The following is a 72,089-nucleotide window of genomic DNA, read 5'->3' on the forward strand; positions in this document are numbered from 1 at the left end:
TCGAAACGCTCATCTTATTCTTTCATCCTTCATTTTATCTCGTCATCCTTTTGTAACCGGAGTTCTTCATGGTGGTTCTTCATGATTTAATTCATTTTTCAAGAGTTCTTCAAGATTCTTGGTGGCAGAGTTCAAGTATATTTTCTTCTCGCGTCTCAAAGTGCAATTAAATTCTCCGTATTCTTTTGAATTGGAGTTTTGCATTTCTTCGTTATTCTCAGATATTGAAATCCATTCAATACTTCCTTCTAAGTTCTTTTCATTCAATTCTTCCGGAGGCATTGCATTGTTCATCTCGTCAAGTGCCATCTCTTTGGGTGAAGCTCATGCTCTTTTCTTTCCATGTTTCAGCCGGAGTGCTGCTTAAATCGTTTCAGTCTTATTTGTTTCTTATCTCGTTCTAACCGGAGTGCTTTCATAGTCTATCTGATTCCGTGAGCTTCCGATTCTCGTCATTCTCGTCGTTCCTCTCTTCTTCTCGAGTGCTCTCGATTCTTTGCTTCTTCTCTTGAGTTCTCGTTTCACCTCATCCATTTTCCCTTCTGTCTCAGTCCTAAGATCTCGAGACAAGATCTCTTGTTAGTGGAGAAGTGTTGTAACGCCCTGGATTTGATGCGCCAGGTGTCTGCCAGTTATTCGCCACCGTTGCCATGTCATTTGCTTGCGTGTTGCATTTTGACATGTCATCATTCACTTTGTGTCATCATGTGCATTTCATTTTGCATATGTGTTCGTCTCATGCATCCGAGCATTTTCCCCGTTGTCCGTTTTGCAATCCAGCGCTCCTATGCACTCCAGCATTCCCCTTTTTGTCTCTCGTTGTGAGCGGGTGTTAAACATTATCGGAATGGACCGAGTCTTGTCATGTGGCCTTGGTATAGCACCGGTAGACCACCTGTCAAGTTTCGTGCCATTTGGAGTCCGTTTGATACTCCAACGGTTAACCGCGTAGCCCGAAACCCCCCTTTCTCTTTGCAGCCCAACACCCTTCCAAAGTGGCCCAAAACCCATCCAAACCCCCTCCATGCTCTCGGTCGTTCGATCACGATCGCGTGGACGAAAACCGCTCCTCATTTGGACTCTCCTAGCTCCCTCTACCAATAAATAAGCCCCCCCTCCGAAATCCCGGGTCCAAACCCTAGCCATTTTCCTCCCCTCGCCGCCGGACGCTTTCTCCTCCCACCGGACATGTCCGCCCCCGCCCCCGCGGCGAATCCGGGCGTGACACGTGTCCCCGCCGGGCTCCTCTCTCTCCCCGCGCCGCCGCGGCCCGTCCGGCCAACCAAAGGCCCATCCCGGGCCGCGACCGGGCCTGAGCGCGCCCGTGCCCCGCTCCACCTCCCTGCACTCTGGTCCCTGCCGCCGGCGAGCACCCCGTCGGCGCGCCTGGTGCTCCCCGCGAGCCGGCCGGCCTCCGCCGCCCTCGCTGGGACTCTCCGCCGCCGCCCCTCGGCTCCCGCGCCCGCAGGCGCCCGAGCTCCCCGACCCCGCGCGTCGCTCCTTGTCGCCTGGCATCCCTCCGCCCGAGCCGCCTTTGGCCGGAGACCGCTCGCCGCCGTCGCCTCGCCGGCTCCTCCGCCCGGCCCCGTCGCCCTCCGCAACCGGCCGCCCCCGCTCGCCCGTCGCCCCCGCGCCTCCTCTCCGTCGCCCCCGGCTAGATCCGGCCACGGGAGGGCTGGATCCAGCCGTCCCGCGCCTCCCCGGCCTCTTCCTCCTTGTCTCCGGCGACGAACTCCGGGGATCCTCGAAATCCGTGCAGCCCGAGGTTGACCCCAAAATTTTTCCCAAGTCCCTAGTATTTTTACATTATCATGCCATGTTCATCGCATCATATCTCTGCATCCGTAGCTCCGTTTTGTGCGTGCAATATGTCAAATTGTTCGTCTCAACGAGTACTTCACTTCACGCCATTGCATTATGTTCATTTGAGTTCATCTTGATGCCTGAATCATCGTTGCAAGAGTGCTTCATGATGTAATCTACTAAAACTGTTATAACATGCTCTTTTGTCATTTTTGCCATGTTTTGAACTATGCCATGTCTTCTTTACAGAGGTGCTTACCATGTATTTTTGTGATCAATGTGGTGACTAGCACAAGCATGCAAACTAGGCCTCGTGATGTTGCTGTTTTTAGTTCCTGTTCTGCTGTTATTTTGATGCCGTGTAAACATGATGCTACAGAGAGATCCATGCATATTTTGAGATACTTCGGTAAGGATGTTTTGAACATATGGTTATGATCTAGCCATTCATGCCCTTATTTGCAATTATGGAGTAGTCTAGCATGTCATTTTCATGCTCTACGTTTGCTTCAAAATGTTTCTTGGCAGATTGGTTACATGTTATTCAATATTGCCAAGGTTGTTGTAGTTGATCCTTGCATGCTATGGACTTGATCATGCCATGCTTAGCTTCATAAACATGCCTTCTTACTGTTGGTTGCCTTGCCATGCCATGTATTTCTTTGTGGTGAGTGTAACAAGCTCGCCAACATGCCTTCGTAATTCTGTTTTTGCCATGTATGAATCTGTATTATAACTTGCTATGTTTACGTGGGTGCCATCATATCTTCTGATCGTTTTTGGCTTATGGTCAGTAAGGGACTTTTGATCTATGCAATTAGTAGATTCATGCCATGCCTTTGTTTGCCATAATAAGTTCCTGTAACATGTTCTTTGATAGCTCTAAACATTGCAACTGATGTTATTTTCTGCAAAGTCTGAAACTGATATTATTTGCAATCTTGCCATGTGTGTTTGAGCATGTTCTAGTGATTTCTAGATATACCTCAGTGTTCATGTTTTGTAATGCTTTACCTGCACTTCATGCCCATGCCTTTTGTTTTCATATTGTGGTACTGTAGCATGTTGTTTTGGTGCTTGCAATATACCTAGTTGCTATTTTGGACAGCTTGTCCTTTAAACTTGTATAGAGTGTATGTGTTGAACCGTTGCTCCGTTTTGAGTGTGCTATATATGAAATTTGCTTAGAATTGCATGTAGTTTCATATTATCATGTTGCATCCATGTTTTGAGGTGTTTGCTTGATGTTTGTATGCATTTCGCATCAATGCCATGTTTAACTTGTTTTGCTCACATCTTCTAGGACGTAGCTCCAAACTAAATGAACTTTATATGTAACTTGACTAGAATCTCGTGTAGATCATCTTTGTGCATCTTAACTTGCTGTTTAACAACTTGAATATAAGGTTTATTCAGATCTGGACCAATTTCGAAATTTGCATATGAGGACTTACCGGAATTGTTATATGTTGTTCCCGGCCTCATTTAAACTCGCCTTGACGTGTTGCTCTTGCTTGCATCATCTCTTGCCATGAGTAGCTTCATGTAGTCTTGTCTTGCATCATACTCATTTGTGCATCATGTCATGTTCATGTGTGGTGTGTTTACTATGTTGTGTGCTTCTTCTCGATAGTTTCCCTTTCATTGCGATCGTGAGGATTCGTTCGTCTACACTTGGTTCATCTTCGTGGCTTCATCTTCTACATGGACTCGTTCTTCTTCCTTGCGGGATTTCAGGCAAGATGACCGCTACCCTGGATCTCACTATTATCATTGCTATACTAGTTGCTTTGTTCTATCGCTATGCTGCGTTACCTATCTTTTGCTCATCAAGCCTCCCAAATTGCCATGAACCTCTAACCTTTGACACCTTTCCCAGCAAACTGTTGCTTGGCTATGTTACCGCTTTGCTCAGCCCCTCTTATAGCGTTGCTAGTTGCAGGTGAAGTTGAAGATATCTCCATGGTGGACAGGATTTTGGTTGGGATATCACAATATCTCTTATATTATTAATGCATATGTATATTTGGTAAAGGGTGGAAGACTCGGCCTTTTACTTGGTGTTTTGTTCCACCGTTGCCGCCCTAGTTTCCATCATACCGGTGTTATGTTCCTGGATTTTGCGTTCCTTACGTGGTTGGGTGATTTATGGGACCCCCTTGACAGTTCGCTTTGAATAAAACTCCTCCAGCAAGGCCCAACCTTGGTTTTACCATTTGCCTCACCACCACCTATACCCTTCCCTTGGGTCGGCCAACCCGAGGGTCATCTTTATTTTAGCCCCCCCGGGCCAGTGCTTGTCTAAGTGTTGGTCCGAACCGAGCAGCCTGCGGGGCCACCTTGGGGCAACTTGAGGGTTAGTTTTACTCGTAGCTAGACTCATCCGGTGTTGCCCTGAGAACAAGATATGTGCACCTCCTATCGGGATTGTCGGCGCATCGGGAGGCTTTGCTGGTCTTGTTTTACCATTGTCGAAATGTCTTGTAAACCGGGATTCCGAGTCTGATCGGGTCTTCCTGGGAGAAGGTATATCCTTCATTGATCGCGAGAGCTTATCATGGGCTAAGTTGGGACACCCCTGCAGGGTATAATCTTTGGAAAGCCGTTCCTGCGGTTATAGGCAGATGGGAATTTGTTAATGTCCGGTTGTAGATAACTTGACACCAGATCCGAATTAAAACGCATCAACCGCGTGTGTAGCCGTGATTGTCTCTTTTCGACGGATTCCGGGAAGTGAACACGGTTTCTGGGTTATGATTGACGTAAGTAGGAGTTCAGGATCACTTCTTGATCATTGCTAGCTTCATGACCGTTCCACTTACTCTCTTCTCGCTCTTATTTGCGTATGTTAGCCACCATATATGCTTAGTCGCTGCTGCAACGTCACCACTTTACCCCTTCCTTTCCCTTTAAGCTTTGCTAGTCTTGATACCCATGGTAATGGGATTGCTGAGTCCTCGTGGCTCACAGATTACTACAACAACAGCTGCAGGTACAGGTTATGCGATGATCATGACGCAAGAGAGATGCTTGCTTGCGTTGAGTTCTTCTTCTGCTTCTTCGATCAGGGATAGGTTCCAGGTCGGAAGCCTGGGCTAGCAGGGTGGATGTCGTTGAGTTTCTGTTTGTGTTTCATTCGTAGTCGGATGGTGCTCTTCTGTAAGATGATGTTGTATTCGTGTGGCATTGTATGCCTTATGTATGTATCCCCATCTATTATGTAATGTTGATGTAATGATATCCACCTTGCAAAAGCGTTTCAATATGCGGGTCTATCCTTGGTGGGACCTTCGAGTTCCTTTTGGATAGGGTCGCATATTGGGCGTGACAACGTCGAGCTGGTGCACCTGAAGAAAATGGTGCTGAGGAAAATGCTCCTGAAGAAAATGCGGATCAAATTCCTTGAAGACAACCCGCTCATCCTCGTATTGCAAACGAAGTGCAAATTGAGAAGATCATCGATGTCATTGAAGCATCAGGTCCTCTCACACGCTCAAAAGCTTCACATTTGTCTAACTTTTGTGGGCATTTTGCTTTTGTCTCTAGCACAAAGCCCACTAAGGTAGATGAAGCATTTCTGGAGCCCGAGTGGATTCAAGCTATGCAAGAAGAATTACATCAGTTCGAGCTCAACAATGTCTGGGAACTGGTCAAATGTCTAGATCCTCGCAAGCAAAACATTATTGGCACAAAGTGGATCTACCGCAACAAGCAAGATGAAAATGGCCTTTTGTTGAGGAATAAGGCACGGCTTGTAGCTCAAGGCTACACACAGGTTGAAGGAATTGACTTCAATCAAACTTTTGCTCCTGTTGCTAGATTTGAGGCTATTCGCATATTACTTGCTTATGCTAACCATCATGATATTATCTTGCAACAAATGAATGTGAAAAGTGCACTCCTCAATGGTAAGCTTGAGGAAGAAGTATATGTTGCTCAACCCCCAGGTTTTGAAGATCCAAAGAATCCTGACAAATTCTTCAAGCTCAACAAGGCCCTGTATGGCCTCAAGCAAGCCCCTCGGGCGTGGTATGATACCTTGAAGGAATTCCTCATGAAGAAAGGCTTCAAACCCAGTTCACTCGACCCAACTCTTTTCACTAAGTCTTATGATGATGAATTGTTTGTGTGCCAAATATATGTTGATGATATCATTTTTGGCTATACTGACCAACGATATAGTGATGAATTTGCCTATATGATGAGTGAAGAATATAAAATGTCTATGATGGGAGAATTTAAATTCTTTTAGGTCTTCAAATTTGTCAACAGCACAATGGGATATTCATATCTCAAGAGAAGTACCTCAAGGACGTATCCAGGAAATTCGGCATGCAAGATTGCAAAGGGGTCAAAATTCCAATGCCCACAAATGGCCATCTGTGCACTGATGAAAATGGTCAAGACTTCGATCAAAAGGTATACCGCTCCATGATTGGCTCTTTATTGTACCTATGTGCATCTAGGCCAGATATTATGCTTAGTGTTTGCATGTGGGCCTGATTTCAAGCTACGCCGAAGGAATCACACCATAAGGCTCTGAAGCATATTCTTCGATGCTTAGCTCACACACCAACACTTGGATGAGAAGAGATTTAGCAAGTTGCGGTGTGAGATAAATATCCTAGAATCTTCGTATGTTCTCTGAAATGGACACACATCCTAACACTTATGCTGACTTGATGACTTAGATGCGCAACACACGAAGTAACGTTTTTCTTCAATCAACGAAGACCAACCCTCTAAGTGTGAAGAAACTAATGAAGAAATTGATTCTCAGAGCCCTACGACAATTGTACGGGGTGTCTGAAATCAGCTTTCTTACACGGTGGGTTACGCCACCACCCAAAGTTGGAAATCTTCAATTTTAGTTTTTCTTCGTTTTTGAAATTCCTCAGTTTTTTTGAAATTCTTCAACTTTGGATTGTCTTCACTCTTTCCGATGTTGTTCTTCATTGGAACATCTATATATGAGTTTTTATGTCCTCCACAGCATTCACTTATTGCTAATTCTGCAAGTTGATTTCATCTGCTAAGTGAATGTGATCGGACCCTTCACCCTCTATGCTAAACTCAACCCAGTCTTCATGTGCATTCTAATTGAAACTCATTCAAAATCTTCATGTGCGTTCTAATTGAAACTCTTTCAAAATCTTCACTGTGTCCTTGACAGCTGAAGAAATGGCGAACGGAACTTTTAAACTTATCTTATCTAAATTTTCGGCTTCGCCACTCAAACCGTTCCACTTCTCATGACAATACGTATCTATTCACCCACGGTCCTACACAATCGCCACCTCTCAGTATATGGGTGACATATGTCACGCGAATGAGAAGGGCTAGGGGCACGTTCGTCTGATTTCCTCGGTCGTACAGTTTTTCACTCCCTCTATAAATACCCCTTCCTCTTCCTCATTTCACTTTCACCTCGCTCACTCTCACTCCCGCTCGAGCTTCCCGAAACCCTAGCGCCGCCGCTACTTCATCGTCGCTGGTGAGGAAGAGCTTCACTGCCTCGACCTCGTCGTCGTCGTACTCGCTCCGGTTGCAGATTTCTTCACTCCGCCGCCTCCGTAGCCGTCTTCCTCTGCCGAGTTAGGGCGTGGAAGATCTGACTTGACGAACTTCACATCTACACTTCCCAGTTCATCGAGTTCTTCACTTCGAGTAATTAAAAGTTACTTTTACTGCCCTCTTTGATTTTCATGTTTTCTTGAAAATCTTCAAAGGTGTTTATTCTTCAAATCTTCACACACATGAACACCTCACATTTCATCCGCTCTTGATTCGTTTCTCTAAGCAATGAGTTTCTTCAAGATTCCTCAATCGTGTGGATTTTCAATCTATACAACTCTGGAACCTAAGACAAAGAATGCTTAGTGAAATTCTTCAAGACTCATCTGGTCAAATTCCTCAAACCTATTCATTTTTGAAAAACCTTCTGAGAATGCATATGACCTCTCCAAATTCCTCGCAACTATACTCTATTCACAGGTACAAATGTCCGGTGCTGAATCACTAGGTTCTCATCAACTTAACTCATTTGCAACGTTCCTCAAAGAAAAGGTGCACACCTCTTCAGAAACTTCAGTTGTTCATATTCCTCAGCTGAAGAAAATGGTTGATAAGAAGCCACAGAAGGGAGCAAAGTGGCCTGAGGTCAATACTGCATTTGAAATCCCTTAGGACATTTATGCTTGATACTGCACTCCTGATGAGGCCAAGTTTGGCAAGGAGGAGAAGAATTAGCGCAAGGTGCGCATACAACGGATAGAGAGGAGATGGACACGAGAATGGAGGGAGTACAGGTATGTTACTCCCAAGTATATGAAGAAATTCACGCTCAACCCTCCATGCTCAAGACCTCCATTGGCACCAGGCCAAGTGGCAGATCCCACCAGCCTCGAGCACGGTGAGGACTATGCTGATGAATGGGCAAAGCGCCAGGGCAAACTGGCCAAGCAAGCAAAGGAAGCAGTGAAGAAATTCAACACAGACTCTGCTGCTGGTGCTGCCTCTGCTGAGGCCTCTGCTAGTCAGCCAAAGAAGGCAATGCATAAGAAGCCTGCGCATAAGTCAAGTGCTTCTCCTTCAATGCCCTCACGGCCAAGCTCCTCTGCAATGCCCTCAAGGCCAGATTCTTCAAGGCCCTCAGAGCAATTTCCTCATACTGCTCCTTTAAAGTCCTCAGCTCCTCCATCAAAGTCTTCAGCTGCTCCGACCAAATCCTCGGCACCTTTGCATCTCGCCACGTGCCAAAGGACCCAAGGCATCTCAATTGCCTCAGGAGCATCTGCAAGTTCCTCAGCTGCACCAAATTCCTCAGCTGGCCCCTCTCCGCTAAAGAAAAAGGCCACTGCTGGACGAGGCCTTCGACCAAGTCCTCACAAGAAGCAGGTCGCCTTCCAAGTGCCTTCTGATGATGATGAGGCTGATGATGAAGAACTTGCTGAAATCATCAGAGACGGGCAAGCCAGGGCCGCTAGAGCCAAAGGCAGCAATGTGCCACTAATATTGGATCCAAAGTTGATCCTCGATTTCACTGAGCTATGGCACAAGGACCCCAACACGCCTTTGCCGGAGATGAACCTCACTCCTAGTTAGAGTCATTTTTTGACTACCTTCATTGAGGAAAAAAAGTGGAAATTTGAACAAGGCATAAGTTTGAAGAAAGCGCAGTACAAGAAACAACGCTACCTCAAGGACAATGTCCTCACTCTCACCCCTGATCAGCTCATTGCCTTGCCAGCTGAAATCAAGCAATTGAGTGATGAATCCGATCGCTACTATGTTGATTGGAAGGGCGCCAAGGTGTGGTTCGTCAATCTGACGAAGAAAATCACTTCAAGTGATGCTCCTCCTGTGCACATTGAAGTTACTCAGGCTGAAGCATCTGCTCAACCTACTGAAGAACATGCCCGCACCGCTGATGACAATCAGGCTGCTGAAGAAACTGAGTGTACCAGGGCTGATGACTCCATTCCAGCCACTGAAGATATTGCCAGGGCATCCACTAGTAGTGCGCCTGAAGAAAGTGAACAAGTCAGGGAAACTGCGTCAGTTGCGCCTGAGGAAAATGAACCAAAGTCCTCTGCACCTCCTGCGCCTACACCAACTCTGATCCTTCCATCTGCTTCAGATGCGAAGAAGACCAAGGCTGTCGAGCGTGCAGCTATGAAGAACAGGAAGGCATCAACTTCATCAAATTCTTCAGCTCCGAAGAAGATGAAGCCACTGACTAGCTCAATTGACAACCCAATTGATGTCGTTCAAGTCTCCTTCATGCCATCAAAGGACCTTGTTCCTTTTGGTGAAGATTATGTGATTCCTAATGAATCTGCTGACGAAACTCCTTCTGCTACTTCGACAAAGCAGTTGGACGAAGAAATTGAAGTGGATGAAATCCCTTCAACCCCAGTCATTTCCTCACCTATGCCTCAGTTCACTGCTGAAGAGGCAGGTGTTGAACAAATGGAAGATGAGGATGTGGACATTGGCTGTACCACTCGTGTGCTCAATGATGAGTTTTGGGACAGTCAGCACCCCAACTCCACAATGTTCACTCTAGTCCAAGCAATTCCTCAGTCCCCTGCTGCTACTGAAGTGCAAATGGGATCTAAAGAACCTCATGCAACCCCAAGTGTTCATGAAGAAATTCCATCCACTAGTGCTGAAGAAAATGTCAATGAGGAAATGAAGAACCAGGCTGAAGCTGCAGAAGAGCCTGAAATTCCTTAGCCTAAGGAACCTGAGATTGCAATTCCTGAGGTGGTGATGCAATTGACTGACACTCCTCAGCCCAAGCCAAAGGATACCTTCTCAAAGAAGCAAAAATTCAATGCTGATGATTTCTTCGGCGAGCACGTGTTCTTCACTGAATTCATCCCCTATGACAATGCTCATCTTAGAAGGAAGCATTTCTGGACTACCAGCCAGGCCAACTTCTATTCCTCACTGCTTTTCACCAAGGACCAAATTCCTCATGAAGGAATTGCTCTATGTGCCAAGAACCATCTACCGCATTCTGACGAAGACCATGAGTTCTATCAAAGGCCATGACTCATCCAATGAAAAATTATCGGGATGATGAAGAATATGCTTTTCAACATAATGCTTGGCATCCCCATAAACTATCATGATTTCTTCATAAGGACTCTAGAGAATGTTGCACTTTCACCATTTGAGCTGAAGCCTTACGCACCGTGGATCATGAGATTCCTCAGAACAAGGTCTTCACTCAACTACAAGGCTGATTTTCAGAATCACCTCAGCTACTTGCCCCCTATTGAAGTCCTCAAGCAGGCAATTTCCTCATCTGATGAGAACGGCAAGTCACCAGCCGTTATCAATGAAGGCAGCCGTCCATTAGATGGTCAGTTCCGCAAAGCTGCAGCTTACTCCACAAATGATGACTCTGCCACTCATGATTCTGCTACCAAGTCAAGTCCTCAAGCTACTGCTCCTCGTGTGATGACTGACCGTCAGCTGCTTATAAGTCTTCACCAGAAGGTGGATCGAAACCACAAGTGGGTTAAGCGTCAGTTTGGCTCTATTCTTCACAACATGACTTCTACACATAATGAAGTGAAGAAAAACCATTACTACCTCCATGAAGTGTTTGATCGCACCTGGGCTATTCTATCACATCTATATGGTGAAGAAGATTTGAAGCAAATGGGCTTAAAAGAAGACTTCAACTGGTCTGCTCCTCCATCGAAGAAATACAAGAAGGTCAAGATTCCTTCCTTGGTGGCCAGCTCATATTCTTCATCACGCGCCACGGACGAGTATGAAGACTTGGACAACACTGCAGCAGGCCCTACAATGACTCAAGACCCTGACAACACTGGTGCTCCTCCATCATCATGATATTCTTCAGGGGCGTTAGTCCTCAGTTTCAACCCTTTTGGTCATTCGATGACAAAGGGGGAGAAATTTGAGTTAGTCTTCAAGCGGGTCTATCCTATATGGGCGTTTTTTTGCTAAGTTACAACTCTCGTTCTTCTGATGACTTTGCTGGATCGAGTTGTAATCTTAAACTCTATGGTGGCCTGATACTTTTGTTGTGTTCTTCTGCATGCTTATTCCTCATTAATGTCAATGCACGCATGCTAAATTACATCAGTCACCATATTTCATCATGCATTTCAAATTCTTCATATTATATATCAAATGCGTGTATGAATTACAAGATATAGGGGGAAATCTCCATGATTATACTCTTCAAGTGTGCATTGCTTCAAAAGAAAATTCCTCACTATACACATCTTTAGGGGGAGTTCTTCTATATCTTGCAATCAAATTCCTCAATATCAGTATTTATTCTTCATATGTTTATCCCCGTTGAAAACTTAACCTATATTGTCATCAATCACCAAAAAGGGGGAGATTGTAAGTGCATCTAGTGCCCCTTAGTGATTTTGGTGTATTGAAGACTTATAGGTTAAGCGATTGATGCGTTTGTGAGTGTACACAGGTCTATAAGTCTATGAGGAGTTTGATATTTACAGAAAAAGTCAACCCCTAAAAATGAAGTTCTTCAACTGAAGACTTTGGATTGCTGAAGACTTTTTGAAGACTTTGAATGTGAAGAAATTGGTGTGACCTTGAAGACTTGGTATTCATTCGAGGAACATGAAGCGCGAAGACTTTTTTTCGTAGTTTCATTTTTCTCTTTCTTGAGTCATAGGAAACACCGTACTGTTAAAGGGGGTCAAGGAAATACTAAGGAAAAATTTCCATGTGATGCTCAACTCAAAATCCTACACCTACCAATCCCTTCGAGTGAAGCCATTGGAAATCTCATACAGTTCAGTCATATTCTTCATTGATAGAGATGAAGTTCTTCTGGTCTCTGAGGAATTTGTTATGACTGAGGAGTTAGGAATTCGCTAGTGCAAATTGCCTACACAGTGGGGAACATGATGGCCCTGAGGAATTTGAGAGTCAAATAATTCCGACCGTTGCTGTGCTATGCGCCAGCTGTCCCAAAATATCTACCCACCTAACGATCATATGAGGCAAGGGCATTTATGTCTTATCATGTCGGGCTGCTCCCTAGGCTATAAATAGCCGCCCCCTTCAACCACTAACTGGTTGGCTGCTCCGAGAGAAACTGACACTTGTCAATTGAGAGCATCCCATCCTTTGAGGACTTTGAGCAAAAATCATCAAGTGAGGAAAACCCAAACCAAACACCTACAAACCCAAAGTGATTGAGCATCACTAAAGAGATTGATCATGCGTGGATCCGACGCTTGTTTCCTTTGAAGACTGTTCTTCTTCGAGACGGTTAGGCGTCAAGGTCTAGAGCATCCAAGAGGAATTGTGGATCGTTGACTGACCGAGTTTGTGAAGGTTCGGAAGTCACCTGAAGACTTACCACGAGTGATTTGGCGATGTCTGTGTGACCTTAGCGCAAGGATAATACGGTGAAGACTGTGTGTTTGGGACTGGATGTCCTCGAGTTTAAATACTCAGCCACTCCAACCAGATGTACAACTGAGACAACAGTTGGAACTGGTCTACCAAATCATTGTCTTCACCGAGTTTACTGGTTATATTTCATCAACTCTTTCATTTCCTCATGTCTATTGTTGTGTGCCTGTTCATATGTGTTTGAAGACTTTGACTGAAGACTTTCTTAATTTCCTCAGTTCAATTTCTTCAGTCTGTCCGTCTTCTTTCTTGTGTTATCCTGTGTTTACGCTTTCTGTACTTTGTGCTTGTCTTCATTTCATTATGATGACTATGCTTGTGTTTTGTTATGTTTACTTCTGAGTACTTATTCCGCTGTTGGTAGTTCTTCACTTAGGAATTTCCTCACCAGCAAATTCCTCAATGAAGAATTCATAAAAATCGCCTTTTCACCCCCCTCTAGTCGATATAACGCACTTTCAAGCTCCATGAGGCTGGATACGACGGACGCATGTTGAGGATGGTCGGATCCGGTCGAGCTGGACCCATCCCAGCCGGATCCAGCGACGACTCGTCGTGGTGCAGAGTGAGGGAGATCCTCGGGTGGCGGCGACAGATCCTCCTAGCAGCAGGGGAGAGAGCGACTGTGATAGAGAGGGAGAGGAGAAGCGGACGGCGGCAGCGCAGCCCGAGGCGGCGGAGGAGGTCACCGGCGATAGGCTGAGCGGCCACAGGGCCAGGTGCTCGTGATGGGGTGGCGGTCGTGGGATGCAGCGGCGTCGGGTGGAGCTCTTGCGGCCGCGGGCGGCAGTGCGGGCTTGTCCGGGCCCAGATAGTCTCGGGCGGGCCCTGATCTGGGCATGGAGGGCCAACGCAAGGTGGGGGACGGCAGGGCAATGTCGCGGCACAGGGTTGGACGGGGTGGTGGCTGGCGGCGGCGCGCCCAATGGCGACGCACAAAGTGTCACGGTGGAGGTGGCCGGTGGTGGATTGGAGGAGGGAGGCGGCTGGAGGTTAGGGGGGACTAGGGTTAGGCTAGGGACGCCCAAAATGGCAAGGAAAGGGGGTTTTAGTCCGTTTTCGGACAATTCGATCGCCATCGGACGGCTCCGTAGTGGAGAGGGACTAAGTGAGTGCCTAGTGGGTTGTGTACATGGGCTAGGCCTTAAGGAGAGAAGAAATAGCAGCCCGGCACGGGTTTCCGGAGACCGAAAATGTTCAATGTCCGACAGACGAAAAGCCGCTATATGTTTAATGGTTGGGCTATCAAACCGACTCCGAATGCGACGAAACTTGGCAGGTGGTCTACCTACACTATAATAAGACCGCGCGCCAGCTTTCACCCCATTCCGAGAACATTTTTATGCCACTTATAAAATAATATTTAGGAGGTGACGCGGGCACGTGCGGGTGTGTTTGGACTCCGAACGGACAACGGAGAGAACTGGGAGGACCCGGACAGATGCAAGTTTTGAAAAACATGCAGATGAAATGTAGATGATGACATGGAAAAGTGTAACATGCAAGCGAATGACATGGCAATGACTGAGAATAATTGGAAGACATCTGGCGCATCGGTCTCGGGGCGTTACATTATAGTAGAGTAGATAAAAGGGGAAAACCCTAAGCATCAAGAGTAAAATCAGGAAAGTGGAACTAGCTGGACCAGTGGGTGGAGCACATGCTTTTCGAAACAAATATAAGAACATTAGGTGACCAATTAAACGTTCTCTGTTTTAGTGATATGAGCTTCATATCAGATTCGTATTTCAACACGTAAGCTTTGGTATGAGGTCTTGAGGAGCAGTGCTAGCACGACACAAAGCACCTACGATGATGGTAGTGAATATAAAGGGGGGGAACCATAAGCTTTACGAGTATAGTGACCGTGCCATGGCGGATCTGAAGGTGCAAACCGGACAAAGCTACTTCCCAACTAATGTTTGCTTTCAACTAGCCACTATGATTTGGTACGGACAAGAAAAGTACAGTAAACAATTTACGATCTATTTTCTGGGTGAGATCAATAACCGAAGAACATATGGAAGAGTACCACCTCTCTTGTGACGCCCTGTAGGCCTCTGGTGATATGTTGAGGGTGCTATGGGTGCGATGGCTGTCGGCGGCAGGGAAGAAGACTATAGACGGCAGACGGCCGAGTCGGGGGATAAATTCAGTTGCCGTGGACGAGGCTGTCGTAGGAGCGGCAATGGAAAGGTGGACGAGACACATCCATCTCTTGCAGTGGGACGCGATGAAAGGATCCTGGTCTGGCACCGTGGATGAGACACGTCCATCTCTTGAACTGGACGACGGGGTAGGTGTAGTGGCTCCGGCATGGTGGAGGATGGGGTGGCGGACGGAGGAGGTTGGCCACAGTGGGGAGGTTGTCGTGGCGCCGATGGTGTATGAATGGGGAAACGGAGGTGGAGGGGGGATCTCAAACTTTGCGACGTGCTTGTCTGAAATGTGGGGAAGTTACGAACTTATCCCTTGTTTAAAATTTCTGACATCACGTCGGTTGGGGATAGGACGGTAGTCTCACATCTCCCAAATATTGGTCAGTAATGATTTCGGGCGAGGAGAGGGTGTTTTGCCGCCCACGGTTGGCGCCCACGATGTATGAACGGGGCTGACAGGTAGGGCGATTGTGTCACGTCTGAGGGAAGTTACACATCTGCCCCTATTTAAAATATTAGCCTACATCAATTTCGTACGAGGAGAGTTTGTTTTGCCGCCCACCATGTATGAATGGGGAAATGGAGGGAGGGACATATGTCTTTCGAACGAGCTTGAATCAAATGTGTTTTGCCACCCACCTTTGGCACCCACCGTGTCTGAATGGGCTCAAAGGCCGTCACGTCACGTTTGAATGAAGTTACTAGTCTACCCCTATCCACAGCAGTGTAAATCCGGTCGATAAGGATGTCAAGTGTCAGGGGTAGATAGTAATTTCCATCTCGCAAACACTTGCTTCGGGCAGCCCACAAATTATAGTGGGTGTTTAGCCGCTTTGTTCAAAACTTGGGAGAATTAGCATTCACATTTGCCCTGGGCCCTGGCAAATAAATTCAAATCCAATTTGTATTTGATTATGAATATCCATAGATAATTCTATGTTTTGTTATTTATTTCTTCAAAACCACAACAAAGATTTATTCCACCTTTATATATGATTATGATTTGGAAATGCCGTGATCTTCGAATTCAGTAGGTTGGATACACTTGGAGTCAAACAGTTATTTCATCCAAAACAATATGCTCACACGAAAAACAGTTCACCTTATGTCAATCAAACAAGTAATGAGGATTACCTCGCCTAAAAAATTGGATCATTACAACACATGGACAACATAGGGGGTCTTACAACATAATCCATTCAGAGACATGACACAACATGAAAGTACAATAATCTGAAGACAATTTCAACTGGTATCTAAAGAAGAACCGGGATTACCCCGGGCTTCAGATAGCAGAAACAACAAGACCTCCTCCGTCTTCAAATGCAACATTCTTACTTCCTCCAATTCTTAGGTTACTTGCGTAATGCGTGCTGCTAATTGCATAATTTCCAGCCTCAAGATCAAGATTACCTCATTCATGGCAGCCACACCATCTCTTTCTGCCTCTAGTAGAGCCTCGAGAACTATAATATCTATGCTTAGACTGTTCTCCAGCGGTGTTGCCTCTAAACTGCTACCATCTGGTAACATGGATGGCGCACTGCTTCCACAAATAGATTCTGGGGTTGTACATTGTGTCCTAGTGTGAACGGCATCCTAAAAGGTTTCCGCTGGACATAAGTAAGAGATAGTTATCGCATGATCCATGCAGTAAGCTTACATGGTAAATGACATACGAATTATTGCCGAGCATGGCAAGCTACATTTAAATGGTTCGAAGCAGCATCAGCCGAAAAGAAATTAAAATGGTAAGATGAAACTAGGGATGCAAGTGGCAAATAAACGACATCCGTCAGTCCCATCAAGTTAGTTTTTGCTAGCTCCCTAGTTCATTTTCCTCAAAATACAAAAACTCTTTTGAACTATCATACCACTAGGGGACTTCAATCGGGATTAAACGGGACCCAGTTGACATCCCTAGTTGAAAGGAGTGTACCACCGCTATATTTAAGTTGCCAAGGCATCTAAGCAGTTGAAATAATCTGAGAAAGCACTTAACAGTGTGGCCTCATATAAACTACGAAGATAGTCTTGTATGAAGTTCAAAGGAAAAGTTAAGGACTCAAATGAACTAGGCATGCATTTCTTTACGATAGTATAGGAGGCACTGCTGACATATTGGCCAACTCAGGTATTGTGTAACAAGTAACAAACAAGCATTCGAATCAAGCAATACATCAAAGCAGACAACTGAACTATTTGCAATTCTGTAGGATTATAGGCTGAGGGCAGAAGCCAAGAAAGCAGCCCACTCGCATTACATTTCACATGTACTAAAACACACTTGCTTAGCATATGTTGGTGTGAAGCCTCATTGTTGTTGCAATGTTCTTTTAAGATATCGTCAGCATCCCATGGTTGCAAATCTAGTTGTTGTAGTTTATTTTGCACCCTCTATTTAGGTAAAATTAATATTAATCGCATCCACTGGTTTGAATTGATCATCAATGGTTCATCTAAACTAATGAAAGAAGGGTGTGTGCATACACGAAAATATATCTGCTTCCCTCTATTTTTATGCTTGTTCGAGGTGCCAGCCCCAAAAGAACAAATATTTTGCTTGATGGGGTTGGCAGCTCCATAATTAATAGAAGCATGAAATTAGTCATGCAACTTGGGAAGATCCAGAACACAAAAAAGTAATGAACAGAGGCTTGGAGCAGTGATGTAATAGCTAGCATGAGAACATGTAGTGTAAAACGAACAAAAAGCAGCGGAACCACATGCTAGTTTGCTGATGTGTACTTAAGCATAGAGAACATGAAGCAGTCTGTGGTAAGTGAACCGTTGCACAATAAAGAAGAGAAAAACCGAAGGAGTACAAATTGAAATAACCTGATGCGGCTACAACGTCGGTAAACCATGGCCGGTGGAGTTGACTATGGCGTCCGTGGAGCGGGTCTGATGCAGTGGACGAAGGCTTTGGCGAGAGTGGTGTAAAGTGCTTCCGGTGAGGCGGATCTATTGCGGTGGATGAGGGCTTGTATGAAGGGCCATCGATGGGGCGGATGTGGGAGTCAGTGAAGGGCCTACACTATGGTGGACGAGGGCACCGGTTAAGCAGATCCGGTGCGGTGGACCATGATGGCGGTCAAGGAGATCTTGAGCGGTGGACAAGCCAGTCGCTGAAGCGGCTCTGGTGAAATAGTGAGTTAGCAGTTGGGGGTTCCAAGGTGCGGAAGGTAGATCCGGCGTGGTGGGAGGTCCACCGCTGCGGTGGAGGACTAGATTCGGCTTCTTGCAGTGGTTGAGAAGGTCGGGGAGTGGAAGGCAAGGGGCTCCGGGGAAGAATGATGGGGGCAAAGAGGGGAAAACAATGGAGTTAACAAAGCAGTCCTTTCTCGTTCATGTGGTAGGGGTAAAATAGGAATACCACAGGCCTAAACTTTTGGGCGCGAGATATTTCGATGTGAGCCGGAAGTTTGAAAGCTTTTGGCACCTGAAATTATAAGTGTTCTGCTCTTGTACGACCGACTATGATATCATGGCTGAGAATTTGTTTGTTTTGCACGCAAAAAAAAGTGAAAGTTTTGAAAATCAAGGTCTCCAACTCCAAGCTTAGATTGTCCATCCAATTCAAATATGGATCATTGAGCTAGTACAAGCAAATACCATCATACGGTCCAATTCAAATGAAATTCCAAATGTGTTATCCTAAATACGATGACGAAAGCAAAAAATGTGTATCTGTATGAATAAAGTGGAGGATTATGAAGTTTGAACATGCCCGTATGTGTATATCTCTAGGTTTGATATATGAATTAGAAATCACAAAATCCCAGCTTAAAAAATGTACCTTCGTTTAAATGAATTACAAAAGCTAATGATGGAGTCGAATTCCAGAATTCCAATATTAGGTTTGTAATTCTGGTACATCAAGGTATATCACGCATGTTCAAAAGTATCGTTATCTCATAGTCCAAACTATGAAACAAATTTATCAACCATGAGTGCACACACTATTGACCATATATATCTCAATTACGCTAAAGTATCTCAAATATAGACACCTCACTCTTTATCTAAAGCCAACCCCCCCCCCTCATCGCCCAGCCACACATACAAGTCGTTCTCTCCCCAGACACGAACACACGAGCATATTAACACCCCTCTCTCTTCTAAAGTCTGGACCCCAATATAGGTCTCTATCACTTTGTCTCTCGGGCATGCACACGTCTCGTCCCCCACTCTCTAGGTCTCTCGGCATCTCTCTTTCCCAAGCACACGCACCATGTAGAGTGTGTCTTTCTCATACACACAATACGTCGCCCCCAAACGTCGATCTCCCTAGTTATGTGGTTCTCGCACACTCACCTCATACACCAACCCCACTACAAACAAGCACACTTTGTCTCCTTGTGCACCACTCTCCTCTTTCTACCTCTCCCACATGCGGACCCGCCCCAGCTCCTTCCCTGCATACATATATGTTGTGACTCTTTCCATAGCTTCATAATGTATCATCGTTCTCAATCTCGCAAGTTGTTCTCTACACCATCTATTCTAGATCTCTCATGAAGTCCCTATCACACACACGATGACTCGCTTCCCTCGCGTCTCCGTACATCGGCCAATTTCAAACAACATCAACATTGTCTCCCTATCTATATGCCATTTATGGAGACAAACGACCCCTCTCTTCCTCTCTCTCTCCCTCTCTCTCTCTCTATGTTGCTACCTCTCTCTCTCACATGCTCTCACACCCCTCTCCCACACACACACTCGATGTCTCTTCCAGATAGTCTGCTCCCCGCCCGCACCCATGCTATCCTGCTACTACACATGTCACACCATTCCCCCTTCCCCTTTACTAGGTTTGCATCATTAGTGGTCTCTCTACTCCACATACACACACTCCCTCTCACACACAAATGCGCGCACAAACACACACAAACACCCACAAACACCCATTTATCTGGATCCTCACCTCTCCACATGTCCGCATGTGTATCTCACACACTCACTCTCTGATTATGTCTATGTTTCTCCATGTTACACAACACAAAGCCCCATGTACATGTATCTCTCTATCCTCCACATACATAGACACAAAGAATCTCTTATCATTGCCTCAGTCTCTAGATATATCACACACGCACACTGTCTCTCTCTCTCTCAAACACGCTCAAAAAGGGTTTCCTCGTGAATAACTTACCGTCTATATCAACAGTCGTGGCAGTATGGCGTACACGAGACATGAAAAAGAATATATCTACACGTGCGTAGACCACCTAGTAGGACTACTAGGACTAGAGCAAGCCGAAAGTGCGCCGCCCTCACCCCCTCCTTATCGGCGATGGGAAAACCTTTGTTTTACACAATCGAGAAGTCATTGTGCTAAGGCCCCACATGCTGAGGTGTTGAATAGAATGTAGATCCTAGTTTACGGAAACAAGTATCGATAATACGTTTGTATCTCCATACTTATATTTCTTCTCTTATAAAAAACCGAGTTCGTGATGATGGTATGCGAGCCATCTTGCAATATAGACCATCCAATCTATATCTAAAGGATGGAAATTAAACTAAAAGATACCCGCACCTCTCTCCACATTTGTAGACAAGGCCTTCCCTTGTTCATCCTTATCTCCAACAACCTCATTGTTGATCAATTAAAAAAGGAAGCCTCTGGAACAAACTAGCCTGGTGGCCGCTGCCGGCGTCATCCATCCCCATGCCTCCGCTCAGTCTGACTACCAATCACCACCACGCCTGAGGGAGTCCTGGACTAGGGGGTGTCCGGATAGCCGAACTATCACAGTCGGCCGGACTCCAAGTCTATGAAGATACAAGATTGAAGACTTTGTCCCGTGTCCGGATGGGACGTTCCTTGGCGTGGAAGGCAAGCTTGGCGATGCGGATATGTAGATCTCCTACCATTGTAACCGACTCTGTGTAACCCTAGCCCTCTCCGGTGTCTATATAAACCGGAGGGTTTTAGTCCATAGGACACATAACAATCATACCATAGGCTAGCTTCTAGGGTTTAGCCTCCTTGATCTCGTGGTAGATCTACTCGTGTACTACCCATATCATCAATATCAATCAAGCAGGAGTAGGGTTTTACCTCCATCGAGAGGGCCCGAACCTGGGTAAAAACATCATGTCCCTTGTCTCCTGTTACCATCCGCCTAGACGCACAGTTCAGGGCCCCCTACCTGAGATCCGCCGGTTTTGACACCGACAACGCCCCACTCCTCTTCACCTTATCTCCTATTTCTCGAGATATCATTAGTTTTTACACATGGGATTACTCCCGCATGGATCAATCACAACAAGTGTTTTTAAAAAATGCATCCTGATGTTCCGTACAATGCATGGACATCTTGCTAGTACTCCTACAGAAGACTAAGTTGGTGATGATGGTGTGCCTGCCATCCGTCATTTCTGACCATTAGATCTACATCTAACGACTGTGAGCTAAGTTGTTGCCTTTTCTCACCAACATCCCACTTCTCTACCAATTTGCAGAAAAACCCATAATTAGTATCTTAAAACCAACCACATCCCTCCCTCACTTCACCAAAACAGCCCAAGGAATATATTCTGATTCAAACATAATATATCTCTAGTGATATATGTATATCAAAATTAGAGTGTTTTGTATCAAGTTTGTGAATAAGTATTCTAGTTATGATCCATTGCAACACACATGAACATTGCTAGTGTTTCCAACCATGCAAAAAAAATTCCAAGTATTTCAATAGTTTCGAGTTTTCCATCAAGATATTAGTCACTCATGGTTGATATTTACTTTCAATCACGTACACGTATGCACTATGTAACTAGCCGTGCTTATTGGCTTCCAAAGCTTAACTTCCACTCCTACTTACAATACGTAGAGTATTTAACAAAAACTATCACTTTCAACCAGCCATAGGAAGAAACTATTATACAAAAAATAGCAAAAACATACCCAAAATTTCTTAATCCACGCCAAAAACTACTACCTAGTGCCGATTAGGCTCGTTTAAACCTGTTTATGACAGGGTTGTCCCACACGTCCGTGCGGATGAGGTAGCTTAAACCAACAAATTTTGTTTGACCGTTGACATGAGGGACCCACATCTAACCTTCTATCCTATTATTGCCCCTCAAATCATTATTTTTCCTGAACATTACTTCAAACAGTATTGATGCGTGTTCATCGGTGGCGCCGGTGTTGAGCGAGTTGCCCGCCTCTCCGCTGGACGGGCCGGATGCCGTGCTAGCCTCTGCACGGGTTGGCAGGCTGGCCCGAGCGTGACTCACGAGCAAGCAAGCTGCCGTGCTGTCCTTCGCTCGAGCCAGATGGCTGGCCATAGCGCGGCACGGGCGAGCAAGCCACCATGCCGCCGTGCCAATATAGCTAGCAAACCTTGTAGACAAGCAGCTGGAGGGACCTATCTTGGCTAGCTAGCGGCCACGAGCGCCGGACGGAGCTGGCATCCGGGCTGCCGCAAGATGGGATCCACACCGCCGGCTGTTTTGACCTCGCCTTCTGCCGGCGGTTGTAGCTGCGTCCCATGGCCGAGGATGACTAGGTGGATGGGCCGGAGGTAGGAGGTCACTCGGGGATTTTTGTGCAGACTTACATGTAGGTCCCATAAGTCATAACACCTAACTTACCGGTCGAATAGAAGGCGTTGACTTAAGGGGCGACATGGGCTGAAACGTGCCTATAACGGCACTTTGTAGAGTAGTCGTTTCTTGGTAGGGCTGGTTGGTAAGGGCGTGTACAATGGTTGATAAGCTAGTCTTATCTGAAGTCTGCCACATATGCAAGTGGTAGTAGTTTCTTGCCATTATTAGTGGTTTCTTGTAAGGAACAACGTACTACTAGCGACAAAAGGCAATTCTAGGTTGCGTTGTACTCCATCAAGTACTACTAGTGGTCGCGGGAGTGTATACCTTGTTCTGTGGGGTGGATCCTGGCCGAACGCATGGTGGCCTTTTTTTAAATAGTCACTATGTTGCGAGCCAATATTGTACACAGGTAGTTTGGGTTTTGATGTCGAACGGACGTGTGGCACCACAATCTGGGTGCACTGGATAGCCTAGCCAAATGAATGTGTTTTCGTTCCCATCGTCTCATGGCTCGCGTGCTCGCCCTAGCCGCACCTTGTTGTAGATTCCCCATCAGCTAGTAGCATATTTCAACTAGCGCCTCCCAATTAAGCCCGAGGACCCGGAAAAGCCTGGCACGACATTCGGAGCTGTGCAATATGGCTCTGTACATAAAGTGCTACTAGTACTCTACTACTCTGTAGCTTGTGGCGTTGCACGCATGGACTTCACTCCATTATCGGCTCTATAAAAGAAATTCCTCTTGACGTGATTTTTTTTAGAAATGAGGGCAAATGCTTTGCCTCATCTCATTCATAAAGAAGCAACTAATAACAAAGTTCGATGATATCGACTACACGTCCACAAATGGAAGCGAAAATCCTAGTCTCACTGTATCAAATAACTCAAATGTTCTGCCCCCGTAGTAACTGTCGCTGATAAACAGGCTCCTAGTGTGTGCGTGAGAGGAGCGGCTGAGTAGGCCAGCTACGCGCTTGAATAGAGCACCGAGAGTACCCACTATGTAGGTGTACTTTCCCTGCATTGATAGTACGTCGATGTTTCTAGAGAATAGTAGTACCCTCCACCTCCAACTGTAGCTCCCTGGCCTTGAGATTCAAGAGTTCAAAACTAGTGCACTATACTAGAAGTACAGTACATCGCACTACTAGTTGAGAAAGTAGTACTAGTACTGCTAGAGTATGAGTACGTAGTAAATAATAGCCTCACCCCTTCTCTAAGGAACGATCGAGGAGCTACAGTTGGAACGGACGAGGCCCTGCGGATACTACGCTCTTATCTTCTCCTTACCAGTTCCCCTCCACCCGAAGAGAAGGCAGTTCATCGCTGCTCCCATGGATTTGCCAGGCGGTTCTCCTCCTCCTCGGGGATGGGAGACCTTGGACGACGATCCTCTGGGAGAAATCACAGGCCGCTCCGACGTCCTCACCGCCGCAAGACTCGATGCTTCCTGCACCAACTTTTTCAAGACAGTGCTTAAACATCCTTGGGAAAAGGCCATGCTTGTTGGTCTTCCATGCGTCCTCGAGGAGAAGGTTCTTCTATTGGACAATCCTTCGAACAGTCCACCGCTACCAGGCCATGGTTGCATGTTGACTCTGATAGAGTTGCCGACATTGAGAGGTAGTCGGATTTTGTCTGATGAGCAGGTCAGTCATGGAGTTTGATCATGTAGTACTTAGTTATTCCATTTCCACCCCGTAATTTCTCCGCTGCCCACTGTCTTATCTATTGGTGTAGGTCGGTGCCAAGGAAGATTGGCTTGCATACCTCTAGCCGAATACCACCATCATTTTGCACAACATCCACTACAGTGCAGCCGTTCCCGTAGACCCCTTCTCCACCATTGGGATCAGCCTTCCAAACTGACCGGGCTTAAGAAGGTATGATGACGCTGATACGTCTCCAACGTATCTACTTTTCCAAACACTTTTGCCCTTGTTTTGGACTCTAACTTGCATGATTTGAATAAAACTAACCCGGACTGACGTTGTTTTCAGTAGAACTGCCATGATGTTGTTTTATGTGTAGAAAGCAAAAGTTTGCGGAATGTCTTGAAAATCCACGGAGGCACTTTTTGGAAAATATAAAAAATACCGGTGAAAGAATCAAGACCTGGGGGCCCACACCCTGTCCACGAGGGTGGGGGCGCGCCCTCCCTCCCTAGGCGCCCTCCCCTGTCTCGTGGACCCCCTGAGGCTTCGCCGACCTTAACTCCAACTCCCTATATTTCGTCTCGCGGAGAAAAAATCAGGGAGATAGTTTCATCGTGTTTTACGATACGGAGCCGCCGCCAAGCCCTAATCTCTCTCGGAAGGGCTGATCTGGAGTCGGTTCAGGGCTCCGGAGAGGGGGATTCGTCGCCGTCGTCATCATCAACCATCCTCCATCACAAATTTCATGATGCTCACTGCCGTGCGTGAGTAATTCCATTGTAGGCTTGCTGGACGATGATGGGTTGGATGAGATTTACCATGTAATCAAGTTAGTTTTGTTAGGGTTTGATCCCTAGTTTCCACTATGTTCTCAGATTGATGTTGCTATGACTTTGCTATGCTTAATTCTTGTCACTAGGGCCCGAGTGCCATGATTTCAGATCTAAACCTATTATGTTTTCATGAATATATGTGTGTTCTTGATCCTATCTTGCAAGTCTATAGTCACCTATTATGTGTTATGATCCGACAACCCCGATGTGATAATAATCGGGATACTTCTTGGTGATGACCGTAGTTTGAGGAGTTCATGTATTCACTATGTGCTAATGCTTTGTTCCAGTTCTCTATTAAAAGGAGGCCTTAATATCCCTTAGTTTCCATTAGGACCCGGCTACCACAGAACGGTACGACAAAAGATGTCATGCAAGTTCTTTTCCATAAGCACGTATGGCTATTTACGGAATACATGCCTACATTACGTTGATGAACTGGAGCTAGTTTTGTGTCACCCTATGTTATAGCTATTACACGAGGAATCGCATCCGACATAATTATCCATCACCGATCCATTGCCTACAAGTTTTTCACATATTGTTCGTCGCTTATTTACTTTTCCGTTGCTATTGTTACAATCACTACAAAACCCAAAAATATTACTTTTGCTACCGTTACTTTTATTATCATACTACTTTGCTACTAAATACTTTGCTGCAGATACTAAGTTATCCAGGTGTGGTTGAATTGACAACTCAACTGCAAATACTCAGAATATTCTTTGGCTCCCCTTGTGTCGAATCAATAAATTTGGGTTAAATACTTTACCCTTGAAAGTTGTTGCAATCCCTGTCAGGACCCCGACTCAATGCCACATCGATCTAGCATGTAACACCTCATATCACTTTGCGGCCTCACGCACGGTATTCCCACGGGTGTCGCCTTACCTTTGCCCGGGACCGTTTGCGCCTTTTGGCACACGTATATGATAGTGTCGCTAGCATCCATATGATAAGGAGCCCGGGCTGACATGGCTAGTCATAAACCCAAAGTGGCACAAGCTTACAGGGACAGGCATCCATGACCCAGCATCGAACGTGTCGGTCATCAGCGAGCGAATCTAGGCTGTACCACTGGGCTAGCAGGACTCCGATATTCATCGCGTGACATTTCCCCGAAGGGACAGACACAGGAACGAAGAAGGACACATGCCGGCCAGCATACAAGTCAAAGCACAAGCGGAAGTTTAACATGTCTGAGTACAGACATCTACAAATGAAAAAGGCTAAGAAGCCTGACTATCTACTAGATCCTGCCGAGGGCACAAGATCGTAGCTGAGGTAACAAGCTAAACCTCGAAGTCCACGCGGAACTACTAGTGAGACCGAAGTCTCTCTGCAAAACATAAAATAGGCAAATGTGAGTACAAATGTACCCAGCAAGACTTACATCAGAACTAACTACATATGCATCATTATCAACAAAGGGGATGGTGGGGTTTATCTGCAGCAAGCCAGCTTTGACTCGGTGGCTATCCTGAACTACGACTGCAAGTAACTCTTTTGAGGTGGCACACACGAGTCCACATATTCACCATATCAATACACCACTATGGATCCGCTCTCGTCTCCCTACGAGAACGCCATCCATAGCACTCACGCTTATCTTGCGTATTTTAGGGTATCCACTTTCACTTGTCTACGAACTGATATAAGCAACCCAGAAGTCCTTTACCGCGGACACGGCTATTCGAATAGATGATGTTAACCCTGCAGGGGTGTACTTCTTCATACATGTTTCCACCACTTAGTGTCTGCACACGACATGTGCTCGGCAGACTTCAAGCGAAAGCCGACGTGGGTGTAGACCACGACCTACCTAAACACCTAAATCTCTAGTCCAGGTTTATCGCATATTCGGGTTCCATCCATGAGGAGATCCGGCCGGGGTTTTGCTCACAGCCCCAAACGATGTGAACAGGGTTCCGTGACACCAAACGGGCGCCCGGTATACCCGGCCACGTACCTACCGCATCATAGCCCACCCCTACGGTCAGCGCTGTCCACGGCCTCCAGTAAGCTACAAACACCAGAAACTACTTGCAACTCCTGGATAGAGGACTAGGGTGAATAAGAAGTCGAGCGGGGTCATATTTCAGGGCCCAATGCATGGTAGTAGCTGAATCATGGATCACAAACACAGAACTCAGTTCCTGAGGACGGCTTCAGTGAGACAACCCACCATGTACTCCTACATGGCCTCTCACCGATACCTTTTACCAAATCATGTTCACACACTTAGCTCACACACAGTAGGACATGTTCACACAACTCTGATTCATTCCCGATGAATCAGACCTGACTCAACTCTAAGCAGTAGCAGGCATGACAAACAAACATGAATGAGTAGGCACAACAAGGCTCAAACAACTCCTACTCATACTAGTGGGTTTCATCTATTTACTGTGGCAATGATAGGTCATGCAGAGGATAAAGGGGTTCAGCTACCGCAGCAAGTAGCAAATGACTCGTTGTTGTCCTAATGAAGTAAAAGAGAGCAGGGCGAGAGAGTAGGATTGTATCGGAATGAACAAGGGGGTTTTGCTTGCCTGGCACTTCTGAAGATAGTATAGCTCTTCATCGCTGTCATCGATCTCATCGTCGGTATCACGTCTATCGAGAGGGGACATATATCGGCAACACAGAAGGGAACATAATCAATGCAATGCACAATATGATGCATGATCATGACATGGCAATATGCTGTGATTTGGGCTAATGCAACTAGTAGCAAGTTAAATGGAGTTGGTTTGAATCTAAGATTCAAATTCAAAGTCCATATGTGGATATTCAAATGCCATTCATATCGTTTATCCTAAACAGTAGTCATAAGTTGTTCTAACATGCATGAAAATAGTACAGATGGATAGAGTGGATTTTTCTGATCATTTTTCATATATAAATTATTTCATTTGGAGTTACGGTTGAATTTCTATGATTTTTAGAAGTTTTGGACATTTTCTGCAATTTTCTGAATTAAAATAAATCCAGAAATAAATAGTGCGTCAGCATGACGTCACTGTGATGTCAGCGGTCAACAGCTGTGGTCTAGGTCAAACCTGACCAGAGGGGTCCACTGGTCAGTGACACTGTGATGTTCAGTGTCAATGACAGGTGGGGCCTGGTCAACAGCCACGCCAGCACAGTCAACTCTGACTAGTGGGTCCCGTGTGTTTATTAACTAATCTAAACAGAAATAAAACATAGATTATTTAGAGCGTGGGTCCCAGGTGTCAGTGAGCTAGGTGGGTTGGTTAGTGGGGTATTTAACCGCTAATGATGGCCACGTCATCAGCCGCCGGAGTTCGGCCGGCGACGACCAAACCAACGGCGGAGGCTCGCCAGAGTTGGGTTACAGGCAGCGACTGGGTGCGCTGAGGGCATCTACGCGGAGCTGGCGGAGTGGCGCATCCAGTGGTGGGGGTGGATGGAGCTTGGGTGGTCCGCAGAGCCACCGGCGACGACCTTCGCGGCGGCCGGCGCTCGGGCAAGCACGGGTTCGGAGTTCTGGTGCATGGCAGGTCCAGCTGGTGGTCGGGGTCATCTCCTGGGAGCGAACCAAGTGCTATGACGCGCCCAAGCACGAGCTACGGCGTCTTCAGCCACGACATTGACATGGCCGGCGGCAGTGAGCTTCGGCCTCGGTTGAAACGGCGGCTACGGTGATCGAGAGGCATGGGGAGGAGGGGCAAACGACGGAGGAGCTCACAACGGTTGCAGCACGCGTCTCAGAGGGCTCGTAGGAGGCCGGACGATGTCGGGGCGTTGCCGGCGATCTCGGTCGTCCGAGGTTGAAGAAGGCGACGGAGGTGGTGCTGCGGGGTGTCCGGCGTTGCTTGGCTCGTCGGAGACGAAGATGAAGACGCTGCGGAGCCTCTAGACATGGCAGAAGGATGAGGGGGTGGCTCTAGACTCGACGGCAGCGAACGGCGGCGGCGGTCGCTTTCGGATGCGTGCGGGAGAGAGAACAGAGGAGGGGGATGAGCTCGAGGGAGTGAGCGAGAGGGACCAGGGGGGCTGCGTGGCGCCTCCAGGCGTCGCTAGAAGGGGCCGGGGAAGCAGGAGGTGGCCAGAGCAGCGTCGGTGCTCGCCACGCACCTGGTTGTCCTCCTGGCAGAGGAGGAAGATGACAAGGGGGCGCTGGTGGGTTGGGCCGCCAGCAAGCAACAGTAGCGGGCCGCAAGTGGGTGCAGGTAAGTCTTTCTGCTCTATTTTATATTTTCTGTTTTGATTTCTATTTTCTGTAATTTGTTTTTGATTTAGTTTTCAAACTAAATCAAATTTACTGCTTCTAATAAATATTGTGTGGGCTAGTTGAACTATTCCAGAGACCCACACAAATTTAGAGAATTATTGGACTTATATTTAATATATAGCAAATATAAATCCAATGCAAATAGTTGTTGCATTAACTCCAAATGCCCAAAATAAATATTTAAGAGCTCCTAAAAATATTGGTTTGAATTTTACCTCTGGCCAATATTTTCAGGGAGAAACATGAACATTTTCTTGGACGTACTTGAAGAAATTTTTATCTTGGTCATTTCCAGAAATGATTTCTGAGGCTTTCACATGTCGCCATTTCAAATTCATTGAAATTTAAACATGATGCACACATGACTAGCTAGTCTAGGTCATACCAGAACTAGGGATGTGACAACTCACCCCCACTAAACAAAAATCTCGTCCCGAGATTCAAGCGTAGGGTCGGATGAAGGGGGAAACGCGAACTAACACAATCTTCACGGTCCAGGTGGCACTTCATAAGATTGTTCACTCGATCACCATCATTGTCTCAATATCTTGCCCCGAGAACTCCAACTAACATGACAAAGAGAGGAAAAGGAAAACTCTAGAGGGATCGATCTTATCGAAGGTCAAACAACTCAGGATCAACTCACGGAGTGAGACATTGAAACATCTCTCGAGCTGAGACAAGAAGCACACATCTAGAGGGAGGGAGTGAAACAAATGACGGAGGTATCACTAGGTAGACAACAATTCCACACTTAAGAGGGTGGTGAACGGTTGTCAACGTAGCGAGCAGTTGAGTTGCCATGATACCATAACGATGCACTTTAGGGAAGGTGACTCATAGAAATATCCCCTTAAGTGGCAAAAGAATTACCTTTGATTCAGAGATCATTGAAACTCTTTATACCAGCCTAAGGCAAACCACAATCGATCATTTGAAGGAGTCCGAAAGAATGACATTCTCGGACCAGAATGGATGATGTGGATTACCTTGTTGAAAACAACACAAGGGATGATTTTAGTAACTGGGAAGAAGCTCAGCAGTAGAGAGTGAGTCCACTGTTTGAGAAGTTATAGCATAACCGAGGAAACTGAGAGCACTACGCAATTAATGCCGGCAATAAAACCTAGCAGTTGTGCGTGCTCTCAAGAACTTGAGCATTTCCATATTCATCAAGGTTTTACCAACATCCGTGTCAAGGATCCTGGCAACACAACGTACTACCATGATGAACAATGATGGATGATGCAGATGCAAAGGAAGATAACCTCCTCAGATTCCACCTTAGCGAGGCCAAGGGATCAAAATCTAGATGATCGACCGAGGGACATTTAGCACTCCGCTTCTAATGTTCTCCCTGACGTGGTAGCATAATCCATTCATAGATATGGTTTGACATCTAGAACATTAGGTAAATGTCGGACTTCGGGAACACCAAAAATCCATAAGGAACGACTAGGAAGGTAAGTCCTACGAAGTCCTTATGGGGAGGTGGCCAACTTCCTCAATCAAGATACTACAATAATAGGTCTTCCGGCTGGGTGTGTTGGCCATGACATCCACTTTACCGGTTATCGAGAGACCAATATTATAGTTCTTGGGAAATGTTCCAACCATCATATCTGCCTGAGATTGAGATCTGGCTGGTGTCCGGATATTCCAGACTAATCGAGTCTAGAAAGAAAAAGAAAGTTTGCAACACAAATCGACGAGATGACGTTGCGAGATTCTCGGGAAATGAACTACGATAGCAAACTCCAAGGCATGATCTGGTTCTGCTACATACATGTGAATACGTTGTCCCAGACAAAACATTATCACATGGTAGTCTTACAATAAAACACTACCGAGTTCAGGTGGGGAACCATCATTAATGACATCGAAGTCTCCACGCATGGAACTCCAAAGAGTTCACCTTGGACAGACTCCTTTATCTTTGAACAACTCAATCAGTGGCTTGGTGTGCTAGGATATACATATGGAATGAAGATGATCAGTCTAACAGACCACAGAATTCTTCGCACATACATGACTGACTTGGGATGATTCCAGAGGAGCAAAAACAAACTTTCTCGAATTCACGGCGGCAACTTACATCAAATGCACGTGAATCAAAGGAAGTCACTTCTTTCATCCAACATGTACTTCATGAACGGGGCATGAAGAAAATGCTTACACAAGTTTCCAACACTAGCTTAATGTTCAACAAAATTAAGGAAAGGTAAGGATGTTGTCGAGGGGCTCAACAACAAATTATCCAGGTTTCCATGAAGATGGAATTCCATAATTATGTGAACAGGTGATAGCATTGGTCAGACCAAAGAATATAATGGTGTATGCTCGAGCAAAAACCACGAGTAAAACAACATTACGAATATTGTTGGTTCTGATTGATTTGATGATAGCCCATACTCAAATCAAAGATTGAATGAGATAATAGATCCAGCAATTGACCATGAGGATCAACCAATGAAGATATCGTCTTTCTTCAAAACACACCAACACCAGGATATCCCTTTGAAACGAACTAAGTTAGGTAAGCTTTTATCTTCCAACTCTCCAAGTTGTCATTTAGCTTAACCAACTAGCTCAGGGTATCCAACACGGATTCTTGGAGAAAGGGTGGTTTCGAAAACCAACTTGGTCACGAGGTCAACATAGCAGTCAGGTGACAACCTGGTGATACTTCCGAGAAGATATTCGGAATATGACGAACCACCGATATGCTACTAAGCTCGAGAACAATCTTGCTTTTCAGGGCAAGACGATATGATCAAAAGAGCAAGGATTCGAAATAATCCTAACTCATCGATCGAGGAGTGAACCAGGAGAATGGACTAGGTAGCACAATCAATCTTAGAATGATGATTCAATAACCAACATGCTAAGAATGAAATTATTGTCCTTTAACTACCAAGCAACGAGGTTGCTAGGTGTATTGATTTCACACATCACATTCCATTTGTCGGTATTCCGGTTGCAACAACACGGAACCAAGGAATGAATAATGATGGCGATAGGTATCACTGTATCAAGAGTTCATAGGATGGTGTGCAATTTCCATGATATTCTTAATATATAAAGATGGTAATACTTCAGGGCAGAACAGAACAAAAGCTGGATTAGTATTTGATCTGCGGAACACAACTGCTTTGACCCAATCCTAGATATGGATGAGGTACCGGAGTTTGTTTCTCCTAGTCATTCTGAACTAGAACGGCTTGACGGACCACAAGAATAACGAGCATCGGTGAACATGAATGCACGACATCAACTTGACTATCAACTGATAGACAAGGATCGAAATACAACTACAGAGGGACAACTCGAGGGAACATATATATTTCTGAGTTGTGGATGCATCGGTTAGTATGTCGAACAAATTCAACATATTTCTTCCGGATAACCCATGCAGAAAGGTAGAACTGGCAGAGTCACAACATAGAACCGAGAACTCATCAAGAGCTCTGGTTGTGATCTTTTGATCCAACAAACTTCTGCCATAAAGTGGATCATAGTATTTGGAAGAAGGAAATACCACGAACTTCGAGGACTATCGCAAAGGTTACTAATAACCTAAGGGAGCTAGCAATTACTATCAACATGAAGTAAGTAGGGTGAATCTTGGTTCGAAAACCCAGGAATAGAATACCTACTACTAAGTGGCATCACGGGATGCTTTCGAGAATAAAGGCCAGAATCATCACACTAGGAACACAAACCATGGATGGATTACTAGGTGATACTCTAGATACCTAGGGTCATAACAATAACTCCAACATATATGTCGAGGCAATAGAGTACCTCAACTCACCGATTAGTATGGTTAATCTGGCCCAAAGGGACATCAAAATGGGAGGAAGGGATTTTGCAAATGCTTCAGACTATTTAGAAACCTGGGATGACTCGGACAGCATAACGGCTGTAAAAGCTCGAAAAGATTTAAGACATTCTACAAAATGGTGGCATAACCACTTGATCATCATAATATCAAGGTTCCGAGATCATCAGTTAACATACAGAAGTGGTAGGAACTGGACTGAGGCTTACATCCAACAATCTTACAAGTCTACAGATTAGTAACACATGATCCTGATAGAAAGAGGAGATAGCCTAGTTCTTAATCCCCGTAGAAGAGAAGAGGATGACTCAGATCAGAAGGCCATGAGGTATAAGGAGTAAAAGAGCCTTACGTTCCATCCCACAATCAATTCCCTTATATAACTAAAGCATTTCTAGACAAGACTTCGACCAGTTTGGCTTGGTAATCCTACAGGCAGTCAAGCTCTAATACCAAAGTTGTTAGGACCCCGACTCAATGCCACATTGATCTAGCATGTAACACCTCATATCACTTTGCGGCCTCACGCACGGTATTCCCACGGGTGTCTCCTTACCTTTGCCTGGGACCGTTTGCGCCTTTTGGCACACGTATATGATAGTGTCGCTAGTATCCATATGATAAGGAGCCCGGGCTGACATGGCTAGTCGTAAACCCAAAGTGGCACAAGCTTACATTGACAGGCATCCATGACCCAGCATCGAACGTGTCGGTCATCAGCGAGTGAATCCAGGCTGTAGCACTGGGCTAGCAGAACTTTGGTGAACCGGGCTGTAGCGGGCTAACAGGACTCCGGTATTCATCGCGTGACATTTCCCCGAAGGGACAGACATAGGAACGAAGAAGGACACATGCCGGCCAGCCTAAGTGTTCTGGAGCAGTAGCAAGCTACCAAGGCTCAGTGGAAACACTAGGAGACATTTCCCGGTAAGAGAGGCTACTAAGAATAAACAACTAGATAGTCAGATCCCACACATACCAAGCATTTCAATAACATACACACAATATGCTCGATATGTGCAAATACAACATGGCATCACAACATGACCCTACAACTCAATTATTTTATTCAATAGGCTCCGACGAGCGAGATATTACAAACAGGGGTCTCTCGACCTAGCATTCAAAGCATACAAGTCAAAGCACAAGCGGAAGTTTAACATGTCTGAGTACAAACATCTACAAATGAAAAAGGCTAAGAAGCCTGACTATCTACTAGATCCTGCCGAGGGCACAAGATCGTAGCTGAGGTAACAAGCTAAACGTCGAAGTCCACGCGGAACTACTAGCGAGACCGAAGTCTCTCTGCAAAACATAAAATAGGCAAACATGAGTACAAATGTACCCAGCAAGACTTACATCAGAACTAACTACATATGCATCATTATCAACAAAGGGGATGGTGGGGTTTAACTGCAGCAAGCTAGCTTTGACTCGGTGGCTATCCTGAACTACGACTGCAAGTAACTCTTTTGAGGTGGCGCACACGAGTCCACATATTCACCATATCAATACACCACTATGGATCCGCTCCCGTCTCCCTACGAGAACGCCATCCATAGCACTCACGCTTATCTTGCGTATTTTAGGGTATCCACGTTCACTTGTCTATGAACTGATATAAGCAACCCAGAAGTCCTTTACCGCGGACACGGCTATTCGAATAGATGATGTTAACCCTGCAGGGGTGTACTTCTTCATACATGTTTCCACCACTTAGCGTCTGCACACGACATGTGCTCGGCAGACTTCAAGCGAAAGCCGACGTGGGTGTAGACCACGACCTACCTAAACACCTAAGTCTCTAGTCCAGGTTTATCGCCTATTCGGGTTCCATCCATGAGGAGATCCGGCCGGGGTTTCGCTCACAGCCCCAAACGATGTGAACAGGGTTCCGTGACACCAAACGGGCGCCCGGTACACCCGGCCACGTACCTACCGCATCATAGCCCGGTACACCCCCACGGCCTCCAGTAAGCTACAAACACCAGAAACTACTTGCAACTCCTGGACAGAGGATCACAAACACAGAACTCAATTCCTGAGGACGGCTTCAATGAGACAACCCACCATGTACTCCTGCATGGCCTCTCACTGATACCTTTTACCAAATCGTGTTCACACACTTAGCTCACACACAGTAGGACATGTTCACACACCTCTGATTCATTCCCGATGAATCAGACCTGACTCAACTCTAAGCAGTAGCAGGCATGACAAACAAACATGAATGAGTAGGCACAACAGGGCTCAAACAACTCCTACTCATAGTAGTGGGTTTCATCTATTTACTGTGGCAATGACAGGTCATGCAGAGGATAAAGGGGTTCAGCTACCGCAGCAAGTAGCAAATGACTCGTTGTTGTCCTAATGAAGTAAAAGAGAGCAGGGCGAGAGAGTAGGATTGTATCGGAATGAACAAGGGGGTTTTGCTTGCCTGGCACTTCTGAAGATAGTATACCTCTTCATCGGTGTCATCGATCTCATCATCGGTATCACGTCTATCGAGAGGGGACATATACCGGCAACACAGAAGGGAACATAATCAATGCAATGCACAATATGATGCATGATCATGACATGGCAATATGCTGTGGTTTGGGCTAATGCAACTAGCAGCAAGTTAAATGGAGTTGGTTTGAATCTAAGATTCAAATTCAAACTCCATATGTGGATATTCAAATGCCATTCATATCGTTTATCCTAAACAGTAGTCATAAGTTGTTCTAACATGCATGAAAATAGTACAGATGGATAGAGTGGATTTTTCTGATCATTTTTCATATATAAATTACTTCATTTGGAGTTACGGTTGAATTTCTATGATTTTTAGAAGTTTTGGACATTTTCTGCAATTTTCTGAATTAAAATAAATCCAGAAATAAATAGTGCGTCAGCATGACGTCACTGTGACATCAGCGGTCAACAGCTGCGGTCTAGGTCAAACCTGACCAGAGGGGTCCACTGCTCAGTGACACAGTGCTGTTCAGTGTCAATGACAGGTGGGGCCTGGTCAACGGCCACGCCAGCACAGGCAACTCTGACTGGTGGGTCCCGTGTGTTTATTAACTAATCTAAATAGAAATTAAACATAGATTATTTAGAGCGTGGGGCCCAGGTGTCAGTGAGCTAGGTGGGTTGGTTAGTGGGGTGTTTAACCGCTAATGACGGCCACGTCATCAGCCGCCGGAGTTCGGTCGGCGACGACCAAACCAACAGCGGAGGCTCGCCAGAGTTGGGCTACAGGCAGCAGCTGGGTGCGCTGAGGGCATCTACGCGGAGCTGGCGGAGTGGCGCATCTAGTGGTGGGGGTGGATGGAGCATGGGTGGTCTGCAGAGCCACCGGCGACGAGCTTAGCGGCGGCCGACGCTCGGGCAAGCACGGGTTCAGAGTTCTGGTGCACGGCAGGTCCAGCTGGTGGTCGGGGTCATCTCCTGGGAGCGAACCAAGCACTATGACGCGCCCAGGCACGAGCTACGGCGTCTTCAGCCACGACGGCAACATGGCTGGCGGCGGTGAGCTTCGGCCTCGGTCGAAACGGCGGCTACGGTGATCGAGAGGCATGGGGAGGAGGGGCAAATGATGGAGGAGCTCACAGCGGTTGCAGCACGCGTCTCAGAGGGTTGTAGGAGGCCGGACGATGTTGGGGCGTTGCCGGCGATCTCGGTCGTCCGAGGTTGAAGAAGGCGATGGAGGTGCTGCTGCGGGGTGTCCGGCGTCGCATGGCTCGTCCGAGATGAAGATGAAGACACTACGGAGCCTCTGGACATGGCGGAAGGATGAGGGGGTGGCTCTGGACTCGGCGGCAGCGAACGGCGGCGGCGGTCGCTTTCGGATGCGTGCGGGAGAGAGAACAGAGTAGGGGGATGAGCTCGAGGGAGTGAGCGAGAGGGACCAGGGGGGCTGCGTGGCGCCTCCAGGCGTCGCTAGAAGGGGCCAGGGAAGCAGGAGGTGGCCAGAGCAGCGTCGGCGCTCGCCACGCACCTGGTTGTCCTCCTGGCAGAGGAGGAAGATGACAAGGGGGCGCTGGTGGGCTGGGCCGCCAGCTGGGCTGCCAGCAAGCAACAGTAGCGGGCCGCAAGTGGGTGCAGGTAAGTCCTTCTGCTCTATTTTATATTTTCTGTTTTGATTTCTATTTTCTGTAAAAAAAATTTGATTTAGTTTTCAAACTAAATCAAATTTACTGCTTCTAATAAATATTGTGTGGGCTAGTTGAACTATTCCAGAGCCCCACACAAATTTACAGAATTATTGGACTTATATTTAATATATAGCAAATATAAATCCAATGCAAATAGTTGTTGCATTAACTCCAAATGCCCAAAATAAATATTTAAGAGCTCCTAAAAATATTGGTTTGAATTTTACCTCTGGCCAATAATTTCAGGGAGAAACATGAACATTTTCTTGGACCTATTTGAATAAATTTTTATCTTGGTCATTTCCAGAAATGATTTCTGAGGCTTTCACATGTCCCCATTTCAAATTCATTGAAATTTAAACATGATGCACACATGACTAGCTAGTCTAGGTCATAACAGAACTAGGGATGTGACAATCCCCTACACTTGTGGGTTATCAAGACTAGTTTCTGGTGCCATTGCTGGGGAGCATAGCTCTATTCTCTGAGTCACTTGGGATTTATATCTGTTGATCACTATGAAGAACTTGAAAGACGACAGAACAATGATTTTTCCCTCAACTATGAGGGGAGGTAAGGAACTGCCATCTAGCTCTGCACTAGATTCTCCTTCTGTTTTGAGTAAGCTTGCGACACCTAAACCTGCTACTGCTATGAATTCTGATATGTTGCATGTTATTGATGATGCCACTTCTGCTATGCATGATACTTATGATGAAACTACTTCTGTGTGTGATACTACTTTGCCATTAGGTGAACTTCTTAATGAACAACTTGCTAGAGTTAGAGGGAATGAAATTATTGAAGATGCTATTATTGATGGTAGTGATGATGAAAATTCTCCCAATGATTATGAATTGCCTGTTGTTCCTGAGGGTTATGTTATGAATGAAGAAGCTGCTAGAGCTATGTTTGCATGCAATGATAGATATGATCTTAAGAAATTATTAGCTAAATGGAAGTAGCAGTCTCTTAATGCTAGAATGAAACCTGACGCTGCTTTTGCTACTTCACCTATTTGTGTTACTGATAAGGATTATGAATTCTCTGTTGATCCTGAGATTACTATTTTTACCAAGTTGAATGACATAGCCACCTTGTTTACTCGTGATGATAAATCTTGCTATTATTATATCCTTCAGATATTTCTGTTCTCGTTAAAGGGTGATGCTAAGACTTGGTATAATTCTCTTGCTCCTGGTTGTGTGCGTAGTCCCTAGGATATGATTTATTACTTCTCTGCTAAATATTTCCTTGCTCATAAGAAACAAGCTGCCTTGCGGGAAATATATAATTTCGTGCAAATCAAAGAAGAGACTCTCCCACAAGCTTGGGGGAGGCTTCTCCGGTTACTTAATGCTTTGCCTGATCATCCTCTTAAGAAAAATGAAATACTTGATATCTTTTATAATGGACTAACCGATGCTTCCAAGGACTACTTGGATAGTTGTGCTGGTTGTGTTTTCATGGAAAGAACAGTCGATGAAGCTAAATTACTATTGAATAATATGTTGACTAATGAAAATAATTGGACTCTTCCTAAGCCAATTCCTGAGGCAATTCCTGAAGCAATTGAGCCAACTCCTAAGCCTATTCCTAAACCCACTCCGAAGAAGAGAGGTGTTTTATTTCTCAGTCCTAAAGATATGCAAGAGGCAAAGAAATCAATGAAAGAAAAAGGTATTAAAGCTGAAGATGTTACGAATTTACCTCCTATTGAAGAAATACATTGTGTTAGTGTACCACCTGTTGAAGAACCACATTGTCTTGATAACCCGACACAGGTAGTAAAGGTAAATTCTCTCTATAGATATGATAAAGTTGAAATCCCCTCTACCAAATTTCATAGCCCATGCTTTATGGCTAGACAAGAAAGTTTTAATGCTTATGTTGGTACAGAGTTAAAGAATAATGCTTTCGAGATAGGACGTGTGAGCGATAATATGGCTGGAGTTAAAGGTGAACTCAAACTCATTAGCAAATATGCTTCTATGGTTGCTACTCAAGCTGAGCAAGTACTGAAAGCTCAAAATGATTTGCTTGATGAATTAAATAATAAAAATGACTTTGCTGTTAGAGTGGCTACTAGAACTGGTAGAATGACTCAGGAACCTTTGTATCCAGAAGGCCACCCTAAGAGAATCGAGCAAGATTCTCAGAGAAACAATTTAGAGGCACCTAGTTCTTCCAAGAAGAAGAAAAAGAAAAACGATAGGACTTTGCATGCTTCTAGTTAACCTACTGTAGACACACCTGAGAATCCCAATGATATTTCTATTTCTGATGCTGAAACACAATCAGGTGATGAACATGAACCTAGTGATAATGTCAATAATAATGTTCATGTTGATGCTCAACCTAGCAAAAACAATGATGTAGAGATTGAACCTGCTGTTGATCTTGATAACCCACAATCAAAGATTCAACATTATGATAAAGAGAGATTTTGTTGCTAGGAAGCATGGTAGAGAAAGAGAACCATGGGTTTAGAAACCCATGCCCTTTCCTCCTAAACCATCCAAGACAAAGGATGATGAGGATTTTGAGGGCTTTGCTGAAATGATTAGACCTATCTTCTTACGTATGCGCTTAACTGATATGCTCAAAGTAAATCCTTATGCTAAATATATGAAGGATATCATCACAAATAAAAGAAAGATACCGGAAGCTGAAATTTCCACCATGCTTGCTAATTACACTTCTAAAGGTGGGATACCAAAGAAACTTGGAGATCCGGGAGTACCAACTATACCATGCTCCATTAAAAGAAATTATGTTAGAACTACTTTATGTGATCTTGGAGCTGGTGTTAGTGTTATGCCTCTCTATTTATATTGTAGACTTGAATTGAATAAGTTGACACCTACTGAAATATATTTGCAAATGGATGATAAATCAACTCCTATACCTGTCGGTATTTGTGAGGATGTGCCTGTTGTGGTTGCAAATGTCACTATCTTTACGGACTTTGTTATTCTTGATATTCCTCAGGACGATAGTATGTCGATTATCCTTGGTAGACACTTTTTGAACACTGCGGGGCCTGTTATTGATTGCAACAAAGGCAATGTCACTTTTCATGTTAATGGTAATGAGCATACGGTACACTTTTCGAGGAAACAATCTCATGTTCATTGCATCAATTCTATTGGAAAAGTTCCAACTATCATTATTGGAGGTTTTGAATTTCCTCTCCCTACTGTCAAGAAAAAGTATAATATTCTTATTGTTGGGGATTTTCATATCCCCGTTGAGGTAACTTAGTGTTATTCGAAATTTCTCCGGTTCTGTGTTATTCGGAATGAGTTTGTTAACAAGACTTTATCAACCTTGTTAGTGGATTCATTTTGATGATCATGAGATGGATGAAACTAGAAGGCACAACCTTCTATACCCACTTTTTACTTTCTATTATTTAGAATAAATAAAGCAAAAATAGTATTATCTGTATGTTTTCTGAATTATCCGTGCAATAAAAAATATCTTGAAAATAAAAGTGCTCCAAATGCCCTACAAATTTAATATGATTTTTTATGGAATATTTGAGGATTTTAGGCACATAAATCACTGTAGGCGGGGCAAGCACAAGGCCACGACAGTGGAGGGCGCGCCCACCCCCCTGGGCGCGCCCCCTATCTTGTGGGCCCCTGGTGGCCCCCCTCCACTTATGCTAGCACCCACACACTCCATCTTCTTCCCACAAAATCCCCATCCAGCTCAAGCACGAGTTCTAGCTCATTTTGTTGCGATTTTCGATCTCCTTGCTCAAAGCTCCATTCACCAAACTGCTTTGGGAGATTGTTGCTTGGTATGTGACTCCTCTATTGGTCCAATTAGTTTTTGTTCTAGTGCTTTAGTCATTGCAAATTTTTGCTCCATAGGTGACCATGTTCTTGAGCTTGCATGTTGAACTTATGAGGTCCCAAGAAATTCCAATGCATGATATAGGCTCTAGGCACTTGTAGGAGTAGTTGCTATCAATCTTGTTTAGTTTTATTCACTTTTATTCTGAAGTTACAAAAATTTTAGAAATTTTCAGAAAATGTTAAGGAAACTTTTGTGGGGCTCTTCTAGCCAAGGCTCTCAGGAAAAACAAGCTAAAGGGAAGGAAAAAGCCAAGTATGATTTAATGGAGAAATTTGTGTGTGATGTACCTGCAAACGAAAACGTTTTCCTTGGAGCGACTGTGTGGGATGTATATACAAATGGAAATGCTTAGCGGGGACTGAGTGTGGGATGCACTTACGACCGGAGACGATTTCGCCTGTATAATGGTATTTTTTAGCACTACTGTACGTATAACCGTATTTGAGTGCTCGCCGGTCGCACACGACCTCATTTTGCCCAGTGTGTGTGCCAGGAGGGCATATCCCTGACTATTTCTTGGTCGTGTGGGAAGGACACCCCTATCACAGTCACTCACTAGGTGACGGTTCAGAACGCCATCGCGGAAAGGGGTTAAAAACCGTTTGTATAGCACCTCGATGTATCAGTAATATACACTAGAGCAACATATTGCATGGTAAAACTAGATAGGAAAATTCACTAGAATTTGCTAAGGAAAGGCTGGAGCAGCACATGCAACGGTTAAACCGAGCATGCTTAACTGGCGTAGCTAGCAAAATGAACATAAGTCCTTATAGTGAGCTAATAAGACAAGCTACTCCTCATTGTCGGAGATATCGATGATGATTGGCTCCTTGGACATTGAAGAGGGCGAGGCCTCCACATCGTTGGTGCCCTTGTCATAGCGGTGAGTTGCCTGAGCCGCTTCGGGCACCAACCTACTGGCTCTCGAGTTGAGGTAAGCACATGCACGCTGAGAAAACACCTCTCGTAGTTTTTGTTGAAGGAACCGAGGGTGGCGTCGAGAAAACACCACGAACTATCATTTAAAGTAGCCAACCGCAGCACGGCATCGGTGCGCGAGACATCGATGGTGGCCTCCTGTCACACTCTGATTTTCTTGGCACAACACTTAAGATGATACATCATGATAAAGTGTGGTTTGACAAAAACTTTTGCCTTATTTGACTTTTATTTGAGTTGGTTTTCTCTTTGTGTTTTCAAGTGCTCTTTAAAGTCAACACAACTCCTCCTTCTATACCTCATCTCCTTGCCCCAAGCTTCTGCCCAATGATCATGCCATGTGTATAGAGCAACATAGTATTTTCTTACAAAAATAATTTGGCCAAAAAGTATTTTCAAAAATTAGTTTTCCAAAACCCCCTGAATTGAGGTTTGCACTGCAAGTACTTGATTTGGGGTATGAAAAATCATTCAAAAGGTATATTTGAATCCTATTAGATGTAGGACTCCCATAAACCACAAAAATATAATTCTAAAAGTTATTTTTCCTATTTTATTTAAAAGTTTTTTCTTAAGGCCAGAAATGGTCTTTAATAGGGAAAAATTATTTTATTGTTTCAAAAATATTTGTAAAAATTTAGGGAAACTCAGTGGACATATATTGTCCATATATAAGAGTTTCAACACATGGTCATGTTCAAAATATTGGTCAAACCCCTCAAAAACCCTTTCTGGATATTTCAAGCTTTTGAAATATTTACAAAGGAAATATTCTCTAAAAATTCCAAGAAAATTCTATAATGTCACATATGCATATTAGATGATCTTGCCAAGTTTCATGACTTAGAGAACAATATAACATCATCAAATCCCCTCAAAACCATTTCTGTCCATTTTGATGTTTGAGCAACTTTACATTGCCAAACATGTCCAAATGTTCTCAACCCTTTTGAACATGCTCAAATGGTCTAATAATTCATCTAGACCAAATGGCACAAGTTGGAGAAAATATTATATTGATCAGAGTGCCCCAGAACCATCTCTGACAAGAACCAAATTTGAACAACTTTGTACTACCAACTTTCTCTCCTAGACCCCAACTTTTGTGAGAATGTGTACATGACCAAATGAGGCCATTACACCAAATGGTGCATCAAGGAGAAGTGATTTGCTCAACTAGATCTACGCAAGTCCATTTCTGTTGATTTCTATGGTTTACAAAAGTTGCATTGGCAACTTTGCACAAATGAACTCAATATTGGTGAAACCCCTTATTTTATCATGCCATTTGACCCTGTCAAGCCTTATGACAAGAGGAGTTCATCTTCTTGCCCAAACCAGCAACAAACACCTTCTGCCATTTTACTAAAACAACTACTTTGACCTTTTCCACTCTTCTCCATGGCCTCCCCTTTTTACCACAGCCCCTCCAAGTCCCCCTCTACCTCCAGTAACAATGGCTGCACCTCAGCTCAATGATTGAGGGGTGAAACCACCTCATTTACCCCTCTAGACAGCCCCTTCCCTCTCTTCCTCACCTCCCTCCTACCTCCAGTGGCCACCTAAGGCATCCAAGGCTTTCCCCACATTCTTTACTCCTCCCTAGAGCAACCAGACATGCTTGGCCGTGCCCACTTTGCCAAAAAATGGCATGCCGGCCATTTGCACGCTCTAGAGCGCGCTACAGTGTGATCCCGCACTGTAGCCGCCCTCTGCCAACCACCTCCGACCACCGCGGCTCTCCCCCTCACGTCAGCCGATGCTTCTCGACGTCAGCAGCACGCTACGCCTCTGTCCCCCTCCTCCTTCTCCCTCCTCTTGCCCCAGCTCGCACGCGCGCCGGCCGCCCGAGCGCACCAGTGAGCACGCTCACATGTGCGGTGCCCCTGGCCCTCCTCCTGCTCTCTTCCTTCACCCGCTCACTCTGGATCAACCCCATGAGCACCCCAGACACACTCAAACAAGCCCCCATGACCCGTGGCGACGGCAACGAGCTCGCCGGTGCACAGGTCCACGGTGGACCATCACGCGGCTATATAAGCCCGCCCCGGGCCGCTCCAGTGGCATCAGCCTCCTCCTCACACCCCCAAGAACACGCCCGCACCACTCAAACACCCTCAAGGGGCTTCTGTGCTCGGGATCGACCGGTGCTCCGCCGTCTCGGGTCGCCGTCGATCCAGAGGTACGAGCCCTCTCCGCCCCCACTCTTGCTTGATCTGGAACCGCAGGAGCCCACTAACCATTTCCCCTTTGTCTCCCCTCTCTATCGCAGCCGGAATCGACCGGGGTAAGCTCCTCCCGAAGCTCTTCCGCCGGCTTCCTCATCGCCGGCGAACCCCTGCATCCCGGCGACCAACTCTACCTCCACCCGAACGGCGACTCCGCCGTGAGCACGCCGGTGCCCTTGGATCGCCTCGCCGTCGACCACAGCGACGCCTGTGAGCTCGCCGCCCTCTCTGACACGGGGTTGACGACGATGGCCGTGGGGCCCGTCCGTCAGCCTCAAGTCCTGACGTGTGGGTCCCACCCGTCAGGTTTAAAACACACGCGCACGCGTACCGGTTCGCCCGTTGACTGAAGGCGTATTTTGCATTTACGCCTTCGACGTGGCAGCCTCGCGCGGGCTGAGTTCCTTCTGGGCCTGCTGCATTGAGGCCTTTCTGGCCCAGTCGCACAGTGCCATTTTCCCTTTTCTTTTTCTATGAATTTTCCAAAAATTCCACTGAGTTGAATATTTGTCCAAATAAATTAATTCCAACTCCTAAATTCCCGAAATATTGCAACCTATTTAATGGTGCAAGTTTCATTCAAATCCAACAAACTTTTCTTCACTGTAAATATTTAAATGTGATTTTAAGCATTTAAATATACCTTTGTAAATCCATTTCTTCTATTCTGCTACTCCAAATCCAAAACTAGGAATTTTCCCCTTCTTAGTTTTCATCCTAGTATTTAACAAAAATAAGTTGACATTTTTCTGAGCACTTTGGTTTTTCTGTTTTACTATTTCCTTATTTTCTCGTTATTTTCTTGCGATGATTAGATCCCGTACTAGACGAAGTTGCTGAAGACGAAGAAGGAGAAGGATTTGAAGAACTTGAAGACCAAGGCAAGCAGCCCTTTGACCATGTCTATGAAACCCTTTTTATGCCTGTCATATAGCACCATATTATTGTTGCAATGGAATCATGATGAGGTGGTATCCACTTTGATGGTTTGCCACCGTACTTCCTCGTTGATACTTGCATTTTGCATGACCCTACCTTCTTATGAGGGTTATGACGGTGGGAGTAGATAGGATGCTAAAGTAGTGCTACGCAAAAAGGGACAGGAATATGCATGGTGATGGAGACAAAGTATTTTCAAAAGACTTCTTGAAAACCCCGTCGGGTGCCACTTATGCCCGAGGGAGATGATGAGATGGGTAAACACTTGATGACGAAGTGGTGTACCAAGGCAAGTGTGTGTGTTGTTTTCAAAAACGGATTAGATTTAAGACTTGTCGACTGTCCCAACCTTACATGCGCAACCACTCTAGCCTTATATGGGAAAGGGCATTATTGATTACCTAGACCGATACTATCTTGGAGCCCGCATTACTAGTGACGGGAGAGTTGTTGGTGCGCTCTCTCGGGACAGGGTCATGCCAGGTAGGGCGGCCAAGAACATTTTTATGGGGCACCGGACACACCGTTGGTACCCCGTGCCAGTGGTATGTGATGAATATGGGAGCGAGGCTCCACAATTTTAAGATGTGAAATGTTGGGCACGGGGGTTACTACCAATCGAGTGGACTCCATGTTAGTGTCGTCTAGGGAAAGGTAGTGATCGGTTGCTTACCCCGGGTACTTGAGGTATCGCGGGTCGTGGATGGCATGGAAGTCCCCCGGATCTTGTGGGTAAAGTGTGCAACCTCTGCAGAGTGTAAAACTATTCGAATAGCCTGTCCACGGTCAAGGACAGTTGGGCGGTGCTGCTTAAACTATGTCCGGAGTTTACAAACCAGTGTGTGTGTGTTCGGATAACTACTTGGGTCAAGTCAAAGGACTTGACGTGATTGAGATCGGTTGGTGCCCACTCTATTTATGTTGATACCTGTAACCTATCCTCATGGTTACTTGAATTCTCTTGATGCATGTCTTACAAGTTGTTGAACATGTCATTGCACTCAAAACTAGCTTTCTGCAAAAATTTACCTATATCATGTATTGTTACATCTTGGACCAAAACATGGGTTGCTTGCGAGTACATTCAAAGTACTCATTGGCTTGCCACTGGTTATTTAATTGACCAGGCATGGAAGAACCGGAGTTCGAAGAAGAGTTCTTTGGAGACGAACATGCGAACTAGGATGTTTCCCAGTCAGAATGCCTGTAGGGTTAAGGCAGATGGCATGGGTTCTACTTATCGACGAAGATTTCCGATGCTTGTGTTTCATTTGATGTTCAGCCCTTAAGGCTTTATCAATGTAAGACTTGACCATAATGGTCATAATTTGTGTAAGACGGTATGTATGGATGTAAGACTCTTGTTATTCAGCTTCTGTGTGTTCAGTGAGCATTGATCTCTGGGATCACTGTACACGTGCATTCAGTGATCTCGACTTATGAGTCGGGGTCCCCACAGAGCTGGTATCAGAGCCATCCTGACTATAGGAAGCCTTAGTTAGCATGGACGTTAGTTAGCTTGAGACCATCTAAACTTCTCTTCTTTTCTAAAAGCTTACCCGACCCAAAATATATTTCCCTTATTTGACCTCTCCATTCAACCTTTGTAGATGGCCGTCGCCCCCTTGAGACTCCTTACGACAGGATTTCCATCCCTCCTAAGAGATTGCCTCCAACAATGACACTATCCCTTGCTGCCCATATACACCCTGCACGAACTGGAAAATGTTGTTTTCTACGCCAAGGTTTTTGTGCCTGCCAAGACCTCACCACAGGGGTGGTTCTTCGTTGGACCACCTATGCCAACAAGAGACCTAGCGATTCAGCAAGTGGCATATGAAGCACTCCTCCATCTTCGAGACCTCCTTCCAGAAATGAAAGAAGAACATGCCACCCGCTACCTACCTGGCAAGAGCGGATTTGGAGCTCCGACTCAAGTGATGATTTCCCCAGAAGACGAGGATCCAACCCTCAAGTACCAGATCCATTTTGTCAACGCGGGAGACTACCTTCTACGCCACCTTACCGAAGCATTTCTCAAGGCTCGCCAAGATCTCGCTTAACTTCTGCACCTCCACTACCTCGAGAAGAAGAAGGTGGTCAAGCAAGAACAACAAATCACTGCCCTACAAGTCCACATTTTTAATCAAGAGCAGAAAATCAAGGAACTTCAGAAAGCTCGCAACCAAACCCCACACAAAAGGCATAGGAATGGATTTCCATACCCACCTCATAGAGAATCACCGTCAGGCCCCCGACGACAATACCCAAGACTAAATAGCAACCCTTTTGCTTCCGTCACATGTCGCGGGCGTGGTGAACTCGGGCATATTAATAGGATGTGTCCCAACAAGCAGCCGACTGTCGCATGTCCCTTGGCACACAGGAGAACCTAGAGGCTAAAGACCGAACGCCTTTCTCTCAAAGTGATGAAGCAAGCAGGACTACTGAATCCGAGGACCCCTAGGGTAGGATGAGTCGTGTACCCCCTATGCACAGTCGAGTCCATATGATGGTTCAAATGAAACCATGTTGAGTGTTGCTTGTTCTTATCTGTTTGTGTTTTGATATAAGTTGAACTTTTGCCTTAGGCAGCATGTATGCAACTATATCACCTATCTTATCTTAATGAATTTGTGTGGCCTTTTGGCACTTGTTTGTTTGCACCTGCACTATAGAACCCCCTTTAGGCATCCCCATCTATACTACTTTTCCCTCTCATCCCTCTATCCTCAACTAAAGCCCGGCAAGACAACGTACACCAAGGATTCTACTTCGGCGACCAACTAACACTGGAGACTTTTGCTGCAGCCTCCTCGACCAAGAGCAGCCTAGTAGAGTTATGTTTACCCCCCAAGATTAGAGACCCATTCCTAGACCCTTCAAGACTTCATAATATACCCAAGCTCGAATCCTTAACCATGTGCTTAACCCACAGAATTGCAAGAGGACCAGTTAGGCCTCCGTCACCTTGCTTATCACTGGGTTCATTATGGAACTAGTGGACATAGTGAATGAGTACATTATCATCCTAAGATAGCACCAAAACCGATGATGCCATAGGGAAGACCGATTTGAGGATACAGGAATAGAGGACAAATGACTTGATGAGTTTATATCAGAGACCTTGAGGAATTATCCGAGACCTCTTGATGGATTATGAGGTTTTTATGTTAGTTGATGAACTTGGTGGGATCATGTTAATAGAGTAGCATAGCATTCATTACCCGTGGAGTAAATTGGGTTTTATGGGACAATTATGATCGCAAGCTGAAACTCCTGGGAGTGCAAGGATTTGACTTGACCAGGTGATATTGATAAGAGACAATTGATATTACATAAATAACTTGAGGGAAACATGTAGGATTCCTTGTTGGACAAGAGATTTAGATTTAAATAGGTGATCCTAGTGGAGTATAGGTGGTCAGTAAGTCTACATGGTTCGGAGTAAACTGGATTTAGACTGATGATCTCAATCATGATACCATGTTTCTCGGTGGATGATAAACTAGGAGATTGGATTAATTGTCGAAGTTGATTTAGGGATCTATATACGCCTGACTTTGGAGTTTACTCGACCATGGTAATGGAAATTGGTGGAATGACTATAGTAAGGTTGGACCTTTTCAAGGATTATAGAATTAGAGGATATTAGAAGGTCTTGCGGAACACCATAAACATTGGATTTGTAGAATTAAATGGATTATGTAGTGATTAATGGAAGTTAATGGGTTGTTGGAGTTGATTCATAGGAAGGAAACAAGATTTTGGAGTGCAATACGACGTGTTTCTTTAGGATAGAGGTGCTTTATCTTAGACCTTGGAAGAACAGGCTGAGCACTTGGATTGTCACGTTCAAGCTTAGCAGCTTATATGTTCTACACATGGATTTTTAGGGGTAGACATACATATGAGTTGGGGATTGTAGACATATATGATTTTGTTAGACCTCCTCTCGGGAGCCATGAGGATATGAATCACATGAGTAATGATTGGAGTTGACCTATAGGAGATGATGCTAACGGTGATATGATGTGAATTGTTTAAAGGTCTAGGTAGAACAATTGGCATCTTAGAAACTGTGCTCAAGGATGGGATGGTAAAAATTCACTCACACACTAGAATCCTTGAAACCCTTACGCCCTACCAAGCCACAACATGGTCGGATCCTGACCTTGGGCTTTGGCTCTAGATCGATAAGACCTTGGCCAATGCTCAACCATGACCATCACCAATGCCTCAGCCCATTTTACATACCCCATAGACTTCATGGAGTTCTTGGACAAGTTAGTTGTCATCTTTCTTTGATGACATACTTGTCTACCCGAAGACGGAAGAAGAATCGTTGAGTTGGTCAAGGAACATTTGAAGATCGTCATGTCTAGGAGGAAGAACTATGTCAACCGCCATCGCCAAGAAGTGAACTTCCTCGTTGAAGACCGTGTGTATCTACAAACCACTCCTCTCTAAGGAACCAAGCATTTCCATGACAAGGGAACCCACACCAAGATTCATCGGCCCCCTTCGGGATCACTCCAAGATTTAACAACCCCCTCCGAGATCACTTCAAGACGAAGAGTAGACGGCTACCAGCTAGAGTTACCACCTGAGTTACCCATTGTGCACAACGCTTTCCATGCATCACAACCCTGGAAGTGTTTCCAACTTCCTAACTTGCCCGATCCCTACGAGGGCATTGACCACCGAACCACTGACCCCCTAGCCAATCTAACCTACCGCAAGCTACCCATTAGCAACCTGGATCAAAAAGAGCGTCATACACGAAGCCGCACCATCAAGTACTTCAAGCTCAATGGAGCACTACACGGAAGCAGAAGAAGTATGAGGATGTGAAGACTACCCCAGATCCAAGTTTCTGTATCCCTTTTCGCGCCTAGTTTGGGAATCTCGGGGATGAGAGTCTTGTAAGGGGGGTAGGTCTGTCACACCCTGATTTTCTTGGCACAACTCTTAAGATGATATATCATGATAAAGTGTGGTTTGACAAAAACTTTTGCATTATTTGACTTTTATTTGAGTTGGTTTTCTCTTTGTGTTTTCAAGTGCTCTTTAAAGTCAACACAACTCCACCTTCTATACCTCATCTCCTTGCCCCAAGCTTCTGCCCAATGATCATGCCATGTGTATAGAGCAACATAATATTTTCTTACAAAAATAATTTGGCCAAAAAGTATTTTCAAAAATTAGTTTTCCAAAACCCCCTGAATTGAGGTTTGCACTGCAAGTACTTGATTTGGGGTATGAAAAATACTTCAAAAGGTATATTTGAATCCTATTAGATGTAGGACTCCCATAAACCACAAAAATATAATTCTAATAGTTATTTTTCCTATTTTATTGAAAAGCTTTTTCTTAAGGCCACAATTGGTCTTTAATAGGGAAAAATTATTTTATTGTTTTAAAAATATTTGTAAAAATTTAGGGAAACTCAGTGGATATATATTGTCCATATATAAGAGTTTCAACACATGGTCATGTTGAAAATATTGGTCAAACCCCTCAAAAACCCTTTCTGGATATTTCAAGCTTTTGAAATATTTACAAAGGAAATATTATCTAAAAATTCCAAGAAAATTCTATCATGTCACATATGACATATTAGATGGTCTTGCCAAGTTTCATGACTTGGAGTACAATATAACATCATCAAATCCCCTCAAAGCCATTTCTGTCCATTTTGAAGTTTGAGCAACTTTACATTGCCAAACATGTCCAAATGTTCTCAACCCTTGTGAACATGCTCAAATGGTCTAATAATTCATCTAGACCAAATGGCACAAGTTGGAGAAAATGTTATGTTGATCAAAGTGCCCCAGGACCCTCTCTGACAAGAATCAAACTTGAACAACTCTGTACTACCAACTTTATCTCCTTGACCCCAACTTTTGTGAGAATGTGCACATGACTAAATGAGGCCACTACACCAAATGGTGCATCAAGTAGAAGTGATTTGCGCAACTAGATCTACACAAGTACATTTCTATTGATTTCTAGGGTTTACAAAAGTTGCATTGGCAACTTTGCCCAAATGAACTCAATATTGGTGAAACCCCTTATTTTCTCATGCCATTTGACCCTGTCAAGCCTTATGACAAGAGGAGTTCATCTTCTTGCCCAAACCAGCAACAAACACCTTCTGCCATTTTACTAAAACAACTACTTTACCTCTTCCACTCTTCTCCATGGCCTCCCCTTTTTACCACAGCCCCTCCAAGTCCCCCTCTACCTCCAGTAACAATGGATGCACCTCAGCTCAATGATTGAGGGGTGAAACCACCTCATTTACCTCTCTGGACAGCCCCTTTCCCTCTCTTCCTCACCTCCCTCCTCCCTCCAGTGGCCACCCAAGGCATCCAAGGCTTTCCCCACATTGTTTACTCCTCCCTAGAGCTACCAGACATGCTTGGCCGTGCCCACTTTGCCAAAAAATGGCATGCCGCCAATTTGCACGCTCTGGAGCGCGCTACAGTGCGCTCCCGCACTGTAGTCGCCCCCTGCCAACCACCTCCGGCCACCTCGGCTCTCCCCTCACGCCAGCCGATGCTTCTCGACGTCCGCAGCATGCTATGCCTCTGTCCCCCTCCTCCTTCTCCCTCCTCTTGCCCCAGCTCGCACGCGCGCCGGCCGCCCGAGCACACCAGTGAGCACGCTCACACGCGCGGTGCCCCTGGCCCTCCTCCTGCTCTCTTCCTTCACCCGCTCACCCTAGATCAACCCCATGAGCACCCCAGACACACTCAAACAGGCCCCCATGACCCGTGGCGACGACAACGAGCTCACCGACGCACAGGTCGACGGTGGACCATCACACGGCTATATAAGCCCACCCCGGGCCGCTCCAGTGGCATCAGCCTCCTTCTCACACCCCCAAGAACACGCCCGCACCACTCAAACACCCTCAAGGGGCTTCTGTGCTCGGGATCGACCGGAGCTCCGCCGTCTCGGGTCGCCCTTGATCTAGAGGTACGGGCCCTCTCCGCCCCCACTCTCGCTCGATCTGGAACAACAGGAGCCCACTGACCATTTCCCCTCTGTCTCCCCTCTCTATCGCAGCCGGAATCGACCGGGGCAAGCTCCTCCCGAAGCTCTGTCGCCGGCTTCCTCGTCGCCGGCGAACCCCTGCATCCCGGCGACCAACTCCATCTCCACCCGAATGGCGACTCCGCCGTGAGCACGTCGGTGCCCTTGGATCGACTCGTCGTCAACCACAGCAACGCCGGTGAGCTCGCCGCCCTCTCTGACCCGGGGTTGACGACGACGGCCATGGGGCCCGTCCGTCAGCCTCAAGTCTTGACGTGTGGGTCCCACCCGTCAGGTTTAAAACACAAGCGCGCGCGTACCGGTTCGCCCGTCGACTGAAGGCGTATTTTGCATTTACGCCTTCGACGTGGCAGCCTCGCGCGGGCTGAGTTCCTTCTGGGCCTGCTGCACTGAGGCCTTTCTGGCCCAGTGGCACAGTGCCATTTTTCCTTTTCTTTTTCTATGAATTTTCCAAAAATTCCACTGAGTTGAATATTTGTCCAAATAAATTAATTCCAACTCCTAAATTCCTGAAATATTGCAACCTATTTAATGGTGCAACTTTCATTCAAATCCAACAAACTTTTCTTCACTGTAAATATTTAAATGTGATTTTAAGCATTTAAATATACCTTTGTAAATCCATTTCTTCTATTCTGCTACTCCAAATCCAAAACTAGGAATTTTCCCCTTCTTAGTTTTCATCCTAGTATTTAACAAAAATATGTTGACATTTTTCTGAGCACTTTGGTTTTTCTGTTTTACTATTGCCTTATTTTCTCGTTATTTTCTTGCGACGATTAGATCCCATACTAGACGAAGTTGCTGAAGAAGAAGAAGGAGAAGGATTTGAAGAACTTGAAGACCAAGGCAAGCAGCCCTTTGACCATGTCTATGAAACCCTTTTTATGCATGTCATATAGCACCATATTATTGTTGCATCGGAATCATGATGAGGTGGTACCACTTTGATGGTTTGCCACCGTACTTCCTCGTTGATACTTGCATTGTGCATGACCCTACCTTCTTATGAGGGTTATGCGGTGGGAGTAGATAGGATGCTAAAGTAGTGCTACGCAAAAAGGGACGGGAATATGCATGGTGAATGGAGACAAAGTATTTTCAAAAGACTTTTCGAAAACCCCATCGGGTGCCACTTATGCCGAGGGAGATGATGAGATGGGTAACCACTTGATGACGAAGTGGTGTACCGAGGCAAGTGTGTGTTGTTTTCGAAAACGGATTAGATTTGAGATTTGTCGACTGTCCCAACCTTACATGCGCAACCACTCTACCCTTATATGGGAAAGGGCATTATTGATTACCTAGACCGATACTAGCTTGGAGCCCGCATTACTAGTGACGGGAGAGTTGTTGGTGCGCTCTCTCGGGACGGGGTCGTGCCAGGTAGGGCGGCCAAGAACATTTTTATGGGGCACCGGACACACAGTTGGTACCCCATGCCAGTGGTATGTGATAAATATGGGGGCGAGGCTCCACAATTTTAAGATGTGAAATGTTGGGCACAGGGGTTACGACCAATCGAGTGACTCCATGTTAGTGTCATCTAGGGAAAGGTAGTGATCGGGTGCTTACCCCGGGTACTTGAGGTATCGCGGGTCGTGGATGGCACAGAAGTTCCCCGGATCTTGTGGGTAAAGTGTGCAACCTCTGCAGAGTGTAAAACTATTCGAATAGCCGTGTCCACGGTCAAGGACAGTTGGGTGGTGCTGCTTAAACTATGTCCAGAGTTTACAAACTAGTGTGTGTGTTCGGATAACTACTTGGGTCAAGTCAAAGGACTTGACGTGATTGAGATGGGTTGGTGCCCACTCTATTTATGTTGATACCTGTAACCTGTCCTCATGATTACTTGAATTCTCTTGATGCATGTCTTACAAGTTGTTGAACATGTCATTGCACTCAAAACTAGCTTTCTGCAAAAATTTACCTATATCATGTATTGTTACATCTTCGACCAAAACATGGGTTGCTTGTGAGTACATTCAAAGTACTCATTGGCTTGCCACTGGTTATTTAATTGACCAGGCATGGAAGAACCGAAGTTCGAAGAAGAGTTCTTTGGAGACAAACATGCGAACTAGGACGTTTCCTAGTCAGAATGCCTGTAGGGTTAACGCAGATGGCATGGGTTCTACTTATCGACGAAGATTTCCGCTGCTTGTGTTTCATTTGATGTTCAGCCCTTAAGGCTTTATCAATGTAAGACTTGACCATAATGGTCATAATTTGTGTAAGACAGTATGTATGGATGTAAGACTCTTATTATTCAGCTTCTGTGTGTTCAGTGAGCATTGATCTCTGGGATCACTGTACACATGCATTCGGTGATCTCGACTTATGATTCGGGGTCCCGACACCTCCATGGTGAGGTGCTCCAAGATCTAGGGGTCAGCACGAATGGAGGCCATTGCGACCTCACCCGCGCGTGCGGCCATGATTTGCTTTTTCATTGTGAAATGCTGCTTGAGCTCCTGGCTATACTGCGTGCACCATGGCTTAGGGCGACGCTTATGTCGGGAAGGGCTCGGTGATTTGGTGGAAGGTGTCGCCCCGCAGTCAGAGCATGTGGGATGTGGAAGGAGGAGGGGGATGGGGGTCGAGTGTGGATTACCTACCTGGATCTACGAGGCCGAGCAGCATGAAGGAGGGTCACCGACGAGGAGGTGGCGCTTCAAGCAAGGATTGAAGGTTTCAACTTGGAAAGGAAGGCGTAAGCAGGGGAAATGTGGCTTTTCGTAGGGGGAGGGGGTGGGGAGGTAGATATTTCCGCGGAAGCCGAAAATTTTGAATCGGTTAAGCGAAAAAACTGGCGTGCATAGTGTCATGAGACATGGTCCCTTATTCAACACTGTGTATGATATGTGAACATCACAAACGATTCATGTAGCTTAAACCGTGTGTGGTGAGTTTGAACGTGCAAATTTTGGTTCAAACTTCCCTGGTTATAGTGGTTATCCACGTCATTGCATAATTTGGGTACACAAAGGAGACTACAGCACACCCACACTTCTTAATTGAGGAAGTTCAGCAATTAAAGAGAGGTAGGTGACCTAAACATTACTCTAACAAATTAAAGACTGGCGCTCTTAATTAAACAAAACAAAGAGTACTACTACGGACGATGCTCATCGATCTCTGCTGCCTCCTCCTTGTCCAGCTCGTGGTCGACGATCTCATGGGGACGGGGCTCCATGGCATCCATCACACCATACTCGGCAAGCATCTCACCATCTGCATCCGCCATCTCTTTGGAAAAGGCCGCCATGATCTGGGCGTGGGCAGCCGTGATCTGGGCTTGGACGGGCTCCGTCATGGCAAGGTATGCGGTAGAGGAACCGACGGCTGCTCAAGCGCTCTCGGCGATTGCCAACTCTTCGGTCGTGGGTTGCCGACTGTTGTCGGAGAAGCTTCGTTCGGTTTGTGCGGTGACTGCCGCGAGCTAGGAGTGGGCGGCCTCGACATGGTCGTGGGCGGCCTCCATCAGGGCTAAGGCCGCCGCTGCGAAACGGACAACTGTTGTGCCGCTCTCGCCAGTTGCTATCCCCGAGGAAGATGTTGCTACCGCCACCTGAGAAGCAATATCGGTCGTTTGGGCTGCCTTGACCGCCCGGTCGCTGATTGTGGCCGTGCTCATGCACCTTGATAGCACGCATATGGTGGCTGCGATCGCGCTCTCGCTGGAGTGGGCCGCCAAAGTTGCCCTCACGAAGTGGGTCCACGTCCCCATCTTTCACCGATGACGATTGAACAGTGAAATGTGAAAGTGCGTTATATCGACTAGAGGAGGGTGAATAGACGATTTTTACAAATTCGTCACTTAGGAAATTCTAAGTGAGGAATTTCCTAAACAACGACTACTAGCAGCGGAAAAAGTACTCATGTACATGCATAACAAAGCACTATGATAGTCATCATGATGAAATGAAACATACAGGAGCATAGGTAGTGTGAAAAACAGGATAAGCAGGCTGAAGACAAGGTGACAGAAGAATTAGGATTGAGGAAATTGAGAAAGTCTTTAGTCAAAGTCTTGAAATAGTAACAATCAAGTTCATCAACACATGAATGAGGAAATGAAAGGGTTGAGCAAATAGAACCAGTGGCTTGGTGAAGATGATGATTTGGTAGACCAGTTCCAACTGTTGTAACAGTTGTATGTCTGGTTGGAGCGGCTAGGTATTTAAACCTGAGGACACACAGTCCCAGACACACAATCCTCACCGTATTCTCCTTAAGCTAAAGTCACACACACCTCACCCAATCACTCATGGTAAGTCTTCAGGTGACTTCGAGACATTAACAGACTCGGTCACTCAGCGATCCACAATTCCTCTTGGATGCTCTAGACCATGACGGCTAACCATCTGGAGGATGCACAGTCCTTAAAGGTAACAAGCATCGGTTCCACACAGGAACAATATCTTCAGTGATGCTCAATCACTTGGGTTGTAGGTGTTTGGGTTTTTGGCATTTTCCTCACTGACGATTTTTGCTCAAATTCCTTGGAGGATGGGATACTCTCAATGAGAAGTGCCGGTTTCTCTCGGAGCAGCCAACCAGCTAGTGGTTGTAGGGAGCGGCTATTTATAGCTAGGGAGTAGCCCGACATGATAAGACATAAATGCCCTTCAATGATATGACCGTTAGGTGGGTTTGATATTTTGGACAGCTAGCGCATAACACAGCAATGGTCGGCAAGTTGAGCTCTCAAATTCCATAGGGCTATCATGTTCCGCACTTGTAGGCAATCCGCACTGGCGAATTCCTACTCCTCGGTCAGAACAAATTCCTTAGAGAACAGAAGATCTTCGTCTCTATCACTGAAGAAATTGATTGAAATGTATGAGATTTCCAATGGCTTCACTCGAAAGGATTGGGTGGGTGTAGGATTTGAGAAGGGCATCACTTGGAAAGTGTTTCCTTAGTTTTACCTCGACCCCCTTTAATAGTACGGTGTTTCCTATGACTCAAGAAATAGAAAATGAAACTATGAAAACAAAAGTCTTCACCCTTCATAATCCTCGCATCAATATCAAAGTCTTCAAGGTCACACCAGTTTCCTCAGTTTCAAGGTCTTCAAGAAAACCAAAGTCTTCAAATGAATATATCCATTCTTAGGGGTCGACTTTCTTCGTAAATATCAAACTCCTCATAGACTTATAGAACATGTGTACACTCACAAACACATTAGTCCCTTAACCTATAAGTCTTCAATACACCAAAATCACTAAGGGGCACTAGATGTACTTACAATCTCCCCCTTTTTGGTGATTGATGACAAATAGGTTAAGTTTTCAACGGGGATAAACATATGAAGTGTAAATACTAATATTGAGGAATTTGATTGCAAGATATAAAAGAACTCCCCATAAAGATGTGCATATTTGAGGAATTTGCTTTGGACTGCAAATGCACATTGTAGAGTAAAATCATGGAGATCTCTCCCTATATCTTATAATTCATACACACATTTGACATATAATATGAAGAATTTGAAATGCATGATGAAATATGGTGTCTGAGAAAATTCAGCATGCCTGCATTAAAGTACTTGACGAAATAAGCATGCAGAAAGCAGTTCAAAATTATCAGAGCACCATAGGACTTAAGTTTACAACTCATCAAATCAAACACCTCAGAAGAGCAACAGTTGTAACTTAACGAAAAAATTACCCATATATAAGACCCGCCTGAAGAAAAACTCAAATTTCTCCCCCTTTGTCATCGAATGACCAAAAGGGACGTAAAATGAGGACTAACGCCCCAGAAGAATATCATCATGATGTCGATGGAGGAGCGCTAGCGTTGTTGGGGTTGTCAGTTGAGGTAGAGCCTGCCGCGATGTCGTTCAAATCTTCAGCTTCATCCATATCGTGCGACGAGGAGTATGACTTTATAACCAGGTGAGGAACTTTGACCTTCTTGAATTTCTTTGAATGTGGATGAGACCAGTCAAAGTCCTGTTGGAAGCACATTTTCTTGAGATCTTCATCACCGTACAGGTGAGACAGAATAGCCTAGGTGTGGTTGAAGACTTCATGCAAGTACTAGCGATTCTTCTTCATAGTATTTTGCGTGACTGTCATGTTCTGAAGAATTGAGCCTACTTGAAGCTTGACCCACTTGTGATTGTGATCGACCTTCTGATGAAGACTTAGAAGAAGTTCATGATAAGTCAACACTCGTGGAGGAGTGGATTGAGGAATAGGCTTTGAAGCTTTTGCGGCAGAGTCTTGGGTGGCAGAGTCATCATTGGTGCAATAAGATGCAGCTTTGTGAAACTGACCATCCAATGGACGAGTACCTTCATAATTAACAACAGCTTTGCTGAATGCACAAGTGCTCCCTGGGTGATTTTGGTAATTAATGTCAACATATCTCTTGTTGGACTAATACTTTTATCTAGTAAATTTCAGATAAGTCCAAAAGTGGAGTGGCATGGACAGGAGGATGTGGAACCCCTTCAAGATGCTAAGGACAAAGGATTGGCTCAAGCTCATAGCTCATGACTCTACATTTTCTATTTCAGTGATCCAAGATCACATTGAGTCCATAGGAAAGCCAATACTATTAAAAGGGGATGAGGTGTTTCTTAATGGCTTGCTTGCTCAAAGTGCTTAGTGATATGCTCCAAAGCCCTCAACCACTTTCTCATATCCACATATGTCCCATGCCAAAAGTCAAACTCGGCCCCACCGATTTGATCTATCCGGCGCCACCGAGTTCACTTCACATGGCGACTTGACATATGCAATCGCTCCCACCGAGTTTCCCTGACCAACTCTATGTTTTGCTTATTACCAAAATCGGTCCCACTGAGTTTGTGTAATCGGAAAAACCGAGATGAGATTTTACCCTTACCCTAGCACATCGGTCCTACCGAGTTGAGCATATCGGTCCCACCAAAATGCCTAACGGTCACATTATGAACCAAATCGGCCTGACCGAGTTTTCTGATTCGGTCTCACTGAGTTTGGTAAATTGTGTGTAAAAGTTAGATTTTGTGTGGAGGCTATATATACCCCTCCACCCTCTCTTAATTCGTGGAGAAAGCCAACAGAACAAGCCTACACTTCCAACACTCATTTTCTGAGAGAGAACCACCTAGTCATGTGTTGAGACCAAGATATTCCATTCCAACCACATAAATCTTGATCTCTAGCCTTCCCCAAGTTGCTTTCCGCTCTAATCATCTTTCCACCAAATCCAATCCTATGAGAGGGAGTTGAGTGTTGGGGAGACTATCATTTCTAGCACAAGAGCAAGGAGTTCATCATCAACACACCATCTATTACCTTTTGGAGAGTGGTGTCTCCTAGATTGGTTAGGTGTCACTTGGGAGCCTCCGTCAAGATTGTGGACTTGAACTAAGGAATTTGTACGGGCAAGGAGATCGCCTACTTCGTGAAGATCTACCCTAGTGAGGCAAGTCCTTCGTGGGCGATGGCCATGGTGGGATAGACAAGGTTGCTTCTTTGTTGACCCTTTGTGGGTGGAGCCCCTCCGTGGACTCGCGCAACCGTTACCCTTCATGGGTTGAAGTCTCCATCAACGTGGATGCACGATAGCACCACCTATCAGAACCACGCCAAAAGTCTCTGTGTCTCCTATAGCGTTTGCACACTCCAATCCCGTACCTTTACTTTCTTGCAAGTTGCATGCTTTAATTTCCGCTGTTCATATACTCTTTGCATGCATGCTTGAATTGTATTGTGTATGCTTGACATTGTGTTAATCTACCACCTCAACTTGAAAAACTGCTAACTTTGTGTGTTGAGGGTCTATTCACTCCCCTCTAGACACCTCTTCTCGATCCTTTCAATTGGTATCAGAGCTTTGGTCTCCATTGCTTTGGTTTAATCACCATTGGAGGAAGATGGATGAGTCTATGTTGAGGAGTCTTAGATATAGAGTGCATGTACTTGATGGAGAGTACTTTCATGAGTGGATAAATGAGATGTTTGAGATTTGCAATGAATATAATTTGAGCACGTACATTACCAACCCTTGTGCGCCCATTGTTGAGCCCTTGCATCCCACTCCCGATGAGGATCTTGACATTATTTGCAATCTTAGAACTATCAATCTTATCATTAGAGGATTGCCTAGAAATTTTATTGGTCACTTGGCTACTCTTGATTATGCTTATACTATATGGAGATTTCTTGAGGAAAGATTTACAAACTATTCCTTGCGAAATCCAGATGAGATTCTTCACAAGTCAATATCCTTGAATAAAATAAGTACTAGTGATCCTAGGTTTGATGATTGTTTGTTTGAGCTTTGTGACCTTATGCGTGCCAAAGGAGATGTTGGAACCATTAGCAATATCATCTCCGAAGCCATTAGATTTCATAAAGATGACTATTGTCTTGATGATTTATCTAATAAATCACTCTCTCTAGGAATTGATCCATCACATGACGAAGTTGAACATGGATACTATCATGAGGATGATGATAGTGACTATGATCTTGATGATGCAATGAGACACTTTGGTCTTATGGCTAATCTTCATGGCCACATGGCTGAAGGAAAGGAATGGTTCCTTGATAGTGGATGTACCGATCACATGACCGAAGACAAGGATATGTTTCGTGAGCTTGCTGAAAATGACGGCCCTCGAAAGTATGTCACTTTTGGTGATAACTCAAAGGGTAAGGTGGTTGGCCTCGATACAGCGGCCATCTCACATGATAGCTCCATACAAAATGTCATGCTCATTGAATCTCTTGGTTATAATCTGCTTACTGTATCTAGACTAGTTGACTTTGGTTTCAATGTCCTATTTACTAAAGTAGATTGCCAAGTGTTTCGAAGAGATAATCATAAAATGGTCTTTGTCGGCATACGTAGAGGTGATCTATACATTGTTGACTTCACTAAAAAGGCTCAACCTAGAACTTGCTTAATTGCTAAATATTCTAAAGGTTGGTTGTGTCATAGACGGTTAGGTCATGTGGGCATGCGAAACTTTGACAAGCTTATTAAAGGTGATCATATCCTTGGTGTTAAAGATGTCATATTTGATAAGGATAGACCTTGCAATGCTTGCCAAGCAGGTAAATAGGTTGGAGGAAGCCACCCCGTGAAGAACATCATGGCCACGAGAAGACCGCTCGAGCTGCTTCACATGGATCTCTTTGGTCCCAACGCCTACAAGAGTCTCGGTGGTAACTCATTTGGACTAGTCATCGTTGATGTTTTTTCAAGATTTACGTGGGTGTTCTTTCTCAATGATAAATCGCAGGTTCAAAAGATCTTCAAGAACTTCGCTAGGAAGGCCCAAAATCAATTTGAAGTGAAGATCAAGAGGGTTCGGAGCGACAACGGAACGGAGTTCAAGACCGCCAATGTGGACACCTTTCTTGACGAAGAAGGTATCTCACATGAGTTCTCGGCTACGTACACACCTCAACAAAATGGAATTGTTGAGAGGAAGAACTTGACACTCATCGAAATGGCGAGAATGATGTTTGATGAGTACAAGACGCCAAAACACTTTTTGGCGGAAGCGGTTGAGACACCTTGTCATGCAACAAATCGCTTGTATCATCACAAGCTACTCGGCAAGACGGCATACGAGCTCCTCACTGATAACAAACCCCAAGTTGGATACTTTCAAGTATTCGGTTCAAAGTGCTACATTCTTCATAAGCATCGTCGTTCTAAATTTGCTCCCAAATCTCATGAAGGTTTCCTACTTGGTTATGGCTCAAACTCTCACACTTATCATGCCTACAAAAATTTCACCCGAAAGGTTGAAGAGACGGTAGATGTGAAAGTTTGATGAATCTAATGGCTCACAAGTAGAGCAATTGCCAATTGTTGTATAAGACAAAGACACTTCAGAAGCAATCCAAGACTTGTCTATTGGGAAGATCCGTCCAACAGAGGTGAAGGAGAGTACCTCATCCGTCCAAGTGGAAGCTTCTATCTCACGACAAGGCAAACCAAGAGTTGATATGGAAGCATCCACAAGTGGGACACACCAAGATGAAGAAAATGAGGAAGTACACCAAGATGAACCTCATCAACCTCCTTCTCCACCATGACAAGAGAACGACGACGTCAACAATGAAGAAGGCCAAGAAGAAGATGTTCCACCCCGACAAAAACAAAAGCTCTCACGATTTCGAGCCAGAGTCGCTAGAGACCATCCCGTCAAGCAAATCTACAATGATATCCAAAACGGGAGAATCACTCGCTCTAAATCTCGTTTGGCTAATTTTGGTGAACATTATTCATTCATCTCTAGCATTGAACCCATGAAGGCTGAAGAAGCATTGGAAGATCCGGATTGGATAAATGCAATGCAGGAAGAGCTATACAACTTCGAGAGAAACCAAGTGTGGACATTGGTCGAGAAGCCCGACAACAACCACACCATCATCGGTACCAAATGGGTGTTTCACAACAAGCAAGATGAAGATGGACAAGTAGTTTGCAACAAAGAATGTCTCGTTGCCCAAGGCTACCACTCAAGTCGAAGGTATGGACTATGGTGAGACATATGCCCCCATTGCTAGACTTGAGTCCGTTCGCACATTACATGCCTATGCTAATCACCATGACATCACCTTGTACCAAATGGACATTAAAAGTGCATTTCTACATGGTAAAATTGAGGAGGAAGTTTATGTTAAACAACCTCCTGGCTTTGTTAATCCTAAGAAACCCAATCATGTTTACAAACTTCACAAAGCTCTTTATGGTCTTAAGCAAGCTGCTAGAGCTTGATATAAATGCTTGACCAAGTTCCTCATTGAAAAAGGCTTTGAGATTGGAAAAATTGATTCTACTCTTTTCACTAAAAGGATTAATGGAGAATTATTTTTGTGCCAAATTTATGTTGCTGATATTATATTTGGTTCAACTAACCCTCATTTTAGTGAGAAGTTTGGGAAGCTTATGTCGGAGAAGTTTGATATTTCTGTGATGAGTGAACTCAAGTTCTTTCTTGGTTTGCAAATCAAGCAAACTAAGGAAGGTACCTTTGTCTCTCAAACAAAGTGCACCAAGGACTTATTCAAGAAGTTCAATATGCTAGAATGCAAAGGTATGAATACACCCATGCCTACTAGTAGACATCTTGACTTGACTAAAGATGGTGAACCCGTTGATCAAAAAGTTTACCACTCTATGATTGGTTCATTGTTATATCTATGTGCCTCCCATCCCGATATTATGCTAAGTGAGTGCATGTGCGCACGATATCAAGCGGCCCCTAAAGAATGACATCTTAAGGCTGTGAAAGGATGGTGAGATTCTTAATACATATACCAAATTTTGGCATTTGGTATCCAAAGAGGTCTTCTTTTGATCTTGTTCGCTACTCCGATTCGGACTATGCCGGAGACAAGGTCGATAGAAAGTCCACTTCAGGTACTTGTCAATTTCTTGGTAGATATCTTGTGTCTTGGTCCTCCAAGAAACAAAACTCGGTATCCTTATCCACCGCTGAAGCGGAATACATTGCCGCTGGTTCATGTTGTGCTCATTTACTTTGGATGACCCAAACCCTTAAAGTTTATGGGATATATGTGAAACATGTTCCATTGCTTTGTGACAATGTAAGTGCTATTAAGATTTCTCACAATCCCACGCAACATTCTTGAACTAAGCATACTGAGGTTCGTCATCATTTCATTCGAGATCATGTTGCTAAAGGAGACATTGACCTTAAGCATGTTCGTACCGATAAGCAATTGGCGGATATATTCACCAAACCGCTTGATGAGAAAGTACTTTGCCGGTTAAGAGGTGAATTGAACATCATTGATGCTTTAAACTTGGAGTAGGAACTCCATTTGGATACATGCAAGGCACGAGCCTTTGACTAATCCTTGATATTTCTCTTATGATGATAATCATATGTCTTGTATATATTTGCACCTTTGCATGTCATATAATCCTTGTAGGTACTTGGATAAATCTAAATCTATGAGATTGCAACTCACTCAGATCTTAAGCAATCTCTACATCACCAAATCTCTACAATACGGTGGTTGAAGACAAGGAAGCATGAAAACCCTACAAACATATCCTTTGACAATTTATATATATCAAATTTCTTTTGATATCATATTCATGATTGACACTTTGGATACACAAGTGCTCCTCCTTGCAAAACTAATTCATGTAGGTAGATGAACTCCAATTACAAGTGGTGCTCCAAATGAACTACATGAACCTTGAGTATCCCACACAAGTTCAACTACATGATCAAGATCAACACCACCACTCAAGGTATGTTATTCCATCTTAGAGAAGCTTTACCCCAAGTCATGGGTCAAAGCAGCTCAACAAGATGTGAATACATCAAAATGATTAAATGAAAAAAGGCAACCCCATTTGACCTATGATCAAGTGTCTTCACTTGACTCCAAAGTCAATATACTCTAACATAGGTGACTTTGTTGCCGACCAATTCTAGATGGAGTTCTCTAGTGTTTCTCCTTGTTCTTGCATTTGTCTGATGCATGTTTGTTTCCCTTTTCAAAAAAACTTCATCTAGATTTCTTTTCTTTTTATTTTTGTTCTGCATTCCCTGCATCCTATTCATTGCAAATCCTTTAGTTAATTCCCTGCAAATCCTTGTGAGATCTTATTTGCTTAGTGAGCTGAGATGACAAGTGCTTTATCTTTGTAGTAAACTTGGACACACCGGTTTGTTTCTTTCGGTCAAACCGAATCACCTCGGTGCCACCGAAGGTAGCAACTCGGTGTTACCGATTTCAAATGCTGAGGACACACTTTGTCATTTGCATCCTACACATTTTGCTCCAGTTCCACTCGATGATTCTTATCCTCTACCAGCAACTTATTTTTTCCCTGCTATTTTGCTATGTGACTCAAGGACCAAACCTATTTTGACTCACAGTCTAGAAGATCCCTTCTTGGATATTGATGTCAAAGGGGGAGAGAGAGCTCACATCAAAGCTTAATCATATGAAAAGGGGGAAAGAGATATAAATAATCAAATCCAAGAGAGACCCCAGTTGCCTTGTATTCAAAGAGGAGAGAAGTCACATGTCTTTAGAGGGGAAAGACATGTTCATGTTGTTCATGTTGTTTGTGTGTTTGCTTTGCTCTGATTTTCTATTCCTTATCTTCTCCCAGTATCCCGTACAAGATTCAGGGGGAGCAAGACATCGAAGGGAATGAAATCTTCAAATTCTTTGCATATCTTTACCATTGGGGACATGTGTACACTCAAATAGAGTACCTAGTACTCACTCACTACATGTCATCCCAATCTTGGCACTCTTGTGGTTTGCTGCTCTTGCTCTGTTTAGCAGATGGTTCTGTGTTGTCTAACCTTGTTTACTCAGGTTCATCTCTTCCAAAGCAAGCTCAAGACCGCAAGGTAAGTATATGAATCACACTCATGTGCATGAGGATCTCTTGCTGATGTACATATTGTTTGCAAGAAGGACTCATGAACATGAAGGTACATTTCCTATATTCACACCATTTGCTCTGATGCATATAGCCAAGATACATGTAACTCATTGCTTTCTCTGTCATGATTATGCACTCACATGATCTATGTTCCATATTTACATGATTGCATACATGTAGGGGGAGCCTATGCATGTTACATGTCCTTCCAAAGCTTTAGCTTCCTTTCTCTACATCGTTATCTAAAGCTTTAATGTATGTTGTCATCAATTACCAAAAAGGGGGATATTGAAAGCACAAGTGCTCCCTGGGTGATTTTGGTAATTAATGTCAACATATCTCTTGTTGGACTAATACTTTTATCTAGTATATTTCAGATAAGTCCAACAGTGGAGTGGCATGGACAAGAGGATGTGGAACCCCTTCAATATGCTAAGTACAAAGGATTGGCTCAAGCTCAAAGCTCAGGACTCTACATTTTTTATTTCAGTGGTCCAAGATCACATTGAGTCCATAGGAAAGCCAATACTATTAAAAGGGATGAGGTGTTTCTTAATGGCTTGCTTGCTCAAAGTGATTAGTGATATGCTCCAAAGCCCTCAACCACTTTCTCATATCCACATATGTCCCATACCAAAAGTCAAACTCGGCCCCACCGATTTGATCTATCCGGCGCCACCGAGTTCACTTGACATAGCCACTGCCAGAAACACTAATCAATTTGGTCTCACTGATGGGATCTCAGTCTCACCAAGATGGGCTTTCAAACTCTCTGTTGCCTATTGCCATAATTTTGGTCTCACCGAGATATGCAATCGGTCCCACCGAGTTTGCCTGACCAACTCTCTGTTTTGCTTATTACCAAAATCGGTCCCACCGAGTTTGTGTAATCGATTAAATCGAGATAAGATTTTACCCTTACCCTAGCACATCGGTCCTACCGAGTTGATCATATCGGTCCCACCGAAATTCCTAACGGTCACATTATGAACTAAATCAGCCTGATCGAGTTTTCTGATTCCGTCTCACCGAGTTTGGTAAATTGTGTGTAACGCTTAGATTTTGTGTGGAGGCTATATATACCCCTCCACCCTCTATTCATTCGTGGAGAAAGCCATCAGAACAAGCCTACACTTCTAGCACTCATTTTCTGAAAGAGAACCACCTACTCATGTGTTGAGACCAAGATATTCCATTCCAACCACATAAATCTTGATCTCTAGCTTTCCCCAAGTTGCTTTCCACTCAAATCATCTTTCCGCCGAATCCAATCCTATGAGAGAGAGTTGAGTGTTGGGGAGACTATCATTTGAAGCACAAGAGCAAGGAGTTCATCATCAACACACCATCTATTACCTTTTGGAGAGTATTGTCTCCTAGATTGGTTAGGTGTTACTTGGGAGCCTCTGTCAAGATTGTGGAGTTGAACCAAGGAGTTTGTATGGGCAAGGAGATAGCCTACTTCGTGAAGATCTACCCTAGTGAGGCAAGTCCTTCGTGGGTGATGGCCATGGTGGGATAGACAAGGTTGCTTCTTCATGGACCCTTCATGGGTGGAGCCCTCCATGGCATCGCGCAAATGTTACCCTTCGTGAGTTGAAGTCTCCATCAACGTGGATGTACGATAACACCACCTATCGGAACCACGCCAAAAATCCCCATGTCTCCTATTGCGTTTGCACACTCCAATCCCATCCCTTTACTTTCTTGCAAGTTGCATGATTTACTTTCCGCTGCTCATATACTATTTGCATGCTTGCTTGAATTGTATTGCGTATGCTTGAAATTGTGTTAATCTACCACCTCAACTTGGAAAACTTAAAAACTGCCAACTTTGTGTGTTAAGGGTCTATTAACCCCCCTCTAGACACCTATTCTCGATCCTTTCATTTTCCTTGTTCATCAACTAAAGAAATGGTCAGTTTGGGGACTTCAATAGGAGGCAGGAAGCTGACGTGATTCTGACAATCTACCTCATAATGAATTGAAGACCTTGATCTGATGAATTTCATGATCCAGGGAGCATAAGGCTTCAACTCAAAAGATGACAGAGCTGTATTAGCCAAATTCCTCATGAAGAAATCATGGTAGTTTATGGGACTTCCATGTATGATGTTGAACAAGAGATTCTTCTTGATGCCAACAACCTCTTCTTCTTCAGAGTTGTGGCCCTTGATTGGACTGAGGGTTTTGGTCTAAATGCGGTAGATGGTCCTTGGCACATATAGAAATTCCTTCACGAGGAATGTGGTTCTTGGAGCTTGGCCCGGCTTCAAAGGCTTCATAAGAACTTGCATCAGATTGTGAGAGAGTTCAAGTTTTTCATACAGAAGCCTTGCACCTTCAGCAGGAGGACTGATTGGAACGGCATGAAGTAATTCAGAGGCCGGAGCTTTGTAGTGCGTGTCCTTAGTCATCCAATCAAGCACCCATGAATTCACATCAGCCACATTTCTAGTGAGGTGCAGTGTAGCATAGAATTCAAGAATTAGCTCTTCATTCCAGTCGCAGATGTCAGCACAGAAGTTCAAAAGCCCAGCGTCATGAAGAACATTCAGGACAAGTTGGAAGCACAGAAGGGACTCCATGTCAACATGAGGAATTTCACGGTGCTCAAATACCTTTTCCTCATCAAATAAGAGTGATGAATAGAAGTTCATCTGACTGGCAGTCAAGAAGCGCTTGCATTGTTGAATCATAAGGTTTGAAATCCGTGAAGAAATGTGTAAGTGCATCTAGTGCCCCTTAGTGATTTTCGTGTATTGAAGACTTATAGGTTAAGGGATTAATATGTTTGCGAGTGTATACAGGCTCTATTAGTCGATGAGGAGTTTGATATTTACAGTGAATATCGACCACTAAAAATGAATGTCTTCATCTGAAGACCTTGGTTCTCCTGAAGACTTTGAAATTGAAGAAATTGATGTGACATTGAAGAATTGGATATTCATGCGAGGATTATGAAGCGTGAAGACTTTGGTTTTCGTAGTATCATTTTCTCTTTCTTGAGTCATTGGAAACACTGTACTGTTAAAGGGGGTCGAGGTAATACTAAGGAAACTGATTTCCAAGTGATGCTGTTCTCATAATCCTACATCTTCCAAATCCTTTCGAGTGAAGCCATTGGAAATCTCATATCAGTTTAGTCAATTTCTTCAGTGACAGAGATGAAGATCTTCTGGTCTCTGAGGAATTTGTTCTGACAGAGGAGTTAGGAATTCTCCAATGCGGATTGTCTTCACCAAGCCTACTGTTTCTATTTCCTCAACCCTTTCATTTCCTCATTCATGTGTTGATGAACCTAATCATTAATGTTGGAAGACTTTACGGAAGACTTTCTCTATTTCCTCAATCCAATTTCTTCACTTACATTGTCTTCAGCATGCTTATCTTGTGTTTACGCTCTCTGTACTCTGTGTTTGTCATTCATTTCATCATGATGGCTATGCTATTATACCTGAGTACTTATTACGTTGCTAGTTGTTCTTGACTTAGGAATTTCCTCACCCTGAAATTCCACAGTGACAAACTTGTAAAAATCGCCTATTCACCCCCCTCTAGTCGACATAGCGCACTTTCAATTGGTATCAGAGCAAGGTACTCCCTTGTTCTTTGTGATTTTGGTTTAACCACCTGGAGTTCTAGTTATGTCGACTGCAAGAATGAAGAAAGTGACATGCCCTATCTTTGACGACCATGACTATTCCAAGTGGAAGGCCATGATGAAGAAGCGACTCATGGCGATGAACAACAAACTGTGGACCTCATTGAGATCGGTCTTACCGATCTTTGCAAGGTGACGGAGGCTGACGATATTCGCAAGTACACTCTACTCAAACTCACGGCAAAGGATGTCATCTGCTCTTGTTTGTCCTAAAATCAGTTCAGGAACATCATGCATCTCAAACATGCAAAGCTTATCTGGGACCGACTATCTGAGGTCTATGAAGGCCATCGAACTCGTCATGATCCTTGGTTTGAGGATTTCAAGGAATCTCCTCAAAGTCATCTCCTTGAGAGATTCCTCAATTGTGATCTGTTTCTCTAAGTGACATTTTTCCTCAAGATTCCTCAATTGTGTGAATTTCACAATCCACACAACTCTGCAACATAAGTCAAAGAATTCTTAGTGAAATTCTTCAAGACATATCTGGTCAATTTCCTCAAACTTATTCCGTTTTGCAAAAACTTCTGAGAACGCATATGGCCTCTTCAAATTCTTCACACCTATACTCTGTTCACAGGTACACATGCCTGCTGCTGAATCACTAGGTTCTCATCAACTTAACTCATTTGCAGCATTCCTCGAAGAAAAGCTGCATACTTTTTTAGAGAACTCAATAGTTCAAAATCCTTAGCTGAAGAAAATGGCAGATGGAAACAGACCTCAGAAGGGAGGGAAGAAATTGGAAGTGAATACTGCTTTTGAAATCAATGATGACATCTATGCAGGGTATTGCACTCCAAATGAGGCAACTCAAGAAAAGGAAATGAAGAATGAGCGCAAAGTGCGCATTCAGAAAATTGAACGAAGATGGGCATGGGAATGGAGGGAATATAGATATGTCACTTCAAAGTACATGAAGAAATTCTCTCTAAACCCTCCTTGCCCAAGACCTCAGTTGGCACCTGGCAAAATTGTTGATCCACTAGCATCAAGCGCGGTGAGTACTATGCTGATGAATGGGCCAAGTAGCAAGCCAAGTTAGCCAAACAGGCCAAAGAAGCAGTGAGGAAATTCAATGAAGAATCAGCTGCTGCCACTGCTGAGGCCTCTACTAGCAAGAAGGCTATGCCTAAGAAGCTTGCTCGGAAACCACATTCCTCAGCAATGCCCACAAGGCCAGGCTCATCTGTGCCCTCACGACCTATTCCTCAAGCTGCTCTAGTTCCTCAAGTTGCAAAACCCTCAGCTCCTCCAGCAAAGTCCTCGGCACCTATGCTTCTCGCCTCTTGCCAAAGGACCACAGGCATCTCAATTACCTCAGGAGCATATGCAAGTTCTTCAACTCCACCTCAGTCTTCAACAGGCCCCACTTTGCTGAAGACCAAGGCAACTGCTGGACGAGGCACCAGACCAAGTCCTCACAAGAAGCAAGTTGCCTTCCAAGTGCCATCAGATGATGATGAAGCTGATGATGAAGAATTAGATGAAATCATCAGAGACAGATAGCAAATGGCCTCTAGAGACAAGGGCAGTGTTGTGCCCCTCATTTTGGATCCGAAGAAGATCCTGGACTTCATTGACCTCTAGCACTAGGACCCAAACACTCCCTTGCCTGAATTAAACCTCACACCTGGTCGAAGTCATATGTTGACTGCTTTCATTTCTGAAGAAAAATGGAAATTTGAGAAAGCCAGGTCTGTGAAGAAAGCCCAGTACAAGAAACAACACTTTTTGAAGGACAACGTTCCAACGCTATCGCCTGATGAACTTGTCATTCTACAATCTGAGATTAAGAAACTCAGAGATGAATTTGACGCCTACAAGGCAGAATGGCTGGGAGCCAAAGTCAGATTTGTCAGAATGGTGAAGGGATTTACACCCAATGTTGCTGCTCCAACGCACATTGAAATTCCTCAGGCTGAAGCATCTGCACAGCCTACTGAAGAACATGCCAGCACCGCTGATGAAAATCAGGCTGCTGATGAAACTAAAAGCACCAGGGCTGATGAAGCTATTCCAGCCGCTAAAGAAATTGCCAAGGCAACCTCTAGTGTTGCGCCTGAAGAACCAGGCAGGCTAGCTAAAGCATCTGACGATGTGCCTAAAGAAACTGAACAAGTCAGGACAACTGCATCAGTTGTGCCTGAAGAAACTGAACGAATTTCCTCTTCTCCTCCTACACCAATGCCAACACCAAGTCCTATTCTTCCTTCTGCATTAGAAGTGAAGAAAACCAAGGCTGCGGAGCGAGCTGCACAGAAGAAAAGGAAAGCATCTCCTTCCTTAGAGTCTTTTGCTCCCAAGAAGGCGAAGACTTTGACCAGCTCATTTGCAAACTCAATAGATTATTTTCCTCTTTTAAGCATGCCATTAAAGGAAATCATTCCTTTTGGTGAAGATTATGTGATTCCAAGTGAATCAAATGAAAAAGATCCTTCTGCTGCTTCAACATAGCAGATGGATGAAGAAATTGAAGTGGACAATATCACTTCAACCCCTCTGGTATCATCGCCCATGCCTCAGTTCACGACTGAAGAGGCAGGCATTGAAGAAATTGATAAAAGAAGAAGAAGACGTGGACATTGGGTGCACCACTCCAGCGTAGAATGATGACTATTGGGAAAGTCATCACCCCAATTCCCCCATGTTCACCCCACTGCAACAGATTCCTCATTCCCCAGTCCAGACTGAAGAAATTCACACGGGCTCTGATGAACCTCAAGTACCTCTTCTTTCCATTCCTGAAGAAATTCCAGCCACTAGTGCTGATGTAAATGCT

This window comes from Triticum aestivum, chromosome 6B, assembly GCF_018294505.1.
Source record: "Triticum aestivum cultivar Chinese Spring chromosome 6B, IWGSC CS RefSeq v2.1, whole genome shotgun sequence".
NCBI classification, from domain to species: Eukaryota; Viridiplantae; Streptophyta; class Magnoliopsida; order Poales; family Poaceae; genus Triticum; species Triticum aestivum.